This window comes from Dendropsophus ebraccatus, chromosome 7, assembly GCF_027789765.1.
Source record: "Dendropsophus ebraccatus isolate aDenEbr1 chromosome 7, aDenEbr1.pat, whole genome shotgun sequence".
NCBI classification, from domain to species: domain Eukaryota; kingdom Metazoa; phylum Chordata; class Amphibia; order Anura; family Hylidae; genus Dendropsophus; species Dendropsophus ebraccatus.
Genome location: NC_091460.1, coordinates 12689060 through 12761148, shown reverse-complemented (window position 1 = coordinate 12761148; position 72089 = coordinate 12689060). Strand labels below are relative to the sequence as shown.

Sequence of the window (72089 nt, the reverse complement as noted above, 5' to 3'; positions counted from 1 at the left end):
TTACGTTAGCCGTGGCTCCAGGATGGAAGTTTTTTTTCACTATGTGTGAAAATATGATCATGGTTTTGAAGCTCCATCTCCCTAAAATGGAACAAAGCAAGAAAACCATGTACAGTGTGTAAATATTAGATGACAGTGACGCGTAACTCCCGGTTGTAATTTTGTAAAATTTTTACTGATCCAAAGTTACAGAAAACAATTGTATACGAGAAATTGTATTTTGTCCATATAGTTCATCATAAGCTCATGAGATTTTCTCCATTACACACTAGACAGCGGCATTACTTACTTATAGCAATATCTATAACGTACATTATGCTGTAAATTATGCTGTGCGACCACAGAATGTGCAGAGAATATCCCTCCGATGATGAGGTCTCCTTCCTGATGATACTCATAGTCAAATAAATGATTATAGCTGATAATTTTACATCCTGATCTCTCAGTCTCACATTTACTGATCAGAGTGAAAAGAATAAACCAGAACAGACAATGTCCACAAAGACAATTCCAAAACTTCCTAAATACCAGATCCATCGTTGGGTGTCTCGTCCTGTCAATGTGGCATCCTCAGTAACGGCAGCCTAAGCTCTCCATGATGTAGTGTGTTCTCCTATAAGGCTGTGATGGGGAGCGGTTATATATCTTATGTCTCCTATTTATTAGCATAGAAACCTGTGTTACATTTATACAGTTACAGTAAAGCCATAAAGTGGTTACACCGGGGAGCGGCTCACAAGTCACGGCCTGAATTTGTTCTCTACTGGGATAGAATATAATTTTATCATTCTTGTTTCATTTCAGAAAAAGACTCTACAATAAGAGTATACGTAAGGGATTATTCTGAACTACAGATCATAAAATGATTCTTTTCAAATATTGTATAGTGTAGAATAAAAGTGTCTTCTGAAAGCCAAAAACTGACCACTAATAGCTGAGTAATGACCGAGGATAAAAGCAGGTAAACTGGTACCCTATTGCTATGATGTGAGATTATTAAGGCTTTTCTGGGTCATTCTTATACTATAGAAACAATAGCCTGGATTTATCAACATGGTATAATAGCTGGGCAGCAAAACCGAAAGCTAGAAAATCCTAGAATAAGGCAAGTTTATCCTCCAGTCCAACCGTGCAGCATTGCATCCAGAATGGGGCAGACTCCTTCACCATGAAGCTTTAGCTGTCCCGGCATGATGGGAATTGTAGTTTTATAACAGCTGGAGGGCCTGAGTTTGACACCTGTGATCTAGGTAGTCTTTTAGACTACCTGTCAGGAATGTGCAGTAGCCTGGTGTGAACTGGGCCTGTTTTTACTTTTGTGTGACACACCCGCTTGCTTCTCAGCTTCCTGGCAATGCAGGAGTTAAACTGATCACTGATAGACTTGATTAGACAGCTGAGTAAGTCTTTTGACTGACGGGTTTCTCTGCCTGTCTGGAACCTGGAAGATCAGAGCGCCGGTCCAATGGGGATCCGGACCGGGCTCTTGGTCAGCAAAAAACAAAGCTGAGGCAGTGTCCCAACGCTGGCTGTTACGTTTCATACCCTGGTCCCAGCTCTCCCGTCTATTCCTGCGATCCCCGTCCTAACTCCCTCGGCATGCTAGACTTTACCTTACCTCTTGCTTGACTTTTTGACTATCCGATTTTGTACTATGCTGACCGTTTGGTTTTGACCTTGCTTGTTTGACTATCCGATATTGTGTTTGTTTGTCTGTCGTGTTCTGTGTGCACGTATTCAGTACAGTATAGGGAACGTCTTTGTTGTTATCCGCGGCTGCCTAGGGCCGATTGTGGCAAGTAGGTAGGGACAGTTGGTGGGTTCCGTATTAGGGCTCACTGTCCTGTCTTGCCCCTACCTCCCCATCCCTGACACTACCACTGACTGAGCCACAATAGAGATACAATCGGGGGAATGAATGGCATGGTTACAGCAGTCTCACCTCATCTCTTCTGATCCTAGAGGCTCTCGGCAGTGATACCCATAGAGATAGAGATAAGCAAACATGCTCATGTGAGGTCGTTTTTCGCTCAAGAGTACTCGATACTCAAATGCATACCGGATGGTGCTCGAATAACATTGATGGTCTCCTCCGTTCAGTTTATCAGGATGTTCCATATGGAGTTTTTTAATCAAATCAGAGGCATGGAGGTCCTGTGCAGTTACCCACGTACACTCTTCTGGGCAGAAACCCTTCCAGTGTACTGGTTACTGAATAGTTTTGTGAATTCTTCTGGAATCCAAGAGTCTTTCAATCTTGAACCACCACTGGAATGGGAGGAGGACAAGCAACTGCTGGAAGAGTGTTTTTTTTAAAGAAGGCTTTTGTGAAACATCGGATGTACTCTTAATGAGCGAGGTAACTGTAGATTAAGTGAGGACACAGAATTGATCATTTCAGTGATGGGGAAAGGACCTATAAACCGGGGAGCAAATTTAAGAGAGGGCACCCTGAGTCGCAAGTTCTTTTTGGACAACAACATTTTTTAACCCACTGCATACTCAGGACCACAACGGCATCTACGGTTGGCATATTGGATGTGTTTTTGTTGGGATATGGTTAGAGTTGCAAAACTCTTCATTTATGGACGTAAATTGTGATTCTTGATTTGGTATTGCTGTAACACCTTAGATATTGTTCAAGTGACTGGTTAGTGCGTTCTGTTTGACCATTAGTTTCCGAGTGGAAGGCTAAAGAACAGGATTGTGAAATATTCAGTAGACCACAAAACACCCTCCAAAATTTGGACACAGATTGGACACCTGGGTAAGAGTCAATATTAGTGGGTATCCCATGTAGCCGAACGAGATGTAATACAAACAATTTTGCAAGGCACTTGGCATTGGGAAGTTCCTTCAATGCTACCAAATAACACATTTTACTAAATCTGTCTACAATGACACAGATTACGGTCTTCCCCTGTGAAGGGGAAAGATCGGTGACTAAGTCCATCGAAAGATGGGAACATGGACAAGTAGGCAAAGGAAGGGGTTGGAGCAGACCTTCTGGCAGAGATCTTTAGGTTTTTGCCTGGGCACATGTCTCACAAGACTTAACATATTCCCGGGAGTCCCTCTGCCATGAAGGCCACCAACATGAGAGAGGCAACAGGTAACCTGTTCCCGCTATGCCAGGGTGACTAGTAGAGATGAGCGAGTACTAAATTTCTCGGGTGCTCGATACTCGAGACAAATATTTCCCGATGCTCGGGTGCTCGTTTCGAGTAACCAACCCCATTGAAGTGAATGGTAAACTTGAGCATTTTTGCAGGGGACCAAAGCTCTGCACACCCCTTTTGAAGAAGGCATAGCCGAAACGTACGTCGGGGTGGGGGCTGCTGGTGGACATTTTACCTCACTTGTATTTCTGTTAATATACCTTCGTCACCGTGTACATTCATTATTTTTGTGATTTAAAACACATAGGTTTATGTCTTTCAGATTTAGTAGATAGGGTATTAGTTACTTTTATTTATACTACACCTTTTGTGATCCACCAGCATTACCCCCTGCTTGTATGTTCGTTGTCGTTGTTTCTTTTAACCTCTTTTCCAGAAGTGATTCATTGCTTCGTTCCTGCTCCTTGTGGTTACATGTGTATTTTTAAATAATAAAGATTTTTTCATGTTGATACTAGTTTGAGGTTCAGTTGTTTCTGTGTCGGTTGGTCTGCACAGGGAAGGTTGCCTGAAAACCTCAGAAAATGAAGGAAATAAGACAGAAATGGACAGAAAATAGCAATTGAAGCATGCATGGATGTCTCTGGGGCTGGCTAATCGCACCATCACACGAAATTATGGGCTCCCGGCTCTCTCCCCCATGTTCCTAAACCTCCTCCCTTGCTCCAACTTCTATTCATGCTTAATAAAATTCATTAAAACAATGAAAAAAGATGAAACAGAACCATACAATAAAGAAATTGGTGAGGGGACATACATATATACTTTATGGAATAATATATTGCACATGCATAGAGAATGTTTATAGGAAAAAGTATGGATGCTGTAATGCAGGCAGCCTCCACTAGATGGCGAACAAATACAAATGCAGGATAAAGACATAGAATGGCAAGAGAAAAACAGTTTTTTCTTCAAACAGGCAAAACCCTATAAAGTGCCATGGGTACTGGATAGGTACCACACAACAGGTGAAGTCACCCAATCATATTACATGTATACTAACCCAGGAGGATGCGTCCCTCTCACCCACTCACCCAACGCACGTTTCGCTTAGCTTTATCAAGGGATTACATCCCCCATCCTGATGTGAATCAAATTATAAGCGCCCGAAAGGTACATTTATGTGGAGTCGGAACCATGGTAACCCAAGGATAACATCTACGGCCAACTTGTCCATGACAAAAAAGGATATTTGCTCATGGTGGAGACACCCCACTCCCATTGACACCTCCGGGGTAAGAAACTTGATTTTACCACCACTCAGAGGAGCAGAGCCAGTACCAGAAACAGAAAACAGGTAACATAGGGGAACCAATTCCAGTCCTTTGGACACTACAACTGAGGTGTGAATGAAACTCAGGGTGGCACCTGAGTCCACCATGGCTTGACAAGAAAAAACAATATTACCAGAAATCAACCGCACAGGCAAAAAAAAAAAAAAAAAAAATTCAATTACATTTGGAGGTACTTGAGTGCCTGAGTGACCCTCCAGATCATTACTCGCTGTGCAACGACCTTGTTGAATGGAGAGTAAATAAGACTCTGCCATGGCCGCACAATTGGGGTCGTCATATATTTGTCCTAGGGACATTATATATATATATATATATATATATATATATATATATATATATATATATTATATCTACAAACCCTTGCATGCCCCCCCCCCGAAAAAAAGAAATAAAATAAAAATAAGATAAAAAAAATAAATAAAAAAAACTTGTGCTGCTGAGTTTTGTGGTACTAGCATAGAGCCTTACACATCATGGTTTAAATTGTTATTTAGGCATAGACTGCAATATAAGGTCACAGTGAACACACATGCCTGACCCAGCAGCCTGAAAACCTGCCAGGCAGCTGCCTAGATGATGTTAAAAGATAATACTGATTGTCTCAGAAACGGAATAATTAAGCATTAATCTGTCACACAGCAAAAGGCTGCATGTGTCCGCAATGGTTGTGTGTGCCTTTCAATGCCTGCCAGTCACTAAATTAAATTTATATAAACATTTGCTTAAAGCTTCATTCAAGGGCATCCCATTACTATAAGGATTACTATATTGAAAAAGATTGTTGAATTAAATTGACACAGATTGTCTGTTGAAGCTGTAAATGCAATGGCTAAATATTCCTGCCAGACAAGAATCTTTTTATTTTCTAATTTGTTAATATTTTTTTCAATTAATGTAGAACCCCTCAATTCACCATGATACAACTGTGTGTCATGGTGGCATTAAGTGGGCATGGCGTTCAACTGTTCACGGGTTTCTGCAGCTGACAGCCAATGGCAATACCTATTTAAGCCTTCAGATGCTAGTGACAATGCTAACAGCGGCAGGTAGAGATTAGGAGGCCATATCATTGGAGATCAAGGCTCTTGTGAGCTCCCCTGTATAGATGAGCGAACCTCAAGTATGCTCGAGTCGATCCAAACCCAAACTTTCGCCATTTGATTAGCGGGGGCTGCTGAACTTGGATAAAGCCCTAAGGCTATCTGGAAAGCATGGATATAGTCATTGGCTGTATCCATGTTTTCCAGACAACCATAGAGCTTTATCCAAGTTCAGCAGCCCCCGCTAATAAATTAACGAACGGTCGGGTTCGGATTGACTCGAACCCGAACCCGGTTTGCTCATCTCTACTCCCCTGCGATACAAGTGGTGCAGATCAGTTATGGCAGGCTGTACAGTCCCTGACAGAAACTCTGTCGCTTATCCATGTTGTGGAAACCAAAGCTTATAACATGACCTAAAATTCATCCATTGGTTTTAGAAATCACTCAAATAAAAGCGGAAACCCTCCCAAAAGAGTTTTTTGTAACGAAAATAAATTTGCTTCACTGCTGAAAGATTGTGCATTTAATGAACACAGAAAGGTCAGATTTTGGCAAGACAAAAGTTTTCTCGCCCACAGAAAGTAAAATAATAAAAATAATAAAAAGTTATAAAAAGAACTCCAGCACCCCAGACCTTCACTTGAACTGCACCTTGACCTCTGACAACATGCCAAAAATCCACCCTGCGACCAAAGCCTTGATTATCAAGAGGCTAAAGACCAGATCCAATGCAGAGGTGGCTGGTACCTTTAATGTGTCTCAGCGTCAAGTACCAAAAATGAAAAAGAGATTTAAAGATACTGGATATGTTTTTGAAAAGCCTAGGTCTGGCAGACCCCGCAAGACAACAGCTCAGGAGGAATGTTTCTTGGTTCGAAAATCAAAAGCCAGCCCCTCTTCCACTGCAGCACAGCTCCAACAGGCCTTGTCACCTCAAGTCCCTATGTCAACTAGAACAGTTTGTAGGATTCTGTCTCAAAATGGCCTCCATGGTGGAATTAGTGTCCAGTATTGTTGATCAAACTGTTCGAGAAAAGTTAAGTCCGAGTTGAACATCTCGATTTTCTCGACCTTGAAACGAACATTTTACTGTTCGTTCGAGCTCCTTTTTGTGAGCCAATCTGAGCAGAGCACATAGAAGTGTCAGAAACGCCATTGCTGAGGTATAGGGGTCTCATTGGCTGCTAAAATCACATGACCATCTCATATAAAAGTCACTGTGCTGTGTTCTGGACGCCATTGTCTCCTCACTCACTGTGCTGTACGGACTGCTATCTCAGTGTATCATTGTCTCCCTGCATGCAGCCATTTCGATGAGACAAATAGGTAGTGAGATTAGTGATATTACTGAGATAGGTAGTGAGATTAGAGAGATTAGTGGGTTATCAAGGTTAGGCTGGCATATTTGCAACAAGCATTTTCCTGTCCATAGACAGCATTGCAGTCACAGTGCAACGTCCGCACGGTGGACTGGAGGCTCTATTAGGACCAGATAGGGTGCCGGTGGTGTTGTCAGGGGCAATAGTGTCACGGTGCTTTACTCCTACCTTAGCGGTCCTGGCTCTCCTAAGGCCCCGGGCGGTCGTCACAGCAATGAGGTGGTTGGTTTCCAGTGTTTGGAGACAATGAATAGACGGTGATATAACTGAGGGACTTTACTTTCCGGTTTACACAGTAATACAGCACATTGGAATGGTGTTCAGTCACTCTCCAGTCAGGCTGCATGAAGTGAGCATTGGGTTCCCTCTGCCTTAGTGGTTATAGCCTTTATCTGGCTGGTTAGAATCTCTCCTCTCTCTTCTTGCTTTGCCTGCTCTGCACTCAGCAGGTTACTTCACTTACTTGAAGTTTTTAGTCAGCACACGACTGCTTATATCTGACTATGATGGAGAGCACGTGTCTGCTCCTCCTCACCGACTACATCTACTCAACTCCTCTCAGGACCTGTCAGACCTCCTACTGTTGCCTAGGCAACCCACTTGAGGTGGAGGGCCGCTGGGTCCCAATGCTCACTGTCAACATGTTGGCAATGCACTGCCACCTGCTGGGCACCAATGATAAAGCATTATACAGTTACTTTCTACAAAGCACATGTCATATTGCAGATAAAACTTTGTAGTGCCTGGTGGGTCACTACAACAGCAATACTTAGCTTTGGGATTGCAGGCTGCATATTGGATTTGCCAATTTATACATAGTGCCCCAAAGTGTATTTTGGTCTGCTCACATCGGTTATACAGTAATTAAGTGTCTCTAATCGGAGACGCTCGGCTGCTCGAGCTTCGGAAGAATGACAGAGGCTTCGAGAGGCTCCGGAAGTACCCAAAGCCTCTGTCATTCTTCTGAAGCTCTACCAAGCAGCCGAGCGTCTCCGATTAGATGCTTGGCTCCTCGGGAGGGCTTCGGGCATCCTATTTTTAATATTCTATAAACAAAATATATAACTTCTGGAGAGCCTACCATTATTATTAATACTATAATCACATTATTGACTGGTTCTATCAGGTGCAGAACTAGGGAGTGCACTCGAAGTTTACCACTTTTTCTTTTCATTTAGTTCTAATTATACTGACCCACAGAATAAAGATAACAACTGACATGGTATCTTGCTTCTGTAGGTCAGTTTGATTACAATGATATCCATGCTTACATAGTTTTTGTATTATTTACTACTTTAAAGCTATTTTTCTTCTCTTTTTTTGAAAAGTAAAAATGCTTAAAATTGTCCTATTTTGAACGACATTACTTTTTTCTCTCTCAATAGGGCTATTTGAGGGATCTTATTTGCATCATGATCTGTACATTTACACTTTGGTGTAGAGGGGATTTTATTAAAATCGGCAATTGGTGCACTGACATGCATGCCACCTGTCAGTGAACCTCTTAAAGGGGAAGTCCAGGCAAAATAATTTTAGGGTACAAACACACACAGCAGATACGCAGCAGATACGCAGCAGATTTGATACTGTGTTCAGTTATTTAGATCTAATCTGCTGCGTATCTGCTGCGTATCGCAGCAGTAAATACGCAGCGTATAAGCCGTGTGTGTTTGTACCCTTAAGATATATTATTGCCCAACAAAAGTTATGAAAATTACTAATAGACACGTATTATGGGAAACGCACCTATAGTGCATTTTCTCTGCACTTGCTACAGCATGGCCTGTTCGGGTTTCTGTAAAGTTGGTGATGTCACGTCACATAAACTGCCGACACCTGCTGCAGCAGTGGGACAGACTGGAGCAGCAGCAGTCGTCAGTTTGTGACATGATATCACCAACTTTACAGAGACCTGAATGCGCAATGCTGTGGTAATTGCAGAGAAAATGCACTATAGGTGCGTTTCCCATAATAAAAGTCTATTAGTAATTTTCATAACTTTTGTTGGGCAATAACATATCTTAAAATTACTTTGCTAGGACTTCCCCTTTCAGTGCCTCGACTGCTATTGATCTTAGCACTTACAGGGTTAAATGACAGATGTTGCATGATCGCTAATTTCTCTCATTGACTGAGTAACGACTGCTAATAGCAGTCTATTCACAGTCTATGAATCACGTTAAGTCCCTGACCTCGCTTCATAGAACAAGTGCAACACTATGGTGTTCATGTCTACCAAGATGCGATAGGTACCAGAAGTCCTAAGACTTTGTAATGACTGGAGTCGTGGATCCACTGGACCGTCACCAGCAATGGCGTAAGCCGTACCAGGGAGCAGAGTCTAAGGGGCCGCTGGTCTTCACCAGAGCCCACCGCAAGGCGGGATGGACTTGCTTGCTCCCCCAGGATTGCTAGTGACGGCGGACGAGGTGTAGCAGGAACAGTAGACAAGCAGGCGGGCAGGCAGGCAGGTGGACACACAGATAGCAGTCACGAACGGGAACCGCAGATGGCAGACTATGGGCAGGAACAATGGAGAGCTTGGCCACACGCTAATGGGAAGCATGCAGAGGCTCTAACAAGGCCAGGGCAGGACAGGTGGGAATATTTATGAGCAAAAAGAAAGGTCAGCTCACCAAACTGCTGTATATATGTGCCGCTGTAATTCCCCAGGTCTGGAGCGCGTGGAGCAATATTGCGGGCCGTCTCCCGTGTATAGACTTCAATTGAAAAAAAGGGGGGTGGCTCCCAGCTCCGTAAAAAATGTAATAACTTTATTAAACGTGCATCTTAAAATAACAAACAAAGTAAAAACATCAGCGCCGACGCGTTGCGAGGATACACCTCTTAATCATGGCAGTTGAATCAATGTAATGATATCCTTTTATAGGTAAGATGCAAGACTCCATACCTCGGACCGCCTCTTGGGCGTCACCTGTCCGGAATGGAGGTCACATGACTTCCTTACAGAGGTAGGGAGGAAAACGTACACTGGATTGTATATACAACAATACATTTAGTATATATAATATAGATCAGATTTCAAGTTTAGACCTTTCGGATAACGAGTATCTAGATACAGAATCCAGTAGGCCTACTGGATTCTGTATCTAGATACTCGTTATCCAAAAGGTCTAAACTTGAAATCTGATCTATATTATATATACTAAATGTATTGTTGTATATACAATCCAGTGTATGTTTTCCTCCCTACCTCTGTAAGTCATGTGACCTTCATTCCGGACAGGTGACGCCCAAGAGGCGGTCCGAGGTATGGAGTCTTGCATCTTACCTATAAAAGCATATCATTACATTGATTCAACTGCCATGATTAAGAGGTGTATCCTCGCAACGCGTCGGCACTGATGTTTTTACTTTGTTTGTTATTTTAAGATGCACGTTTAATAAAGTTATTAAATTTTTTACGGAGCTGGGAGCCACCCCCCTTTTTTTCAATTGGGGAATATTTATGTTATGAGTGTATTTAGTGCAACTACTAATTAAGGGTGACCTGTCCCTTTAAATCTTTGACAGCCGGCGCGCACGCACACTAGGAGACTGGGATGCGCGTGCCTGCCAGGACAGCGGGGAGCAGGCACGAGGGATGGTGAGATGCTCCCAGGGGCAGAAGTTAAAGCAGCGCCGAGCCCCTGCACATTGGCTCTGGCGGCTGCAGGAGGAGAGGGAGAGTGGGTGTGGCGGCGGCTCGGACCAAGGGACGCCGCCGCAGCCCTGACATATTTTAAGGTTTTAAACTTAATTCGCTGGGCAATAAGAGCAGCCAGTAGAACCATTGGCAGAGGGAAAAAGTAAATCAAGAGCGAGGGGAGAGTTGAATTAATTGGGTGGCAGTGTTGACGGTGGATTGCAGGGGTGAAAGAGCATAAGACTGGAAGCCTACAGAGAAGGTTGCTGCAGTATTCCAGGATGATGGGGGCTGTAGTCATGTAACACACACACACACACCAGCTAGCAGGGGGATGATGGGGGCTGTAGTCATGTAACACACACACACCAGCTAGCAGGGGGATGATGGGGGCTGTAGTCATGTAACACACACACACACACACACCAGCTAGCAGGGGGATGATGGGGGCTGTAGTCATGTAACACACACACACACACACACACCAGCTAGCAGGGCGATGATGGGGGCTGTAGTCATGTAACACACGTACACACCAGCTAGCAGGGGGAGGATGATGGCTGTAGTCATGTAACACACACACACACACACACTAGCTAGCAGGGGGAGGATGGGGGCTGTTGTTATGTAACACACACACACATCAGCTAGCAGGGGGATGATGGGGGCTGTAGTTATGTAACACACACACACACACACACACTAGCTAGCAGGGGGAGGATGGGGGCTGTATTCATGTAACACACACACACTAGCTAGCAGGGGGAGGATGGAGGCTGTAGTCATGTAACACACACACACACTAGCTAGCAGGGGGAGGATGGGGGCTGTATTCATGTAACACACACACACTAGCTAGCAGGGGGAGGATGGGGGCTGTAGTCATGTAACACACACACACACACACACACACACTAGCTCACTAGCTAGCAGGGGGATGGTGGGGGCTGTAGTTATGTAACACACACACACACCAGCTAGCAGGGGGAGGATGGGGGCTGTAGTCATGTAACACACACACACACACACACACACACACCAGCTAGCAGGGGGATGATGGGGGCTGTATTTGCACTATTCCTGCTGTCAGGACATGGTGACCACTGACTCAGCAGGGTGACTTGGATTTCGGCAGCAGGGTAATCTACAGGCTGCAGCCCCCCTTCCCAGTGAGAGCCAGGCCGACCCCCTCTTCACCCCCTCTTAAGGAAGCCTCCATCGCTCTCCCTCTGCAGCCGCCGACCCTGCTCCGACCTTTGCACTAAATGGTTAAATGACTGCCGGCCGCAGGATCGCTGGCCGCAGTCATTAGTAGCGGGGGTCTGCTACACACAGTAGCCGACCCCTGCTCCATAGGGAGAAGGTTGGGAGGGGAGTAATGCCGCTGTCAGTGTGACAACGGCATCTACACAGTTACACAGCCGGCACTGTGTGCCGGCTATTTGTAACTAGCGCCGCTGTAGCGGAGAGAGGGCAGGCCGGGCTGAGGAGGAGACACCAGGGGGATACGCAGAGGATATGTCAGGCACTCGGCTCACTGCCCGCCATGTCTCCTGCTGTTTACTTTATGATAAGCCGTGCAGCTGCATCCCTACTGGCCACCGGTCATGAAATTAAAGAAGTTATCCAGCCCAACGAAAATATAGCCACTTTCTTCAAGAGACATAGCAAATTTTATTAGTACACAAAAACTACAAAGTGCAGGACATACATAATAAAATCAATTAAAACCTACAACGTACAAAGGCCCATGTAGGATGGACATGGAGCCAGGACACACCGACATGTATAAATATTATGACCCCCCTGTGGCTAATAGTATTGATTCACAACAAGAAAATATATTGAAAATGGTATAAAATGTGTCACAGAATGAACAATGATGTCTATGTAAATAACTAAGCTCTATGGACACAAAACAACCAATATTAACAAAGAAAGGGAATAGAGAAAGATGTAGGAATCAAATAAATAAATCAAATATCACCAGAGGGGGAGTCCATGTCAGGGTCCGAGAAACCCCACGCGTTCCGTCTCTGTCACGAGACTTTCTCAAGGGTAAGGGTAGCTTCACACGGGCGGGCTCGCAGCGAGATTCTCGCTGCGAGCCCGGCAGGTCCTGGCAGTTCCCATAAACTACATACTTGCTGCAGACCGCAGCGAGTATGTAATTGTACCGCGCTTAACCCCTTCTACTCCCGCCGGCTCCCCCGCTGTAAGCAGCATACATTACCTGTCCTTGCTGCTCGGGTCCGGCGTCCTGCTCTCCCGTCCGGCCAATTAGTGTGTTGCCCAGCCGCAGCCACTGATTGGCCGGGCGGGAGAGCAGGACGCCGGACCCGTGCAGCAAGGACAGGTAATGTATGCTGCTTACAGCGGGGGAGCCGGCGGGAGTAGAAGGGGTTAAGCGCGGTACAATTACATACTCGCTGCGGTCCGCAGCAAGTATGTAGTTTATGGGAACTGCCAGGACCTGCCGGGCTCGCCGCGAGAATCTCGCTGCGAGCCCGCCCGTGTGAAGCTACCCTAAAGGTACAAAGACTTACTACACATACATATAGCACTAATTAATAAAAATTAGTTACCATGTCCGCAAATAAGTGATAATGCCTCTTGCTAAGTATGGATCTCGGCCTGTGCCTCTAACATGGCCGCGGCGTCACCGAATATCCACTGCGCATGTGCGTAATAGCGATAACGCCCTCTGATGATGTCAGCAATGACGCGCGTAGTTCAACTTTATTAACACCAAGTAAATACTAACACAATAACATTGCATGTACCACGGCGTCACCAAATCTCCACTGCACGTGCGCGTGTTAGTAGTACCGCCCTCCAATGATGTGGGCAGTGACGTATATAGGTCAACCAAGTGAATACTAACAAGATATATGCGCGCCGGCATGGATTGGCTGTTAACCCAACTTGTTACTAATTCTGAGCCGCGCACATCAACATGCACCACATAGAAATCGCACAGTCTGCATTATGCCTATATATAATATATATACAAAATATGATACTAAACAAAAACCACACATAAGTCAATAAAAAGATAAAAAGATATAAGCATTTGTGTATAAATATATAAAATAATAACCAAACACATTTAGATCAACCAAATCCTTATAATTCATGTTCCAAAATTACGTGCCCTAGCTATGATATATTTCCCCACTCAACATTATGCGCATGCGCCCCCGTATAATACACAGTACTACAACCACCAGACAAAATTTTAAGTAAAGCTTAAAAAAGACGCCTCTCATGAAAAGTATATATAAAACAATATATAAAACAATACAAAGAATATTGCACAACAAACTTAGTGATAATAAAAGGTGTGGATATAAAAATAAAAACATGCATCAAACACCAAACGTCCATAGGCTATATATATAGCTTAATCCATGAGCGAAAATGTGTATGGATGTCCCTACAAGGTGTGTGATACTAAGATGACACTATGGTGATAACCTAACCTTCTATACACGGACAATTTGTGAGGCATGAAGGCAAGTACCAAACGCCGCCAATAGGCAGAGACACAGGCCGAGATCCAAGAGAGGCCTGCAGATATCCTAATCAATTGTGACTGACGAGTACAAATATACATACACTTAAATATAAATATTGAGTATCCAAAATACATGCAGCAACCAAAAAATATATATAAATATAAATAACCAATGGTATTAGAGATTCCTTGAGATAATTATAAAAATGTAATCAGAGACGCTATATGGGCAGTCATAGCAGTAGTTACAAAATATCAGGTAGCACAAAGACTAAGGAATAAATATTAAGGAAATAATAATAACTCAATCTAATTAATCAAGTAGAAATTCAGGACCAGACCATTTCATAAATTCATCCTGTAGGAAGCTTCGCTTTTCTCAGTAATCAAAGTTGATTTTACATTTTGCATGAGTGTCTCTAAAGAAAAAGAGTTCACATCGCAAGGACGTCTCTCACAGAGAAATGAAAGAGATAATATCACATTCTCCCCACTAAATCAAGTAATAAGGATCCGTGTAAAGGAGGTGCGGGGATCCCAATGGAGTCCAAAGGGAAAACAGAGAGGGTCACAGGGATATATTAGGATTGCTTCTGGGCGATGTTCAAATCCAGTAGTAGGTTTGTAGATAAAATATTCTCTGACATCAAATACGGATAACCAATGAAGTGTAAAGTGTGAACAGAAAGCCACTGCAAAAAATAAGTGTATAATTAAAACACGCACACATATAAAGAGATGTGAAAACCCAGTGAGATGTATGAATAATAGTAAGGAAGACCCAAAGAAGGGACTAGTGAATGTATGAATGAGTATATATATGTGTATGTAAGTGTAAAAAAAAAAAATGTCTAAGTATAGAAGAAAGTGTAGAAGTGAAAAGAAGAGAAAGAGTAAAGAGGACATCCGATTAGAAGACAGAGACTGAGAAAGCTGAGATGTGAGCAAGTACTCGGCATAGGAAACAATGTATTCACTTATAGTATCCAGTATACAATAATTCCTCATTCATCCCTGATGGCTTCAGACTATGTAATTTATAAATCCATCTGGATTCACACTGTAGCAATTTCTGCGTGATATTGCCCCCTCTGATCCCCAGCTGGACTCGCTCCAACCCAATGATTTTCATACAATCGTACTTACCATTATGATGTCTCCAAAAGTGTTCAGCCACAGAAGTCATATCAGGTAACAGGACTCTGGATCTAGCAGCTTTACGAATGGTGGAGGTATGATGTTGGATCCTCTTTCTCAATTCTTGAGATGTCTGTCCAACATAAATCAAGGGACAGGAGCATAAGAGAGCATAGACCACATTCCGTGTACGGCAGTTGATATACTCTCGTAAAGTTATGTTCTGACCATCCACCGGGTTGGTAAATTCCCCTGCTGTAATCATAAAGGGGCAGATATTACAGCCACCGCAGGGATAGCTGCCAACAGTACATAGACCCCTCCCCACTGTAGTAGGTGGCCTGACAAAGTGACTTTTGGTAAGTAGATCCTTGAGATTTCTCGCCCTCCTAGCCGTGATCGAGGGTGTAGATGTAATGTGAGGTATCAATCTTGGATCTGTAGAGAGAATGTTCCAATGTTTCTGTAATAGACCATAAATGTCCTGCCATTGATTGTTGAAAGGTGTAATAAGTCTCACCTTGTTTTCCACTGGGCGAATTTTCGGGGTAAAGAGTTGCTCCCTCTCTGTGTGTCTTGCTCTGCGATAGGCTCGAGAGATTACTCCACGTGGGTAGCCTCTGTTTGTGAAGCGAAGCGTCAAATCCTTGCCATTCCTGTGAAAATCTGTATTAGGGGAACAATTTCTCCGGACTCATAGAAACTGTCCCACGGGAATTCCGTCTCGTAAATGGCGTGGGTGGAAACTTTGGTACTGTAATAGGCTATTTGTAGCCGTTTCCTTACGGTAAAGGGAGGTAACAATCCTGTTATTGTCAATCCTCAGCTCCAGGTCCAGGAAACATACTCTTTCCTGTGAAAGAGAAGAGGTAAGGAGTACATTGCATCCATTTGTGTTAAGTGTGGCAACAAAGGCATCACACTCCTCCTTAGTGCCAGTCCACAGGAGCAAAATATCATCTATGTAACGGAACCACCTAAGTGTCCGGTCCTGAAAGTCGCTTATTTTTTGCAGTGGCTTTCTGTTCACACTTTACACTTCATTGGTTATCTGTATTTGATGTCAGAGAATATTTTATCTACAAACCTACTACTGGATCTGAACATCGCCCAGAAGCAATCCTAATATATCCCTGTGACCCTCTCTGTTTTCCCTTTGGACTCCATTGGGATCCCCGCACCTCCTTTACACGGATCCTTATTACTTGATTTAGTGGGGAGAATGTGATATTATCTCTTCCATTTCTCTGTGAGAGACGTCCTTGCGATGTGAACTCTTTTTCTTTAGAGACACTCATGCAAAATGTAAAATCAACTTTGATTACTGAGAAAAGCGAAGCTTCCTACAGGATGAATTTATGAAATGGTCTGGTCCTGAATTTCTACTTGATTAATTAGATTGAGTTATTATTATTTCCTTAATATTTATTCCTTAGTCTTTGTGCTACCTGATATTTTGTAACTACTGCTATGACTGCCCATAGAGCGTCTCTGATTACATTTTTATAATTATCTCAAGGAATCTCTAATACCATTGGTTATTTATATTTATATATATTTTTTGGTTGCTGCATGTATTTTGGATACTCAATATTTATATTTAAGTGTATGTATATTTGTACTCGTCAGTCACAATTGATTAGGATATCTGCAGGTCTCTCTTGGATCTCGGCCTGTGTCTCTGCCTATTGGCGGCGTTAGGTACTTGCCTTCATGCCTCACAAACTGTCCGTGTATGGAAGGTTAGGTTATCACCATAGTGCCATCTTAGTATCACACACCTTGTAGGGACATCCATACACATTTTCGCTCATGGATTAAGCTATATATATAGCCTATGGACGTTTGGTGTTTGATGCATGTTTTTATTTTTATATCCACACCTTTTATTATCACTAAGTTTGTTGTGCAATATTCTTTGTATTGTTTTATATATTGTTTTATATATACTTTTCATGAGAGGCGTCTTTTTTAAGCTTTACTTAAAATTTTGTCTGGTGGTTGTAGTACTGTGTATTATACGGGGGCGCATGCGCATAATGTTGAGTGGGGAAATATATCGTAGCTAGGGCACGTAATTTTGGAACATGAATTATAAGGATTTGGTTGATCTAAATGTGTTTGGTTATTATTTTATATATTTATACACAAATGCTTATATCTTTTTATCTTTTTATTGACTTATGTGTGGTTTTTGTTTAGTATCATATTTTGTATATATATTATATATAGGCATAATGCAGACTGTGCGATTTCTATGTGGTGCATGTTGATGTGCGCGGCTCTGAATTAGTAACAAGTTGGGTTAACAGCCAGTCCATGCCGGCGCGCATATATCTTGTTAGTATTCACTTGGTTGACCTATATACGTCACTGCCCACATCATTGGAGGGCGGTACTACTAACACGCGCACGTGCAGTGGAGATTTGGTGACGCGGTGGTACATGCAATGTTATTGTGTTAGTATTTACTTGGTGTTAATAAAGTTGAACTACGCGCGTCATTGCTGACATCATCAGAGGGCGTTATCGCTATTACGCACATGCGCAGTGGATATTCGGTGACGCCGCGGCCATGTTAGAGGCACAGGCCGAGATCCATACTTAGCAAGAGGCATTATCACTTATTTGCGGACATGGTAACTAATTTTTATTAATTAGTGCTATATGTATGTGTAGTAAGTCTTTGTACCTTTACCCTTGAGAAAGTCTCGTGACAGAGACGAAACGCGTGGGGGGAACGCGTGGGATTTTCTCGGACCCTGACATGGACTCCCCCTCTGGTGATATTTGATTTATTTATTTGATTCCTACATCTTTCTCTATTCCCTTTCTTTGTTAATATTGGTTGTTTTGTGTCCATAGAGCTTGATTATTTACATAGACATCATTGTTCATTCTCTGACACATTTTATACCATTTTCAATATATTTTCTTGTTGTGAATCAATACTATTAGCCACAGGGGGGTCATAATATTTATACATGTCGGTGTCCTGGCTCCATGTCCATCCTACATGGGCCTTTGTACGTTGTAGGTTTTAATTGATTTTATTATGTATGTCCTGCACTTTGTAGTTTTTGTGTACTAATAAAATTTGCTATATATATTTTTTTCACTATCACATGCAGTCTATTTCATTTTCTCTGGGGAAGTGCCGCCCTTGCATTTGTGACATGGCTTTTTTCTTTGTTTGTTGGTTTGTACTAATTTCTCATGTCATGTTGGGTTGAGCACCCCACTTTACAGATTTAGTAGTGCCTTGTCCTTTATTTTTGTTTTGTTTCTTCAAGAGACAACACCCACTTGTCTCCAGTTCAGGTGTGGTTTGCAATTAAGCTCCACTCACTTTAATGGAACTAGACAGGAGACGGTAGTGCTGTCTCTTGAAGAAAGTGGCCATGTTTTTGTAGCTTTGGATAGCTCCTTTAAGACTGAATTATATCAGCCTCTCTACATTATATGGCAATGGATAGACAAAGTTTTTGATTGGCTGTCATTCCCAAGAATTTACTTACAGGTTGAAGTTGAGGAATTTTACTTTGTTATTGAATTAGATGATTCTTCTTGAAAGAGATTTTAACAATTTCTTTTTTTTTTTTTCCCCATACACTACACATAGAAATAAAATTTACAAATAAATCCTCTCGATAGACGTTCTTTTATCACCTGCTCAGTGAAATATTTTAGAATCTCTGAGCAATGAGATGTAAATTTACTCTCCACTCATAGATATAAACCCTGCATCCCGAGCCCTGGATCATTGCTTGTATCTGATGTCAGAGGAGGACGCCGGGTCTGTACAGCTGGAAATGACATGGAGATCATGGGATAACACCATCATGACTTCTGCTTTTACGGAGCTTTCACCAGTACATTGTGATTATTCTGTGCCCTCCGTTTTATTACATATCTTCATTGTCATTTGTACCACATTATCTGGACATGGACTACAGGGCTCATCATCACAGTGTAGACTCAGCCAAAATAATCTGATCACCGGCCTGGAATATGAATATTATCAGAGAGGAGACTTCATCATAGGAGGACTCTTCTCTGTCAATGGAGGTTATAACCTCGATGTTCCTTTGTATCGGAACTGTACTGGAAGGGTTTTATGTATGATGTACGTTTTCTATTATCCATACTGTATGAATGACCTTCAAATAGTATAAACAAATATAAGCTTCTGTCCACCGGAACTAGCTGGCCTTTACTAACCTGTGACCTATGAAGCAATCAGTTACGCTGTAACCCATGGTGCTCTAACTAGTAAAAGAGAGTCTAAATAGTAATCCAGAATTCATGCTGTCATTCATTCATTTGTTGCTGCTTTATTAGAAGTTTAGAACAGAACAGTTTAGTCCACAGTGCACATAGAGTAAAGAGGATACAACAGACTTCCCTCTAATGGCTGTTTCACACTTACTGTATATACTTCTTCAATATGTGGCATGGTTGCTATTGAAGCAAATTATTATTCCCCCACCCTCACAAAAATTTAAGCTGGCTTTACCTGGGTATCAATTGAGGTTCATTGGTCAATTTACACTAACTTCCACCACAATTTGTGGTTTCCGTTCTTTTAAGTAAATAAAATGTGAATAAAATTTACCCCCTCATGAAGCGTGCCCATCTTCCCCTCCATGTAGTGTGCCCCCCTGTGACCCCTATAGCTACGCCACTACCTGTGCCTCTCCAGATACAGTGTTAGGCTATGTTCACACTACGTACGAATCCGTACGCATTTCGTACGGCGCCATACATGTGCGGCTGAAACTACGGGCGTGCGAATATTCGATGTGCGGGTGGATGCGTACACAATGTGTAAGCAATGCGTACGCATTGCGAACGTATGCCCGTAGTCTACTTACGCTTCCTGAGCCCCCTACGAAGCAATCTGACAGCGGTCTTTTACTTGGAACTCTTTGCCCATCCCCGGACACCCCACAAAACCTTTTGGATCGGCATAGAAGAGTGGAAAAATGAAGAAATCACCACTTCGTACGGATTCACGCGATACGCTACGGGCGTAAGTTACAAGCCTTCCGGCCGGAAACAATGGTCTGGTTCATTTCTTACGGCGCCGTATACGATCCCGGCGTACATTCGTACAAAGTGCGAACTATGCGGCTGGGATCGTATACTTTGCATTGTACGCTAACTACGTAAGTTTCCGGCCGCATATTCACGGAGCGCACTACGGCCGGAAGCTTACGTAGTGTGAACATAGCCTTAGGGTACAAACACACGGCATATACGCTGCGTATTTACTGCTGCGATACGCAGAAGATACGCAGCAGATTAGATCTAAATAACTGAACACAGCATCAAATCTGCTGTGTATACGCTGTGTGTGTTTGTACCCTAAACCAGATTTTCTGGGTTGATCATAGAGTACCTAAGCCCAGTAAATTTAGTGTCCCTCCTTTTATGATGTCATATCATATGCTAACAGCATAGGGGCCATGGAAATGTAGAAAAGGAGCAGGGACAATTGTCAAAAACACGTCCTTGCACCCTGAACTGCAGCCAATGATGGATTTGGCAGATTCTGCTTCATCACATCAGGTCAGAAGCCACTATAAGCAACATAGTATAGAGAGTTCCAAATAACAATTGGCAGTCATATCATTTCTGTATTTATTTTGCTTCCACAGCCCAGGTGGAAAACCCTTCACTGAACTCCTGACGTTTATCTTTGCTATTGATGAGGTGAACAAGGACCCGGAGCTCCTCCCTAATATCACTCTGGGTTATCACATATATGATACATGTGAGGATAAGATAACGTATGTCCACAAAATGCTGAATATTTTATCAGGGGAAAGAAAGGACGTCCCCAACTATTCCTGCCGTCACCATGGCAAAGTCACTGGATTGGTCAGTGAAAGTTTTGAACCAGCGGATATTCGGAATATATACAACCATCCAAAAGTAAGTGTCCTATGCATGTATGATTATCCGACGCACTTGAAATGTTTTGGGACAGTGTGATCACATCTCAATTTACATAGCTTTTGTTTTATTTTACTACTATTAACCCCTTAAAGTATCACTGTTGTTAAAGTTTTTTTTTTTGCAGAAATCAATAGTACAGGCCATTTTAAGAAACTTTGTAATTAATAATGGGTTTATTTACTGAAAAATGCATTTTTATGCATTCAGTTTGAAGCTCTCCCCCCATCTTCATTGTTCTCTTATGGAGAGGGGAGGGGTGGAGAGAGACGAGGCACCAAAACAGAACAACAAAGAGTTAATTTACAGCTACATCACTGGCTATCTCCTCCTAAATCAGCACTGACTTCTCTGACCTCTAAATAGCGGCTTTCACACAGCTCCACACTGAGTAATCCTTTGTTCTCTGCTCTCTGCTGCATAATGACATATTTGCCTAATAAACCCAATTACAAAGTTTCTTAAAATAGCCTGGACTATTGATTTCCGCAAATTTTTTTTTAATGAATATGAACTGTGTCACTTTATTCCTTAATAACTTGGGATTGCTTTCATCTATCTGACTGATTCTGAGATTGTTTTAAATGTAACAAGATTTTCAGAACAATGTCGCATGAAAAAGGAAAATTTTTTACACTAAAACGTTTTTCTAGCCTTCAATTTTTCATTTTTACAAGGGTATAAGAGAAAAAAACAAAAACAAACATGTAGCGCAGTTTCTCCCGAGTACGGAAATACCCCACATGTGGACATAAAGTGCCAAGCGGGCGCAGGACGAGCCTCCAAAGGGAAGGAGCGCCAATTGGCTTTTGGAAGTTAAATTTCACTGGAATGGATTTCAAGGGCCATGTCGCATTTACAGAGCCCTCGTACTGCCAAAAACTGAAAACCCCCCAAAAGTGACCCCATTCTGGAAACTACACCCCTCAAGGAATCTAACACGTGGTGCAGTGATGAAATGGACCCCACTGGTGACAGGCACAAATGTGGAACAATGTGACTTGAAAGTGAAAATTTTAATTTCACGTCACAAAAATCTTCCAGTCATCAAGGGGTCCATATCCTCACTGCACCCCTAGTTAGATTCCTTGAGGGGTGTAGTTTTTTAGAATGGGGTCACTTGTGGGGGGTTTTCACTGTCTTGGTAGCATGAGGGTTCTGTAAATGCGACATGGTATTCATCATCCAGTCTCCAAAATCCAAATGGCGCTCCTTCCCTTCGGAGGCTTGCCCTGTGGTCACATGGCGCTTTATGTCCACATGTGGGGAATTAATGGACTCTACAAATTTTGTGTGTTTTTTTCTCTTTTAACCCCTTGTGAAAATGAAAAATTCAAGGCTAGACCAACATAAAAGTGTAAAAAATATAATATTTTGTGTGTTTTTTTCTCTTTTAACCCCTTGTGAAAATGAAAAATTCAAGGCTAGACCAACATAAAAGTGTAAAAAATATAATATTTCACGCCATATTGTTCCACATGTGTGCCAGTCAGCAGTGGGGTCCATATGCTTAGTACACCTCTTGTTACATTCATTGTGGGGTCTAGTTTCCATAATGGGGCCACTTAAGGGGGGTTTTAACTGTCTTGGCAACACAGAGGCCTTTTAAATGTAACATGGCCCTCGAAATCCAGCCTCCAAAAGCCAAATGGAGATCCCTCCCTTTGGAGGCTTGCCCTGCACCCGCATGGTGCTTTATGACCACATGTGGGGTATTTTCGTACTCTACACATTTTGTGTTTTTTTTTATCTTTTAACCCTTGTGAAAATGAAAAAATCAAGACAAGATCAATGATTTAGTGTAAAAATTTTAAAAAAATTTACACTAAATGTTGGTCTAGCCTTGATTTTTTCAATTTCCACAAGGGGTTAAAAAAAAGAAATGAACGCAAAAACACAAAATGTGTAGAGTACGAAAATCCCCCACATGTGGACATAATGTGCCATATGGGCACAGGGCAAGCCACCAAAAAGACAGAGCGCCATTTAGAGGCTGTAATAGAGGATGGAGGCCATGGCGCAATTACAAAGCCCCTGTGCTGCCAGGACAGTTGAAACCTCCCACAAGTGACCCCATTCTGGAACATACACCCCTTGAGGGGTGCAGTGAGTTTCATCCTTTGTTAGATTCCTTATGGGGTGTAGTTTCCAGAATGGGGTCACTTGTCGGGGTTTTCTACTGTCCTGTCACCACAGGGGCTTTGTAATTGCATCATGTCAAGCCATGCCTATTTAGTTTGGGAAAAGGGACAATTCTAATTTATTTGGCCAATTATTAGTTTATAAGGTTGAAAATGACAGGTGTCCATCAAATTCAGCCTGTGTTGATCCAGAGGAAGGCAAGAAAACCCTCGTGAGGCAGACGACAGTAGCCTCATCACAGGGGAAAAATTCCTTCCCGACTCCATAATGGCGATCAGAATAATCCCTGGATCAAGGTGACCCCTAAAATAGGAATGGGGGAAAGAATATAGAAAATTTAGAACTCCAATGACGTGTGGTGCGCCTTGGAGCGATCCAGTATGCAGAGGCCGGGGCGATCAGGACAGGTGTCACACTGGAAAATGGTGTCCTTCATGATCCCCCTGTTACGCCACACTCTGCGCTTCTTCTGGGATCTCCCATTTTCCAGTGTGGGGGACGTCACCTGGAAAATGTTGTGCTGATACGATACAGGGTCCTTCATATCCAGAAGCGCTGGGTCCGCTCCATGGCTGCTAAATATTAGGGCTCTGTTACTGCTTCTGATATTTCGGATTGTGCCGCAAGCTACAGTAGCTCGGGCAGCGAGGGACCGGAAGAGGGGGTGCTGGTATAAAAGTTATCCCCGTACGGGTGGTGACCTTTATCCAGCAGTGGGAAGATCAGTTCCCGAACAATCTTCCCACTAACTCTGAGGATGGGGGGGGGCATCTGGGGGCTGGATTCGGGTGTCCCTTTCTTCATACACTCTAATGGTCCTTTTACACGGAACGATTATCGTTCATTTTTGCACGATAACGATCGCATTTGAGCAATAATCGTTCCGTGTAAACGCTGCAAACGATCAAGTGACGAGTGAGAAATCATTCATTTTGATCTTTCAACATGTTCTCAAATCGTCGTTGATCGTTCTCAAAAAATTCGCAGATCGTTCCGTGTAAACATTCTTTCAACGATTTCACCCATGTGTGAGATAGGCTTAAGCGATCGCAAAAAACGATCGCATAACAATTTTTCCGTACAATGTATCGTTCCGTGTGTTCATTCTTTGGACGGAATCCGCCCATACATAGAATGGAGTCTATGACATGTGCAGAGACGCCCGCGCCCGCATCAGTCCTCCCGCGGGTTCCAGCTGCGGAAGGCACAAAGGGTTATCCTTTAACATTACGCAGTATGCACGTACCCTCAGGCTGGGTTCCCACTATGTATATTTCAGTCAGTATTGTGGTCCTCATATTGCAACCAAAACCAGGAGTGGATTAAAAACACAGAATGGCTCTGATCACACAATGTTGAAACTGAGTGGATGGCCGCCATTTAATGGCAAATATTTGCTGTTATTTCAAAACAACGGGCGTATTGAAATAATGGCAGTTGTTTACCGTTATATGGCGGCCATCCACTCAATTTCAACCTTGCGTGAACAGAGCCTTTCTGTGTTTTCAATCCACTCCTGGTTTGAAATGGTTGCAAAATACTGACCAAATACTGACTGAAAAATACTGTAGAATTGTACAGTAGAATTTCACGCCATACCGTGATCTCTTATTGAGAAGGTACTGGCGGAAAAGATGTGTCTGTGGGGCAGTATACGCTATGCTACCCCCAGACACGTCACTGGATGATGATGATGAGGATGAATGGAGGAAAAAAGGATCCCCCCTTTTTTTGGCCATCATTCCCCAGGACACTAATGACGATGACCCGGAAAGCTGTTTTCAGCTGCTATCGGCTGATCTGAATTGATCAGCCAATAGCAGCGATCCCGTGCCGACGAGCAGAGATGGCCTGCTATACATTATAGCAGGCCATATTCCCCGATCACTGTGTGTGTACACGCCCATTTGCGTTAAGGCACGGGCTGCGGGAGCATACATTTACGCCCGCTGTTTTTAAGGGGTTAAAGTGTCTCTGACGTTATAACTTTTTAAGCCTAAATGAACTGGAAATGTGAAATAAAGCATATTGGCAATTTACATTCATTATTATTATTGTTATTATTATTATTAGTCTCTTTTTTTTCAACCAGAACAAGACCAAAAAGCTGGACCAGGATTATTAAGTATAGCTTTGTTTTACAGCAGGGGTCTCAAACTCAATTTACACGGGGGCCGCTGGAGGTAGAGTCTGGGTGAGGCTGGGCCGCATCAGGGTTTCCACAAGAAAAGCTCTTACAAAAACATTCCAATGTCATCAAATGTAATTATTATTATTCAGATTCAAATGTCTGTATTGACAGTTCCTAAACATTTAACTTTCTGAACATGAAAGTTACATCAGGTGACTCACAGGGGACGTCTTCATTGATCGGAGTTCTTCCCTTTTCATCATCTTCTCCATCTGTCCTCGGCCATTGTGAGAACTTCTTCGAGCCACGAATCCACAGAATCTACCAGAGAAACATATTAGGCTCCTCACTCTGGCACCATCCTCATCTCTCTACTAACTGCACATCTGTATTGTTCCATTTACACCCTCGTTTAGTGGGTAGGCTGACTCTATCTGATCCACCTAATAGAATATGCCCCCCTCTGTGTAGAGATGGCCCCTTGCTCAGTCTTCCATATAGATGGCCCCATGTGCATCTCCTTGGGAGCCCCTCTCTGTGTAGTCCCCCTATAGTAGATGCCCCCCATGTAGTCTCCCCCTTATCTCCCCCCCATATAAATGCCTCCTTTATGTGGCCCCCCTTATCTCCCCTCCTATATAGATGCCTTCTTTATGTTGCCCCCTTATCTCCCCCCATATAGATGTCTCCTTTATGTTGCCCCCCCTTATCTCCCCTCCCATATAGATGCCTCCTTTATGTTGCCCCCCTTATCTCCCCCCATATAGATGCCTCCTTTATGTTGCCCCCCTTATTCCCCCCATATAGATACCTCCTTTATGTTGCCCCCCTTATTCCCCCCCATATAGATGCCTCCTTTATGTTGCCCCCCTTCTCCCCCCCATATAGATGCCTCCTTTATGTTGCCCCCCCCTTATCCCCCCATATAGGTGCCTCCTTTATGTTGCCCCCTTATCTCCCCCCCATATAGATGCCTCCTTTACGTTGACCCCCTTATCTCCCCCCCATATAGATGCCTCCTTTACGTTAGCCCCCTTATGTCCCCCCCAATATAGATGCCTTCTTTATGTTGCCCCCCTTATTTCCCCCCATATAGATGCCTCCTTTATGTTGCCCCCCTTATCCCCCCCCCATATAGATGCCTCCTTTATGTTGCCCCCTTATCTCCCCCCCATATAGATGCCTCTTTTATGCTGCCCCCTTCTTAACTTTTCCCCCATATAGATGCCTCCCTTATAAATGCCCCCACTGTGTTGTCCCGTTATACATGCCCACCCTCCCTCTTTGTAGATGTTGTCCCCATATCTTGTCCCCCACAAAGCAGATAAAGAACAAAACAAAAAACAACTCACCTAACACCTCGATCCCCCGTCGCAGCTCCCTTCTTACGGACAGGCCCTCCGGCTGATGCTGCCTCCCTGGGATTTGCTTGCAGTCACAAAAGTCTGTGTTGGAAGGCCCCCGGTGATGCTGCCTCCCTGGGGGTGTCCCCGGGATTCCCGAGCAGTACGTGCACCAGGGAGTTGTGTGCGCCGGGCTGTTACTTCCGGGTCAGTGCTCCCTGACCCGGAAGCAACAGCCACTGCGCACACAGACTCTTGTGACCGCAAGCAAAACACTGCTTGCGGTCACAAGAGTGATCGATCAATGGGACGGGCGGCGGACGCCAGGGCAGTGCTCTGGCAAGGAGGGGGGCCGCCGGGCAGTAAAGTGGTGGGGGCCGCAAACTAGTGTCCCGAGGGCCGCAGTTGGCCCGAGGGCCGCGAGTTTGAGACCTCTGTTTTACAGCATGATAAAAGAAACAACAAATAAATACCAATGAATGTATATTGTAGTCTTGCTTTATATCAAGCCTACTGTTACTGTTGATTTACATTTTGAAAGTTATAACAACATGGGAGTTTGTCACTTAAGGACATATGCCGTACTAGTACGCCAGATGGTCTGGAGGTGCAATGAAGCAAGCTCAAGGGCTTTGCTGTTAATGAATAAGCATGTCAATTTTTGGGGTGGAAACCAACTGCAAATATCATGAGTCCATGAGAAGGGTAGAACTTTAAGTGGAGGCCGCACAACAGAAACCGCTTGAAGTCTCCGCGCCTATTGAAGTGGGTACATGTCCTAAAAAGGCGGAGAAAAAAAGAAAAACGCAAAAATGAAAATTGCCCTGGTCATTTTTCAAAATTATTTTTATTAAAGCTTTTTTTTCCCCAAGTAATATAAGAATACAACAACAGGGATGGACAGCACACAGAGGTCATATCCCTGCAAAAAAAACAAAAAAAAAAACAGTACAAAATAATTATCAATGTCCTGTACTTGTATAGAAAGCCCAATAAGAATGTGAAAATGCAATTTTCAATAAACCGTTTTATTCGAAGGAATGCCATGTTGTCTTCTTGTGGTATCACAATAATAGAGACAATAAAATCGAAAAGGCCGAAAACAATTGCCCCAACTCACAACTTCCCACCCAGGATAAGAACACTAGGGCGCCTATATGGGAATGGTTCTGTTTCTTTTAAGTGATGAGGGTGCTAAGCCCAGGGTATTCAGCCAAGGGGTCAATTTTTTTTTCAAATTTCTTAAGTGCCTCTCGTTTGTCATATGTATATTTGTCACTGGCTATAAGCCAATTAACCTTGGTAATCAGAGTAGAAATCACTGGAGGATTCTGGTCAAGCCAGGATTGTGTTGTTAGTTTTTTAGCCATGTATGTGGGCTACTGCCATTTTTCCAGAACTAGTCAGATCTAAGTCCTCTACATAGCCTAGGACACAAACCAGAAAAGATTGTTCTAAATGGAGAGAGAACACTTTCTGTATAATGGAGGCAACATCTTCCCAGTTCCTCACCATTTTAGGGCAGCAGTAAAACATATGCAGGACTCTCCCTCATCTCTAAGGCATCCAGGGCACAAGGAATCAGGCCTGACCCCCACTTGAAATAAGAATGCTGGGGTTCTATTCACTCGGTGTAGAAGATATAGTTGGGAAGAGCGGTGCTGCTTTCCCACAGATAGTTGGGGGGTCATCCCCAAAACCTCCTTCTATAAGTCATCCTTCAAGGGATAGTCTCTGAGATTTAAAGAGGACCTGTCAACCCCCGTGCCGGGGTGACAGGCTCCCGACCCCTTTTAGATCCCCCTATACTCACGTGATCCCGCCGGGTCCCGCTTCCTGAGCCGGTCGGGTCACGGAGATTTCAGCTCCGGAAGCCCGGCGCGCGCGTTAAGAGATGAGTCCGATGCCCATAGAGAATGACGGAGCATCGGACTTCCCATTCATTCTCCATGGGCGTCTGACTCTGCTGTCAGCATGCGCGCCGGGCTTTGGGTGCTGAAATCTCTGTGACCCAACCGGCTCAGGAAACGGGACCCGGCGGGATCACGTGAGTATAGGGGGATCTAACAGGGGGTCGGGAGCCTGTCACCCCAGCACGGGGGGTGACAGGTGTCCTTTAAAGTGAGCTTGTAATAATTTGGCGGCCTGGTAATTAACGTAAAAATTCACTGTGTCCTTATGTAGAGATGAATTAGTAACTATTAAATCAATTATTACACTATCCAATGTAATCATTTTCAGTCGAGTATCTAAGCGCAAACAGTAAAAATTTGATTCTCCTCCCACCATGCTTGTCGCTTTTTTCTAGCCAATAACTAGGGGGGGGGGGGGGGGGAATGACAGGCTCTAGGAGCATGCTGGCATCATGAGAGCAGCGTCTACACACGTTGGCTGGCTTACTCATATGACCTCAAACTATAAGACCTTGGCCCCTGCTGCTCGTCATCAAAGGCCATCTTGAACCTAGTGAGGGAGAGATCCTGGAGTAGGGACAGTAAGGATTTTAGCTGATTGTAGGCAGGCAAGACCCCAAAAGCCCTTCTTAGGGCTACTACAATACACAGCACAGCATGTACATCTGCATATACAGTGAACAGGCCGGCTACCTGCACATCAGCTGCTTATTCTCACAGACAAGCAGCTGCTGTTTATGGTGAATAGGCTTCACTGGATCTATTTGCTCCTATATTCTTATTGTCGCAGAACAAGTTGAGGGATAGATCTTGTAGTGGGACAGTAAGGATTTTCACAGATTTAAGGTAGGCAAGACCCCAAAAGGCCTTTATAGGGCTAATACACAGCACAGCATATAAAACTCTGTAAGTACCGGTTGCTGCCATACATCAAACTTAATAAGCATACTTTATACGCCAGTGTCGGCTTAGTTCCTGTTAGCTAAAAATTGTCACAGGACAGGTTATTGCGCTCTGCACAAGATTGAAAAGGAAGAAAAACAATTCTGTTACGTATCGCCTGTTGCCAGAATGTGTCTGACCACATAACACAAACATACACAATGACAGTTAGCAGTGGGTGCTGTTTGGTATCCCCCTTGCCTATGCCATCTGTGGTTGTCCAAGGCAATGTGATTTAAAGGGGTGCAGGAACATTTTTCTTTTGCTTACGATTTGGATTTCTGTCCATGCTAATGTAGAGGAAAGAAGGTTTTCTTGTATTTTTTCACCTTGAAAGAGAGGTTATGTTGTGTTTGGAGTGTATTGTTGAAAGCCTCTGATAGAGGCAAAATACTGCATCTTGGGTGTGTTAGATGCACCCAGGCATGCTTTAAATGCAGTCCCAGTTGCATTCCAGAGGTGTTTGCATCAACGTCTGAGGTGCAATCGTGGACTTGGTGACCTCCAAGTGGTCAAATTTTTCTCCCATTGACTTCAATGGGTTTTGATTTTTGATGAAATTTTTGAGTATCACATTGTTAGCGTCAGGTATGGAAAAGGCAGTCTGACAAGACACGGACAGTGAGCCGTAAGCTGACCCCAGCCACTGTCCATCCTTCTTGCCACAAGACAGTCCTAGGCGACTGTGGACAACCATGAAGGTGTTCCCTATTCTTGATATGTGAAACACAAAGCACAAACACAATAGGAGGTGTCAGACAAACCAAGTCAGTAACAGTCGGCGTAGTACAAAAACAGTAAGCAGGAGAATAGTCAAGGTCAAAGGAAGAAGGTCAGGAACAGAGAGAACAGAGCAAATGAATAGGGAGCTGAGCAGACGAGTAAACTATAATAGTTAGCAGGGATCTGAACAGCCTGCTGCTATTTATCCAGGATCACATACTGGGTCCAGCAGCTGATTGGACCAGCCCCGATGCCAGCACTAAGTTCAGCTGAGCAGATCTAGCAGTGCAGTAACCTCTGCATTGCCCGAAATCTGACAGGCAAAGCGGGTGTGGCTGGTAAATTCGAACACAATTCAGACAGACACAGTTGCAAAAAACACAGACAGAAACTCAGCGCTTCCTTGGCCGCCGGCCACAGACCGAGGAGCGCAAAGTCATATTCCTAACACATGGTCTTTTCTAATCAAATTTTGAGCTTTTAAATATTTTACTACGTGCTCATATCTATCCATAAGGAGTTAAAGAGTTAAAATTTAAAAATATGCAGTCCACCACGGGTTCATACATTTCCCCATGCCAAATATGTTTTTTTTTTTTGAATTTTGATTATTTTATTAGCAAAATTGGAAAAGGGGAGTGATGTAATTAGAGGAAAACATTTTTTAACCTGTACATGTTGCAACACTGCCAATGTTGTATATAACCAGGCTGTGTATAACACTGCCAATGTTGTATATAACCAAGCTGTATGCAACACTGCCAATGCTGTATATAACCAGGCTGTATATAACACTGCCAATGTTGTATATAACCAGGCTCTGTATAACACTGCCAATGTTGTATATAACCAAGCTGTATGCAACACTGCCAATGCTGTATATAACCAGGCTGTATATAACACTGCCAATGTTGTATATAACCAGGCTCTGTATATAACACTGCCAATGTTGTATATAACCAGGCTCTGTATAACACTGCCAATGTTGTATATAACCAAGCTGTATGCAACACTGCCAATGCTGTATATAACCAGGCTGTATATAACACTGCCAATGTTGTATATAACCAGGCTGTGTATAACATTGCCAATGCTGTATATAACCAGGCTGTATATAACACTGCCAATGTTGTATATAACCAGGCTCTGTATATAACACTGCCAAAGTTGTATATAACCAGGCTCTGTATATAACACTGCCAATGTTGTATATAACCAGGCTGTATATAACACTGCCAATGTGATATATAACCAGGCTGTATGCAACACTGCCAATGCTGTATATAACCAGGCTGTATATAACACTGCCAATGTTGTATATAACCAGGCTGTATATAACACTGCCAATGTGATATAAAACCAGGCTGTATGCAACACTGCCAATGCTGTATATAACCAGGCTGTATATAACACTGCCAATGTTGTATATAACCAGGCTCTGTATATAACACTGCCAATGTTGTACATAACCAGGCTCTGTACATAACACTGCCAATGTTGTATATAACCAGGCTGTATATTACACCGCCAATGTTGTATATAAAAATGCTCTGTACATAACACTTCCAATGTTGTATATAACCAGTCTCTGTATATAACACTGCCAATGTTGTATATAACCAATTATATATAAAGGTAAATGTTGTGCCGTGCTGCACAGAAAGTATGCACTAGTAAGAAATCCCGCACTTTGTAGTTCATAAGCGTAAACACTCACCACGTTTGTGTGTTCGGGTGTGCTTGGACTTGTGGTTCTTTATATCAATGGAGTGGATATCAATTGGATTAATTTCTCTGGTTTTCGCTGATCATAGAAGAGTCCTAGTAGTTTGCAAGGAGCGCGCCCCGGACGGTGGCGCGTATAGCACTTGCAGGGGTGATCCTGAGTGAAAATCCTCTGACAGAGGATTTTCACTCAGGATCACTCCTGCAAGTGCTATACGCGCCACCGGCCTTGGCGCGAACCTTGCGAACTTTGCGCCTTGCACAACATTTACCTTTATATATAATTGTTTTTTAGTAAGTGGAAGCAGGAACCACTAGTTGTAGCATGCAGCAACACGGACACTTATTACCATTAGTGTACCTCTATATCACGTGTGCGGTTGTTTTACTCTACATTGACACGTTGTATATAACCAGGCTCTGTATATAACACTGCTAATGTTGTATTTTTGCAGTCTGTACAAAACACTGCCAATGTTGTATATAACCAGGCTGTATATAACACTGCCAATGTTGTATATAACCAGGCTGTATATAACACTGCCAATGTTGTATATAACCAGGCTGTATATAACACTGCCAATGTTGTATATAACACTGCCAATGTTATTTATAACCAGGCTCTGTATAACACTGTCAATGTTGTATTTCTGCAGGCTGTATACAACACTGCCAATGTTGTACATAGCCAGGCTCTGTATAAAGTCTGGCATGTCTGTATGACATCTCAGTTTGGCTATTATGTATTTAATATGCATAAGTTACAATTTACATAAACAGTGCAGATCTGTTCGGTAATGCAGGAGTATACAGGGCTTCAGACAAAAAACAAAAACAAAAAAACAACAAGGGCATAGATTGGCCTCCTAGGCACCTGGCACATTATACCAAAGCAGCACCAGGTACACTTTCTAGTACCTCATATATATCTGTATACAGCATGTAACATGTAATATATACCTGTATACTGCATATAATACCACATTTATGACAAGTAATACCTCCTGTATACCTGTATTACCTTATATATACCTGTATAAAGCATATGATACCCATATACCTGTATAAAGCATGTAATACCTCATATATACCTGTATACAGCATCTAATACCTCATGTATACTTGTATACATAATGTAATACCTTTATACAGCATCTAATACCTCATATATACCTGTATAAAGCATGCAATACCTCATACACCTGCATACAGCATCTAATACCTCATATATACCTGTATACAGCATATAACGCCTCAGATATACCTGTATACAGCATATAATACCTCACATATACCCGTGTACAGCATGTACTACCTCATACAGTATATATAGTCAACCTGTATAAAGCATGTAATACCTCATATATAACTGTATACAGAATGTGATACCTCAAATATAGCTGTATACAGCATACATTACCTCATATATACCCATATACAGCATGTATTACCTCATATATACCCGTATACAGCATGTATTACCTCATATATACCCGTATACAGCATGTAATACCTCATATATGGGTAGCTTCACACGTACCGACTCGCAGCGTTTATAACAATATCTTTCCTCATAGATTAGAGGAAGGAAATTTCCTCTTACTCCCCCCACCCTCTTTATACCATATAGTGCAGCACATTTCTTGAAATATTCACAGTACATACCTCCCACCCATCCTGGTTCCCGCAGGGCAGTACACGATACGGGACACCGTCTGGGAGCTCTTCCCCTATTGTGATACATAGAATATTCTGTAGTTATAGATGATTGCAGTTCCGCAGTGTGTCCAGCAGGGGCCGCCCTGTATATAATACATTAGGAGCATGCTGACCCCGCCCCCTGCTGGCTGCGAGCGGCACTACAGCTTTATGTGGAGCACACAGTGGGAGAAGAAGGAGTCTGTGTAGAGGAGGCTCAGGGAATATGGAGGAATCTGTGTAGAGGAGGCTCAGGGAGGATGGAGGAGTCTGTAGAGGAGGCTCAGGGAAGATGGAGGAGTCTCAGGGGCTCAGACTCTGTTCACACTGGACTGTTGAGGATTTCCTCACAATGCGTTTTTCCATATGTGTCTATAATTATGTTATGATGACACATGCTGAGACTTGTGGTTCCCCTGCACATTCGTTACCATGTCTACCTCATAAACATGCCGCCATCCTCCCTCTATCTGCCGCAGACCCTTTTGTAATGTATAAGCTGTAGGTTACAATGCGATTAGTGTCTCCATAACAGGCGTCTGTTGGCACTCCTCCTAGAAGGGGATGGCAACGTATACTGTGGCGGATGCCATTTAAAGCGACTCTGTACCCACAATCTTTCCCCCCTAAACCCCTTGTACCTTCAGATAGCTGCTTTGAATCCAAGATCTGTCCTGTAGTCTGTTCGGCAGGTGATGCAGTTATTGTCCTAAAAAACAACTTTTAGGGTGCCTTCACACGTACCGAATCCGCAGCGGATTTCACGCTGCGAATTAGCAGCGAAATCCGCTGAGGATCCAGTAATGTGAATGGGTCCCATACACGCTGCGGATCCGCTGCGTGTATATGACCCGCCCCTTTAACCCCGCCGGCCGGCAACCCGCAGCCCCGGCCACTTTAAAAGCAGCTATCTGAAGGTACAAGCGGTTTGGGAGGGACAGATTGTGGGTACAAAGTCGCTTTAAAGGACAACTCCAGTGAAAAGCTTTTTCCCAGTAACTGAAACATGTTACAAAGTTATATAACTTTGTAATATGCTTCAATCACCTATTTGCCCTCCTTCCCTGTCTTTTCCCCCCTCAACCAGGAAGTGAAGTAAACTCATACATATCTGATGACTGTTGTCACCAGGCTGCTCTGTGGCAGCCATTTTGTGACAATGATGTCATCAAGAGTGAGGCTGGTATACGCCCTGTTAGGCCAGCCTCCCTTGTCAGATGACTCAGCTTGCTTAGCTCTGATTGGCTGAGCAAGCTGTAAGCCATCTAACAGTTCTAAGAGTCCGTGAATGATTCTCCTTCTCTTTCCCCAGCAGTTACAGGGACCCCCTCCTCCCCCTCTCTCCCAGTGCCCAGTACAGTCAGTGAGTAAATGAATCCTGTTATCTCCTCTTTCCTCGGTGCAGATAAGCACTTCTCTCTCCCGGAGCTCAGGCAGTGGATGAGCCATTTGCTCTTTCCTGACTGTCTCCCCCTCCTCTCCCCCTCAGCCCTGCAGCTCTGAGCTAATAGCTGTGTGTGTGTGTGTGTGTGTGTGTGTGTGTGTGTGTGTGTGTGTGTGTGTGTGTTCTGGGGAAGGGGTGGGGTGGTTGGGCACAGACATCACAGTAGACAAAGTGCATCATGGGAAAGCCCAAACCAGGAAGTAAAGAAGAAATGAATACAGCAACTGGAGGTTCAGGGACCTGCAAGCAGCGGGAAAATCAAACAGAGACATACTCAGGAGGCAGTCCTAGGAGAGCAGTTGACGTTGGTGGATCAGCGGTGTATACTTACCTTTTCTTCATGAAGAGCAATGGGCGCCGGTGGATCAGCAGTGTAAAATGACTCTCACAGGACAGCAGTAGACATTGTAAAATGGCAGCACCATTTGGAGCAATGTCTCTGAGAAGGCCCTAGAACAGACACCTGGATGGGACAACGTCAATACTCGGACTCTCTTTGACCCTGAGGGGCCTAGAACATAGACCCAGAGAGGGCAGCGCCAGCACTGATACTTTCTTCAACCCTCAGGGGCCTAGAACAGACACCTGGAGGCGTTAGCAGCACTCTGACTCTCTTGGACCCTGAGGGGCCTAGAACAGACATCTGGAGGTGGCAGCAGCACTCTGACTCTCTTTGACCATGATGGGCCTAGCACATGACAGCAGAGTGAGAGTGAACGCTGCTAGCTGTGTCCAGATGTCCAGTTTTCTGCCCAGAATTGCAGCGGGTTGGAAATTTTCAGGGGCATTGAAGATTCCAAGTAGGATTTCATCTGGACACTCTTGAAACCTGTAGAAGTGCAGCAGCCTTTTGACCCAAACCAGCATCCGTTGCAACTGCTGTTGCAACACAGTCCTCAGTGACTGAACTAACCGTTTTTTTTGTGCACGCTACCGGCTGGAGCGCGCCACACTGACAAGGAAGAACAGCCACATTCTCCCACATTTGGGGTATTTAAGTTTTACATAGCGCAAATTGATTATTCATCAGCGTATCACCAACTTGGATACAGTATCAACCATCAACCATCAACCTACCTATCAGCCGACCGCCGATGTGGACTTTTACCATCTGACAACCTCACTGCTTCGACCTTGAAGCCAGCCGCCCACGCCTTGTGACAGGTCAGTCCTCTCTGTATAACAATTGTATACATTCAGTGACACAATCTGATCAGGTTATACACAGTCTATCCTCACGCTGAACGCCGACACAGGCACAGCGCGGAACGACAACTGTTTTTATTACTCTTATTGTCTTTCTTTCTTCGGCGTGCAGATAGCCGTATTGCCTAATACGCTGCTCCACACTTCTTTCCCAGGATCCTGACAGGCAGCGCTGGTATTTTTTCATTATTTTGGAAATGAAATATAGTTATTTTTTTGTTGCTAAGAATTTCCAATCGGGTCCAAATTAGTTTTAAAATTATTTTTTTAATACAATGAGGGGAAAAAACTACATATTTTTTTTATTTTCTCATCATTGTTTTAAAAAAATAAGTTTTAAAATTAATTTGGACCCGACTGTGAATTCTTTGCACTTTTAAATATGCTACAATAATGAGAAAAATAAAAAAATAACTATGTTTCATTCCCATGAGGGACTCGAGTATCAGCAGTGTCAGGATAGTCCGGATCTGTAGTGTCCGACAGAGACTTTGGCTTATATAGGACTGAAATGTTTCGTAATACTCTTATTGTCTCCATTTACTGGTTGATATTAAGGAACAAAGCACTTTTCCTTTGTAAATACACTTTCACTCATTTTAAATTACTACCGGAGTACCATGGTTCTTTCTTCATGCTGATATATGGTTGAGAAACCCTTTTCATCAGAGCACCTACTGTACCTTGAACCCAGATTACCTACCTCTGTAAATAAACTTTCACCCATTTTGGACTTGAAGTGTCACCGTCGTTATAACTTTTTAAATCTAAATCAAGGTTAGATGTGATATAAAGCAAGTTTGCAATTTACATTCAATATTTATGACAGCTATACTGTATCCAGGACCAGTCTCCTGAAGGCAGCTATATAACAGCTATACTTACTGTATCCAGGTCCAGTCTCCTCAAGGCAGCTATATAACAGCTATACTTACTGTATCCAGGTCCAGTCTCCTCAAGGCAGCTATACTGTATAACAGCTATACTTACTGTATCCAGGTGCAGCCTCCTCAAGGCAGCTATACTGTATAACAGCTATACTTACTGTATTCAGTTCCAGTCTCCGGAATCTTTTTAGCAATTCTGTACCCACAATCTGCCCCCCCAACAGATTTTGGGCACAATGTAATTTTTAATATATTTCAAGGTTAGACAAATTCTTAACGTATACTTATTATGAGAAATGCATATATAGGGCTATTTTTCTAAATTTAAGAGAACAGGCGACTGTAAAAAAGACGTGATGTCATGAACCGGGTGTAATTCAGATGAAGTGTCCAGCAGGGGGCGCAGTATATGTAGAAATTATATGGGTTTTTTATGCTTTATTCACAAAATATAGCTATTGCCCCCCCCCAACCTTTCAGAGCCCTGTAGTGTAAACATTACCCCTCCCCCAAGGATCCACAAACTCCCCCCCCCCCCCAAGCCACCTAAATCGAATAACAAGTGCCAGCAGCCCCATCCATGGCACATCCATCCAGCCCCATCCATCAAGCAGCCCCCAGTGACCCCCCCCCCCCCCAAACTTCCCCCATCCTGGCCGTCCCATCTGCATCACAAGTGCCAGCAGCCCGATCCACGGCACATAGGACGGGGCTTCTGGCACTTGTGTGGCTGCCCAACTACGCAAGCAGCCCCCAGTCCAGTGACCCCTTCCCCCTAAAGAACCCCAAGCTCAATCCCAATCCTCCCTGCCCCCCGGGTGCATGAACAGGAGCATCACCTCCTGTGTGCGGCGTCTCCCGCTGTCTCTCTCCCCTTTCCTGCTGCAGTAAGTTACTGTGTTCGGCGGGAGAGAGACAGTGGGGACTGTGGTATTATTTCCCATAATAAATGTACATTAGGAATTCGTCTAACTTTTCTTATGTAATAACATATTAAAAAATACATGTTGCCCAGCGTTCTCCTTTAATCCAAGATCTGTCCTAGGGTCCGTTCGATAGGTTATGCAGTTATTGCCCTAAAAAACAACTTTTAAACTTGGAGCCCTGTGTCATACTGGGGTGGCCTAGAGTACTCATGCCCTAAGATTGCGATACCCCTCTGTCACTCCTGCCTGCCCTCTTTGTCATAAAGAATGCCCCTAGAACAGTTTCTCCTATTCATCACCTGTCTAAACAATACACATGTGCTGGATTATTAAATCCTGCCTGGGGTATTCCTAATGATGAAGAGGGCGGGGAAGAGGGATGGAGAGGTGGTACAAGCCTAGGCCACGCCAATTTGACACAGGGCTGCAAGTTTTAAAGTTGTTTTTTAGGAAAATAACGGCATCACCTGCTGAATGGACCCCAGGACAGATCTTGGATTAAAAGCAGCTATCCAACGGTAGTGTGTTTTTTTTTTTTTTTTTTTTTTTTGGGGGGGGGGGGGGGGGCATTAGATTGTGGTTACAGAATTGCTTTAATAAACACTATGTCCATTTCACTTCTCCTTCATGATCCCAGGGCCAAGCATGCTGAAAGAGTTCAAACCGAGACCCCAAGGTTGGGACCTATAGTATATGAGAAATACCACTAAAAGTTATTTTCTTTCTTCCTAAAATCCCCTTATCCTCTCTAGATCAGCTACGGAATGACTGAGTCGATGCAAAAGGACACTGACATTTTAGAAACCCATTTTAAAATTGGTCAGAATGAGAAGTTTTGGTGCATGGCCACTGTGTCTCTCCTTGAACATTTCGGATGGAACTGGGTTGGGATCATTGTATCAGATGAAGGAAACGGAGAATCAGAATTGTTGTATCTAACCAAGGAAATGGCCAGACGTGGAATCTGCATTGGATTTGTTCTTAAAATCCACAAATATATTTTTCACCAACAGCAGAATATGATATCTAAGTCAACACCTAAAGTTTTCATAATTTGTGGTAAATATTCTCCTGTTCTTTACCTTTTATTAAATACAGAAGTCATTCACCGGGACAGAACTCTGATCCTCAGTGAGTCTTGGTATACGCAATTATACATGATTAAGTTCTACCACCGCGTAACCAACTGTAGTTTGATATTTTTACCGCTTTACAAACCTGTCCCGGGTCTGGAGTCATTTCTGAGTAATATAAACCTGAATAACCGTCCAAATGACCCTCTACTGGAAGATCTCCATTTCTTTACTGGTAATTGCTTTCCAAATGTTTCTAAGCTGCGTATATTACAACAACATCAAAAGAAACGTGTTAGAAACTGCACAAGTGATCATATTAATCTTCTATTGTTTTATTCGACTCATACATCTTATTACTCTGTGTACACTGCGGTACATACCCTGGCTCACGCGATTCATGACATGACCGTCTATCTGACAATGAACTATACAGGATCCCGAGATTGTGATCACAGCCAGATGGTAATGCATAGTGGCCAGATTGAAAACCATGAGTGGTAATCATCACTTTCATCATCATTTGTCATAAATATCATCATCCCACTTCTCTCACTTTGGTGTGCGGTGAGCAATTACCAAACAAGTGGCAGTACAGTAACAGTAACATCCAGTCGTGACCAAATGATCAACTGCAAGGTTTAAAGGGAATCTGTCAACCCCCGGGCCTGACTCGAGGTGCTGACGGAGTACCATAGGGGGTGTGAGCATGGTACCTCTAGTGAGTAGATTCTGAGCAATCTTGGGTCATATACAGTAATCAAGAGTCAAAGAGAAGTATCGGCCTGGCATTTGTGCTGCAGTTTGGCACGCCTCTCTTATACTTCTACTGGCTAGCGGCCTACTCGCTGCCGTCATCATTGTTATGCGATGATTACATGTAATTACACATATTACTCAGATCTCTGGAGTCAGTTTTGGGCAGAACTGAGGGGGAAATTTATTAAGATTGGTGTTCTCGTAAACCAGCCTTAAATTAGGCCCCTCCCCCAATTACCCTGGTGGATTCACTAAGAGACACATCTCTTAGCAAATGCAGCGGAATCTGTGCTTGGCAAAGGATTTGCAGAAAAATGGACACATGCTCCGAAGGAGGTGTAAATTTTTGCCTGGTTTACACCTGTTTCCAGTTGCAAACCTTGAGGAATAAAGTGCGGAAGAAGGCAACGCCCCCTTTGTTAGTTTAAGTGGCACCAATATAAGTGCCAATTTTATTTCGATTTCAATTTATTTAGTTTTGATTTTAATAAAGAAGTAGAGTGACCCAACATGAACTGCGGTCTGGTAGCAGTTCAGCTGACGGGCTATCATCCTTAACAGCCTTCAGGAACAACTCAGGGGTCGTGGGTGTGGCGATCCCAACAGGCTTGGATGAAGACTCTCCGGTCCTCTGTTGGGCCATTGTGACGCTGCTTATAGCGCTTTTATCCTTTGGTCTATAGGGCTGTGTGAGGTGTCATTTTTTGCGCCATGATCTGTACTTTCTATCGGTACCTTGATTGCGCATATGTGACTATTTGATCGCTTTTTATTACAATTTTTCTGGATTTGATGCGACCAAAAATGTGCAATTTTGCACTTTGGAATTTTTTTTGCGCTTTTGCCGTTTACTGTGCGAGATCAGGAATGTGATAAATTCATAGTTTGGGCGAAGGGGGAGGGTCACTGGGAATGGAACAGGTTGAATACTTTATTGTACAGGGGTTTGATGGGGATTTCAATGTGTTTTGTCATGTGTGTTTTTTAAGAATACAGTAAAGATTTACATGTACCGACTATCTAGTAATCCGACTAAACAGGAACTCCACTGATTATGAATACTGGGCTAACTTCAAGCACCGTACCACCTGACTGATAATGGACACTGGCTTCACAATACCTACTGACTGATAATAGTAAATGTTTTCACAGTGCCAACTTATTACCAAAACAACATTTGGCTTGATATAATGGACCCTGTCTTCACAGCACCAGTGATTTGGTATAATGTACACACAGCGACTGGCTGCACAGCTCTCATAGAAAAGCACCCACAATCAACCCACAATACACCCTCCTCTCCTATCCTCTGTCTTTATATCTCTCTCTATATCTCTAGCTGTCTTTACTGATGAAAACATATTGTTATAACACACAGTGTTGACAGCGCCCACTTAGGCCTCATTTTCTCATTCAATGATTTTCCTGGTGCGCAAAACTTGCCCCTATTTTTTCTCCGTGATCCCTGGGAAACCATCTGTATTTGCATCCGTTTCTTTATCCGCAAAATGTTGAACTAGTAAAAAAAATGGACTAGTTTTGCTTAGATTTGATCCATGTTTTTTTTTACTGAATTTGGCATCCATGATATCCGCAAAAACCACGAATCCCATAGATATTTATTGGTAATCAGTAGTGCAATCACAGTCCTCTCTAGCACGTTTATTTTATTTTTTTACGGAACAGATAATCGAAACATGGATCAAATCTAAACTAGTTAAGTTCTTTTTTTTTCATCAGTTCAACATTTTACAGATATGGAAATAAATGCAATTACAGATGCAAATACGGAGGATTTTCCACAACTCACGGGGGTAAAATAGCGAGAGGATTTGTGGACCAGAAAAATTACTGAATGAAGCACGTTTCGAAGGCGGAGGCTGTGTTCACTGAAGACAGCAAGTTGGTATAACACACTATGGGGGACATTTATCAAGGCAAAATGGTGTTTTTTTAGGCGAAAAACGGACACATGCTAATAAATTTACTCGCAAATGGCCTTTTTGCAAAAATATATTTGCATCTGGCCATTTTCCGCCCGGTCCGCAAGGGGGGCGGGGAGGGGTGTGGAGGGGGCAGTACGGGTGGCACGGACTCTGGGTCCGCTTCATTTAAAATTTTTCGCATAAAAATGATCTGGAAACCTACGCCAGCTCTGAGCTGGCGTAGGTTTACTGGCGCACACACTGGTGCGCATGGGATTTATGTAGAGGCAATGAGCCTCTACATAAATCTCTGTAGTGTCAGAGCTGTGGGGACATTTTGAAGCCCAGCGCAGAAAATGGCAGACTTAATAAATGTCCCCCTATGAGTTGACTCCGCCCACTAATTTTGGAAGGCAGAAGCAGTCTTAACTGATCCCAGTGAATTGGTATAACACACTATAGGGGACATTTATCAAACTGGTGTTAAGTAGAATTGGCCCAGTTGCCCTTAGCAACCAATCAGTTTCCACCTTTCATTTTTCAAAGAATCTGTGAGGAATGAAAAGTGAAATCTGATTGGTTGCTAGGGGCAACTAAGACAATTCTACTTTACATCCGTTTGATAAATCTCTCCCTATAAGTTTACTGTGCCCAGGGAGTCAATAATAAGGACTGTGTCTTCACTGGTCCCAGTGACTTCATATAATCCACAACAAGCAACCAGTTACTTAGAAAAGTGGATACTGGCTTCACAGCTCCCACAAAAAAAAAAAAAAAAAAAACACCCACCTTCCACCTTCCTATTCTTTTCTGTTCTATCTGTCCCTATATCTCTCAATTATTCTCTCCCTGCTCTTTAAATTGCTGCTGTGATCCTGCTCTCCACTACACACACAGCTGACTGCCCACCTATATAGAGGGGGAGGTGCTGACATCACAGAAGGGCCTGCAGCTGATCGGACAGGCGCAAGGGATTCAGGTTAATCCCTTTCTCCCGCTCAGTGACAGTACTGTAAGCTAACATGTGCGGCCGTCACGTGTAGCGACAAATCGATGTGAATTTGCTTTGCGGAATTAAGCGAATTAAAAACGTGATTCGCTTTGCTCATCTCTATTTCCTAGAATTACAGAAGTTTGATTTTGTAGTTCAGCATAGACCAGGTCAATTTAATAAAAGGGTAACTTCACACGTACCGTATCGCTGCGTATTTAACGCTGCGTATTTATCGCTGCGTTTTTGGTGCGATTTTTGATTTTCACATGATTTTCATGGTAAAAATCAAAACTCACATGTAAAAATCGCACCAAACACGCAGCGATAAATACGCAGCGATACGGTACGTGTGAAGGCACCCTAAATGTAGATGCCCTGTGACCTGTATCGATGCCATGCCAAGCCCCACGGGTTTGGGTGGGAATGTAAAAAGTCAGTCAGTAAAGTGGTTGATGGGAGATATGAATCACTAATCTCAGGGATGGGATTGGAGGTTGGGTCCGGGATTTAGGAGTAACTAAAGGTCCTGGTTAGGTTGGTCACTCCTGTGCATTTCAGATTTAATTAACTTGACCCTGGTCTCAAAGGTGTGTGTTGTCAGAGTTCTGCCAGAAAGAAGAGTGAAGTTGGTCTCAAGGATCACCCTAAAAATCCAGCACAGTGTCTAATTGTCCAAACTGCACATTTGTGGACTGAATCTGCAAAGACAGGTTTTGGGAGGGGGGGAGGAGAATTATTAAAAAGGTCTTCCACTCATTAGTTTTCATATGTTGCTACCCATGGTGAGGCTAACAATTCATTTCATACTTATTATCCTTTCAGTCTCCTTACGACAGTTCAGAGCTGCTGCTTTTTGCTGAAGACACAAAAATCTGTGTGTGAGCCTATTTGTTCCCCCCTCCCCCCCCCCTTCCGAGATGGATCATGTAAACGACATATTCACCTATTTATTTATTCGCTTCTTGACCCTCTGTGCCCAAAAAATGCACTTTGTGACAGATGATAAATGTCTCCCTTTGAGTTTATTTTTTTGTTATCTAGACTTTACAATATATAAATGAAACAAATCTCACACTTAGTTATTCTTCAACAAACTGCTTCTGTTTCTGCATCTCGCCTGCAGCATTAAAGAGGTTGTCCCGGAAGTAGAAAGCAGCTGATGCCTTCTGATCCCCAGTGCTCACTTACTCTCTTCCCACATTTTGAAAATATGCCTGTGGTGACCCAGGGCAGACAGGTGGTGTTAGCCAGAGCAGGTGTTGGTGTAACTTTTCAGCATGTGTCACGGAGCCTGAGTGGTGTATCCCCTGCCTGAGTCCCAAACACTCACTGTTTAACCCCTTTCCATCAGAAATACATAGATATACGTTCCTGCAGCACATACCAAGTGCAGCAGGAACGTACTGTATATGCCCGTTCCTGACACTGAAGGGGTTTGATGTGTGCGGGACCGCTAAAGTGAGAGCGGCCCCGCACACATCATTGACCGGGGAGCTGAGGGTAATGAGAAGCAGCTGCGTCTCATTAACCACTTAAACGCCGCGATCTATAGTGATCGTGGCGCTTAAGGTACTCAGTGACAAAACAAGCATTTGTCACTGAGTGATTAAGACGGCTGCGGGGGGCCCAATCGCAGGTACCGACGGGTGGGGGTAATCCACTTACCTCCATCCTGTCGGTTCGGCGTTCTATGCATAGAGTCTGCTCTCAGGCAGGCTCTATGCATGCCAGATGTAGCAAGGGTTAACATGATCACTGACTCAACAATTGTGTCAGGGAGCTATGCTAAGTCAATAAGAGTGTCAAGTTAAATGCGTCATTGTGACCAAGTTAACCCTGGCTACATCTGTAGATCGCCGATAACACTGATCTATGCAATGGTATGGCATAGCATAGATCAGTATACTGTGAAAAAAAGTGTAAAAAAAAAAAGTGTAGTAAAATTGTATTTTAAAAAGTATTAAAAACCCTTATACCCAGCCACCAATAAAAGTTTAATATACCCCCTTGCTCATTATAAAAATAAAAAAATATTTTAAAAAAATGAAATAAATAAACATATTATATATCGTAGCGTGCAGAATTGCCCGATCTATTAAGATATAACATTATTGTTCCTGCACGGTGAACCGCTCTGATCCTCAAGGTTCTGGACAGGCAGAGGAATATGTCAATCAAAAGACACTGCTCAGCTGCAGCAATCAAGTCTGTGTAACTCCTGCATTGCCACTGAAGCTGAAGCTGAGAAGCAAGCGGGTGTGTCTCACAAGAGTAAAAACAGGCCCAGTTCACACCAGGCTACTGCACATTCCTGACAGCATTATTACACTTGTAAAAATAGAATCAGTTGTAAAGTAAAGAGGAGGGCGGGGGGAAGAGAGGAAGGGAGAGACAACACTGGAAGTTATATATATTCCTTAACCCCAACCTCCTACTAGCAATACCACTGTTCACACTATGCAGGTTGTACGCTGCTGTGGCTAATACACAGAAAAAAAGTGAAAAATGCAACAGCAATTGGCAAATGCCAGGACTTAAGAGTATATATTTATCCCTGTTGTACACATGATAAAAAAAACTGCTATAGAGATGTAGGTTGCTGTAGCATTTCTTTTGTCTGTATAATAGCTGCAGCAGAGTACAACCTTCATAGTGTGAAAAATGGTATTAGAGTTCTGACCATGTCTTTAGTTTTCTTTATGTGTTATATGTGTGGGGTGTGTGGCTACCTCCTTTTGGATAGAACTTCACCTATCTCCTGTGGATGTTTTAGGCTCTGTTCACACGGAGTAAAACTGGAGGAACTCCACAGCAGCCTCTGTGTCATATGTTGTGTATAATGTGTATAATATGTACGTGGGATCTTCTTTACTACCATCAGGTAAAAAACCCGTCCAACCTCAGTTCTTTTCCAGAGATGAAGCCTTTATTTAGATTCAGTCCCAGAGTGACAGCAAGTGGTTACAGCTCTGATGTAATAAGGTTATGAATGAATGTACCACAATACCCAGAAGCCTTACCTCCATTCATTCACCGGGAATTTCAAACGGCTCCTCTTGAGCCAATCAGTGCTGAAGAGGAGCACTGATTGGCTGAAGAGGAGCTGTTGGAAATTCCCGACTCCCCTCTTCAGCCAATGCACTGTTTACACGGAACGATCAGCGAATTTTTTGCGGACGAACGACGATTTAAGAACATGTTAAAAGATCAAAATGAATGATTTATCGATTGTTCGCCGCGTTTACACGTACAATTATCGTTCGAATTCGATTATTGCGAAAATACGTCCGATAATCGTTCCGTGTAAACGTAGCATTAGTGTGCGTTTACACAGAAAGATTTATCTGACGGATTTTGTAAGCCAAAGCCAAGAATGGATTTAAAAAGAGGATTGATCCCAGTCTTTCCTTTATGACCTGATCCCTGTTGATAGTCTGTTCCTGGTTTTGGCTTCAAAGATCTGTCAGATAAATCTGTCTGTGTAAACGCACCATTAGGGTCCTATAATAGGGCCCAATAATAACTGTAAACTTGTTTACTGGACCTATTACACGACCCGATAATTGTTTAACAAGGGCTGCAAGGACGTCGGTAACAATGTCCTTGCAGCCCTTGTTAAACGATTATCGGGCCCTTGCTTAAACGGTATATATTACCTATCCAGGCTGCAGGGCTCCTCTTGCGCTCTGCTTCTCCCCGGGTCCTGCACGCTCCAGCTTCAGAGCTGCCTGTCTCAGCTTACAGGCCGCTCAGCCAATCACTGGCCACGGCGTTCCTGGCCTGTGATTGGCTGAGCGGCCTGTCAGCCAATAATCATGTGGGACTCGGTGAGAAGCAGAGCGCAAGAGGAGCCCTTCAGCATGGATAGGTAATGTATTCTGTTTGCATATCCTCAGCCGCCAATTATAGGTCCGAACCTATATCAATTATCAGGCGATGATCGTTGTCATCCGCTGATTGTTGTCTCTAGTCTCTATTCCACAGAGCGATAATCGCTCCTTGGAATAGGTCCCTTATACTATTTTGTGTCAGTAATTCTGCAGATGTTCCATGGTCGGCCTATTGTTTAGAATTGTGTTATCTAAGCAATAAAACCTACCAGGGAAAACAAGCGTGATCATTGAAGTTACCTCCACCGAATACCCCCACATCCTGATAATCAGCCAGGAGTGTGACATCTATCAAAACTTCCATACTTTCCTGCTCCAATCTACATATTAGGGTACAAACACACACAGCGTATACGCAGCAGATCTGCAGCAGATTTGATGCTGTGTTCAGTTATTTAGATCTAATCTGCTGCGTATCTGCTGCGTATCGCAGCAGTAAATACGCTGCGTATACGGTGTGTGTTTGTACCCTTAGAAGGCTATGTTCACACTACGTAAGTTTCCGGCCGTAGCGCGTTCCGTGAATAAGCGGCCGGTGATTTACGTTTTTTGCGTACAATGGAAAGTATAAGATCTACGGCTGCACAGTTCACACTACGTACGAACTTATGCCCGGATCGTATGCGGCGCCGTAAAAAATGAACCAAACCATTGTTTCAGGACGGAAATGCTGTAACTTACGGCCGTAGCGTAACATGCGGTCCCATACGGAGTGGTGATTTCTTCATTTTTACACCTTTTTGTGCCAATCCAAGCGGGCATAAGTTCTTAGCTTACGGGCATAAGTTCGCCGACCGTACGTAGCCGGCCGCAACTTGCGTAAATTCCGGCCGGAGTTTTACACGTATATGTCATATACATATACGTAGTGTGAACATAGCCTTAAACAGTTTAGAAGGAGCCATTAAATGCAAGAATGTTGAAGGCCCCATCAAGTCTTTGGAGTATAATAAAATACTAATCCAATGTCCTTCAATATTTAACCAATGTTCTATCCCCATATACTTTACACACACACACACACACACACACATATACGTCTAAGGGCCACATGTATCATCCGGCGAACAGATGATTTTCGGCGGAAAGTGCCGATTTGCGGCACTTTCCGCCGAGTACGCCAAGGGGGAGGAAAGGGGGCGTGTAGTGGGCGGAACGGAGGGCGCGGACTCAGAGTCCGCGCGATTTACCATCCGTTCCGCCCAAATGTACGCCGAAAACCTACCCCAGTCCTCAGCTGGCGTAGGTTTTCGGCGGTGCGCACGGGATTTATGTAGAGGCAGTCCGCCGGACTTAATAAATGCCCCCCTAAGTCTATGGGAAGCTTGTGCGCCTCCTTTCTCCGTGTGGATCAATTCTTCTGTGTGGAGAGAGGAGGCGCGCAAACCTCCGATAGACTGTCAGTATGACACGGAGGCTGGCCGGATTCCATTGTGGAATTCTGCCAGCGGAAGTTCACCAGTTTTACTACGTGTGAACAGAGCCTAAAACAGAGTTCAGTTGGATCCTTCATGCTCAGTTGTATGCTTAATGTAAGCTCAAAAGAGGTCCAACTTAATGTGGTGAGATGTTGTTTTTTTTAATCTGGGAATTTTATTCGTCCTTCCCTTTTCCAGATTATGTATTTTGTTAAAAGAATAAATTACTTGGATTACAACGGTGAGAAGATTTCATGTACCAAGGAGAGGCGTCTGAACTCAAGATTCCCTCTACACATAGCAAACTTGATTGTTATTAATAATACTACTAATAAGGGTGAGAATGAGAATGTACTGACTCTGGACACAGGGAGCTATTTCACAGCAGAAGACCAGTTTTATCCTCCCACCATTCCCATCTTATGGAAAGATGACCGAGTGAGTATTTGCAGAGAAAGAAAAGCAAGCTCATGAATCGTTCATTTCATTTTTGTGTCTTGTTTAGCTCTGTGCAGCTCAGTAGTTTTCATGCTGCCAGGGATTACTGTGGTTAGAATTGATAATGTACTCCAGTTCTAATAATTTCTTTCAGAGTCATTGCTTGCATTTATAATCCACCTGCAGGTCCCCTATTACATGGTGTAAAGAAGGGGTATGTTTACATCCGTTCTTCACCGACAACAAAGATGCTGCTTTGCTTTATACCCCTTGCTTTCTGCCCGCTCGATCCACCATTCTCTGACAGAGAATTTCTAGGCTATTTAGCCAACAGGACTAATCTCAGAAGAGCAGTCCCATCCCCCCTTCCCAACAGTCAAATAATGATAATAACATTAATAATAATGTTACATGAGTAGATTTATCTGTCACATAGAGGGTTAAGTGATCCCTAACTGGATCCCAGCCTACTGTACCTGCCGCATTGATGTGCTGCCCTAGGCAGCAGACCCCAACTCAAGGATGGTCTCTACGCTACTAAAGTGCTGGGGTAGTCAGGTGGTAAGAATCCTCAGACAGTCCGGGTCAGTAACAGTACAATAACATCAGGCCACAAATCAGCAGACAAGAGATTACCCAGAAAACCCTTAAGGGTCAAAACCAAGATAGCAACGCAGTACAGGATCAGAACCAATGAGAATACTGTATAAAAAGTCGGGGGTCAGAACACGGTCAGGAGTGAGGTCCAAAATCAGGAGACAAACCGAGGCCAGGAAACAATAAGCAGAGGTCATGACTAAGGGATAGCTGAGGTACGCTATGGCCCACCAACCATCCAGCTCAATCCCCAAAAAGACACAGACAAACTGGTGCTTGGCCATTTTATCAACAACCAATATAACCACAACAATAAATTCCTGAGTTGTTCTTCTAAATAGTGGAAAGAGGACCAGGAAGAGACTAAAGTAACTTTTCTCCCAGTACTTCTGCATGTACTATCTGGAATTGTTAACCCCTTCAGCTCCCAAGTTCGCTTGTTATGGGCTCCCTTCACTATACTGTGTTCCATTCTGTGCTAAGTAGAGATACAATCCTCTGCCCCTTCTCCTGTCATGAGTATTTCTCTGACATTTGGAGCACCATTAGCACAAGAGCATTTTTGATCGTCATGCAGTCACTCCCATTCCTGTCAACTCCAAACCATTTAGAGAGTTGATGGCTTGTATCCATCCAAAGTGTCCCAAGCAGGTATTAAAGTATTTTTTTCCAAGAAGTCAGTTCAGAAACTTTACAGTAACCTGTAGAAGAAGGTTGGTCAGTCCTTGAGTCACTCAGTCTCCAATCGGGTGCACTTCAACGCCAATGTGTGGAGCTCCAGCTATAGTCAAGGAAAGTAAATGTTGATCCATTATTGATGTCCCAAAAACTTTGCACACACTCCTCAAGATTCAGATAGAGCTTGGTTTACCGGAATATCGACTGATCTGCGACATGCTGACACGTTTGAACTCAGCCTTCCACATGTTAGGCCGACTGTACGAGCAGAGATCGGCAGTGACGGACTTCCTTATGGGTTATTCGGGCAGCTTCAAGCTGCACTGCAATTTTCAAGTCATCCACTGGCACATAATGTCTTTTGTTGTTAATTGATCATGCCATTAGAGGACGCTACTCTGTCCGCCAACAAGTATAACCACGGTATCAACAACATGCTTCCGCTGCTTTACATCTTGAAGACTGTCCTGACAGGTTTTTAACATGCACCTCAGCTCGTAGATGTGGTGGATGAGGAGGAGAATGTACACATTCACCTTACAGACACCATCGGGTGACTATGAACAGCAGGAGAAGATGCAGGAAAAGGTGGTTGATGGAGGATCATCAAACTATACCAAGGACCGTAGGAAAGATAGATGCTCAGTGCTAATGGCAGTGCACCTGCTGGTGTACTAATTCACTGATGATCACATTTCAGCCATTTGCCGGAGGGATGACTACTGGCTGGACTTTTTTTCCACTTTTTTAGAGAGGGATGCAAAACTGGGGTGTTACCATGAGTTACTGTACAGTCGCTTGCTCATGGCCAACCATCATGATCAGTCTTTGTCCCTCCACAGGGGACCCTATGCTGTCTACTCCCACCACTTCTTGTGGAGGAATAAGGTTCATCAGTTGCCAAGATAGCAGGTTTAGATTGCAGTTACTCTTGAGCAACTTTATTAACCCACCGGCTGTTGAAAGCAGACAGCACCATACCTATGGCATCGATCGGCAACAGCTTAAACACCCCGACCCTAAATGTAACTGATCACATTCAGTTCTGGGCAGAGAAACTTTACATCTGACTGCAACTGGCACAGTTCTTTGTCCCTGCTGTCATGCTCAGCCAGCAGCGTTGCATTAGAGAGGGAATATTGTCAGTTGCGGTGTGACAAGGGATATTGTAACACCAAGGAGAACAAGACCTTCGTGCCACCGTGTGGAGCATCTCACTTTCATTAAGATAAACTAAGCCTGGATAACAAAGTCTTTAAACATCCCTGGGCCGGAAGTTAACAAGCAAATCACCAGTCAGCAATCCTGCACGTGAAAGTGCCCATTCAAGTCCAAACAAAAATATGTGCCCAAAAGTGCAAAAAGTCAAATTTATCAAGTAGTGTCCCCTCCTTAGATCCCAATTAATTGAGAAGTCCGGTGATTTACCAAATTTGGCAGGCAGCCGGTGCAGGTACTAACTAACCTCTCCACGTGCCCGCGGCGAGAGAAGGAACTTTCCTCGGGACCCCCAATCTCCGGGATCTCTGGTGCTGACATGTCACAACCCGGCTGATGGACTGGCCACTCAACCAGTCATAGGATATTGCTCCAGTCACTGATTGGCTGAATGACAAGTCCATTAGCCAGGACAGGCCTTTTTCCCCCCAAGGTTATGACATCATCACAACTTGGTAGAAAATGCCTTCTGGCCTGGGTCCCAGGGCTGGTCCTGCTACTCACCTTAGACATGGGGAGAGAAGTCCATACTGATTTTATTAATCGCCTTACTTCTCCTTCAAGATGATAATCAGGTCAAAAAATACCCCTAGTCAATTAGGAAACATTTGAATAAACTGAACCCCAACATCAAGTGTATTACCCATGGTTTGGCCAAATTAATCAGTTTTTAAACACATGCATACAGTATATCTCCACACCAGCTTAATGGCTCTCCAAAGTGCACTGTGCAACCCATGCCCCAAGAACAGTATCATCCAGAAATAAATCCCCAATCTATGGTTCATAAAGAGGAAATTTTCCCTATTTTTAAGAATAATCATGGTTCAACGGGAAGTTCAGTAACATATTTTAATCTATGTCATAAAAATGAAAGTCTGTCTGTCTGTCTGTCCGTCGGTCCCATATAGACTACCAAACGCCTGAACCATTTGACCCTAAACTTTGAAGGCAGATACAGTACATTGGGTGCCTGGGAAGGTTACAGAGGAGGTCCCGTCCCCGCCAGATGTACAGGAGGGGAGCAGGAGGGGGAAGAGCGCCCCATAGAGATGAATGGGAAAATCTCCACACTGCACACACAGGTGATATAATTAGCACTGTAGCTTCCCAGGAGAAATGACAGTTGGGAGCCTTAGCAACCAATAGGATTACTACTTTCATTTTCACAGAGAGCTGTGGTTGTGGACAGCTGTGGACAGCTGCCTCACAACATCCACAGAAATAAATACAGTAAGGGTGCCTTCACACCTAGCGACTTGTAGCGTAAAACTTGCTGTGAGTCTGGCAGGTCCTGGCAGTTCCCTGTCACTACATACTCGCAACGGTCTGAAAGACCGCTGCGAGTATGTAATGCAGCCGCCCCTTAACCTCTTCAGCTCCCTCCCGGCTCCCTGCTCTGTCTCCCAGCCAATCAGTGGCTGCGGCTGGGCAACACACTAATTGGCTGGGCGGCAGAGCAGGAAGCCGGGACCTGTGCAGGAGACAGGTAACGTATACAGACTGCGGGAGCCGGGCGGGAGCTGAAGGGGCGGCTGCATTACATACTCGCAGCGGTCTGAAAGTATGTAGTGACAGGGAACTGCCAGGACCTGCCAGACTCGCAGCGAGTTTTACGCTGCGAGTGGGTAGGTGTCAAGGCACCCTAAGGGTACAAACACACTTGCCGGATCCAGGCCCTGTGTACTCAATGGCAGACAAAATCGCATCAGGGATGTACATCCCTGCTGCGAGTTTGTCCGCTGGCCGCCCCGTTAACCCCCTGGCCGCCGGAGACTATACATTACCTGATCCCGGCTCAGGCTTTCTTTGGGGCTCCAGACATCTTCACAGCCAATTCAGGTATACAGGACCCCAGAACTATACACTACAGGTATACATGACCTCCACCAACTATATACTACAGGTATACAGGACCCCCAAACTATACACTACAGGTATACAGGTGCTCCACCAACTATATACTAGAACTATACACTACAGGTATACAGGACCTCCACCACCTCTATACCACAGGTATACAGGACCCCCAAACTATACACTACAGGTATACAGGACCTCCACTAACTATATACTACAGGTATACAGGACCTCCACTAACACTGTCATTGTTGTATATAACCAGGCTGTATATAAACACTACTAATGTTATACATAGCCAGGCTGTATATTTCACTGCCAATGTTGTATATAACCAGGCTCAGTATAACACTGTTAATGTTTTATACCAGGCTGCATACTGTATATAACACTGCCAATGTTGCATATAACCAGGCTGTATATAGCATTGACAATGTTTCATATAACCAGACTGTATATAACAATGACAATGTTGTATATAACCAGGCTCTGTATACAGTCTGATCACATGACATCTCAGTTTGGCTATTAGGTATTTAGGATGTTTAAAGTTTTTAGTTTATTTCTAATGTGTATAAGCTACAATTTACATAAACAGTGCAGAACTGTTGGGGTATAGAGTGTATAAAGGGATATATAGGGCTCCTGGTGGTGACCTTGGAACACATCTAATTGACACACTAGCACTTTATACCCGGGCAACACCGGGTACATTTTCTAGTATAACATATATTTAACTTGTTATAACAGTTTGATGTACAGTTTATATTCTCTTTCATGTACCAGATGCCGCAGGCTCGGTGTAATGATCCGTGTTCTCCAGGATTCCGAAAAGCTCCTAATGGAGGATATCACGTCTGCTGCTATAACTGTGTCCCATGTTCTGAGGGGGAAGTGTCCAATGTAACAGGTACTATATCTATATATCGATTGGAAGTCTTGACATACATGTGTATAGGGACAAGCCCTTCAGGAGCTCAGGACCTCCCCAATTGGCCACATACAATACATTTTTCTGATCTTTAAAGACAGAGCACTTTGAAGGTACCATGTGTCTATTTGCCATAACATCTATCAGTGTCAGCGGATCATGACAAGATCTGCAGCTGACAGATCCTTTTTAACTATGCTTTTTGAAGTTTGAGCACTCACCATTAGTTGCCTGAAGACAGAAGAATCTACTGGTTTAAAGGCGTATCAGCAAACTGATAGTGCCTCTAGGCAAACGCATTTCTATGCAGTAGCACAATTATTATTGAAAATGAAAATTTTACTTTTCTTGCTGAGAGCACCATGCACTGACTAATTTATTGCCACATATAGATTTGTTGCATCAAGCACCATCATATTATACAGTACTATAAAGACATTTTTTATTGGGACAACACATCTAAGCTATAAACCTTTCAGTATGTTTTTGCAATGTAGGACAATATTTTATTGATATTTTACTACTAGCCCTCTGCAGATCCACACTTCCACTCTAATCCGCCATGTCCAACTGTACTTCGGCTAATGACATCACCACAGCTCCTACTCCCCATGAAGCTACTGCTACATTCTCTGCCTAGCCTCCCATGTTTTTACCACACCCTTTTAATTCATTATTTAAATACTGTGCCATTTTCTTAAAATCTGTGTTTCTAAAATCCAAAACTCTGGTTGCAGTATAAGGCCCCATTCACACTACAGAATTAGTGTCGAGATTCCGTGCGGAAACGCTTGCGTGCGGATTTGATGCTGAATCTTGCCTTCAATGTGTTTGAATGGGAGGGCTTTTTTTGTGAAAGGCAGGTTACCTTGTTGTATTTAGGGTGAATTTACATGTGGCTGGTTGTTTTGGATTTCTGATCCATAAAATCTGCAGCGAACCCACAGTGACATGTCAATGCACCCTTAGGGTGAAGGTTGTTTGGGAGTGACCAAAGAGCGTAGTAATTTTTCTTCCATACCCCATCAGAGGTTTTTCCCTTCTCAGTTTTAAAGGGGTACTCCAGCGTGGGGGCTATTTTTAGATGTGGCTGAAAAAAAAGGCGTCCACTCACCTCCCCGGTTCCAGCAGGGGGTCCTGCATCACGGCGTTTTGGTGCCCAGTTCTCGGTCGCTTCCGGGTGTCTGACGCAGGCCCGAGACGTGACGTCCCGCCTCTTTCACTGAGTGGCTGTGCGGACCTGAGACGTCACGTCTCGGGCTCGCGTCAGAGACCAGGAAGTGGCCGGGACTGGGCACGGGAGCGCCGCGATGCGGGACCCACTGCTAAAACCAGGGAGGTGAGTGGACGTCTTTTTTCAGCCACCTCCTCCCCGGCCACATCTAAAAATAGCCCCCACGCTGGAGTTCCCCTTTAAGCCAGCCGGTGAAAGATCAAAAACGCCACAAGCCATACATGTATGGGTTGCACAGGTAGAACAGTTTTTAATCCAAGTGCCAGTTAAGTGGCAAATTGTTCTCCAGTTATTTTTGGTGGCACATCAAAGAACATCCTCATCCTCCAACAGAATTGGTTCAATTTCTATTTCAATATTTTTACATTTTAATTTTTTGAGGGTTACACCAGGCTCTCGCCAACAATTTTGAGGAAGGTCAACATCAGACTCTTGACCAAAATTTTGTGAAGGGTGACCACTAAGCTCTCACATACACAATTTTTCAGAAGGTAACCGCTAAACTTTTGCTCACAATTTAATTTGCCAGGGGGTCTGCTGTAATTATAGGGCAACATCTCATAGTACAGAAAATTGACTGGCCAGGAAACAATTCAATCACTGACTTGAACGAAGCAGATTCCACTTGTGAAAAAAAGCTCTTAAGTAATGCTCAAAACTGCACAGTAATTTTTATTTATTTATTTATTTATTTGGTTTTTACAATGCTGCAGGCTATGGTCTGTAAGGTTGATGTGAACAATCCTCTCCAAAAAAAATGTATGTTAAAAAAAAAAAAAGAGAGTTTGTCATCTTGTGGAGCTCACGATAGTCGGGAGTAAAGAGCTGGTTTGTGGTTATTAAAAGGATGGGTGCAGTTATTTGTCCCAGATCTTTCCTGCTGTGGTCTGCTGTCCACATGCACTAGGATGTCCTCATCCTCAAACAAAATTATGCCTCATTGAAGAGTCTCAAAACACAGGACTAGCCAGATATCCATCTGGGAAGGACCCAGCCAAGGGGCAGCTCCTGTAAGGAAACCACCAAAACCACCATATTAAGTGGCCCTATAAGTCAATGTAATGACAAGGGAGAAACCAAGGCCAGGTATCCATCCACATACAGCTGTTTCAGGGTGTTGCCCCTCATCAGTGTGGAGCAGGATTCTGGCTACGTGGGAGCAATGCCTATTAGAGCCATAAGAGAAACAGTTCGCTGATCTCAGGGAGACCAGCCAAACGATAACACTGCTGGCTGCTAATGAATGCACTCAATGCAGGGAAATCCTAGGTGCATTGCCCCCTGGTAAAAATAAATATGCAAAAGAAGTACCCTTGGAGCCTCATTGAAGAGTCTCAAAACACATGACTAGCCAGATATCGCTCCTGTAAGTCAATGTAATGACAAGGGAGAAAGCAAGGCCAGGTATCCAAATACAGCTGTTTCGAGGTTTTGCCCCTCATCAGTGTGGAGCAGGATTCTGGCTAGATGGGAGCAATGCCTCAGGGAGACCAGCCAAACGATAACAGTGTCGGCTGTTCGTGAAAGCGCTCAATGCATTAAAACAAAATTAGTTCTATTTCAATTTAATTTAACTTTTTGTGCAATTTCAATTTAAATCTAATTTTTTTTCAGAGGGTCACCACCAGCCTCTTACCCAAAATTTTTCAAGGGGTTACCACCAGGCTTTTTATTGCAATTATTGGGAGGGTCACCATCAGACCCTCATCCATAATTTTTGCTGGGTGTGCATGAGAACATCCTTTATTTGTAATAAAGGGTGTATGGTAATACCTCTTCCCTTCCAAATTTTTGGCAGCCCTTGAACTTGGATAGGTCTGACATTGTCACATACACTAACAATGATAGTTACCGGTGGGTGTAGTTTGATTTTTCCCTCGCTTATGGTATCTATTGTTGTCATAGATGATGGGAACTAGGGGTATAGGTTTTGAGCCAGAAATGAGTGATTCCATCTAAAGTTCATCACAGAAACAATGTGATATCCAAAAGCATTGGGTCCAAATAGCCTTTTGCTGTCTCTGTTTTGAATTGAACAATATTTAAGATGAGATTATTTTGAAACTGGACTTTCATAGTTAATACGGTTGAAAAAAGACACATGTCCATCAAGTTTAACCAAGGAGGGGATGGATACAGGGAAGGTTGAGGGGTGATAGGTTCTATACATATGCATTTAGGTTCTATACATATGCATTTATATTATTTTGGTCTAAGAACTTGTCTAGGCCGGTTTTGAAGCCCTCTACTGTTTTTGCTGTGACCAGATCCTGTGGTAGACTGTTCCACAGATTCACAGTTCTCATGGTAAAGAAGGCTTGTTGCCTCCGGAGATTGAACCTTTTTTTCTCCAGGCGGAGGCAGTGCCCCCTTGTCTCTGCAGGCGGAGGCAGTGCCCCCTTGTCTCTCCAGGCGGAGGCAGTGCCCCCTTGTCTCTCCAGGCGGAGGCAGTGCCCCCTTGTCTCTCCAGGCGGAGGCAGTGCCCCCTTGTCTCTCCAGGAGGAGGCAGTGCCCTCTTGTCTCTCCAGGAGGAGGCAGCGCCCCCTTGTCTTTCCAGGCCGAGGCAGTGCTCTCTTGTCTCTCCAGGCGGAGGCAGCGCCCCCTTGTCTCTCCAGGTGGAGGCAGTGCCCCCTTGTCTCTCCAGGCGGAGACAGTGCCCCCTTGTCCTTTGAGGGGGTTTTACCTGGAACATCTTTTCCCCATATTTCTTGTAGGGGCCATTTATATATTTAAATAAATTAATCATATCTCCCCTTAAACGTCTCTTCTCTAGACTAAACAAATGTAATTCTTTTAATCTCTCCTCATAACTAAGATGCTCCATTCCCCTTATTAGTTTAGTTGCCCGTCTTTGTACCCTCTCCAGCTCTAGAACATCCTCTTTATGTATCGGGTTCCAAAACTGGACGGCATACTCCAGATGAGGCCGCACCAAGGCTTTATAGAGCGGTAATATTATATCCCTGTCCCGCGAGTCCATGCCTGTTTTAATGCATGACAATATCCTGCTGGCCTTAGAAGCCACTGACTGACATTGTGTGCTGTTCTGTAGTCTATTATCTACAAGTATACCCAGATCCTTCTCCATCAATGACTCTCCCAGAGTAACTCCCCCCAGGACATATGATGCATGTGGGTTATTAGTACCCAGGTGCATAACTTTACATTTATCCACATTGAACCTCATTTGCCAAGTGGACGCCCAAACACTCAGTGAGTCTAAGTCATCCTGTAACATCTGCACATCCTCCATAGACTGTACTGTACTACAAAGCTTGGTGTCATCTGCAAAGATAGAAACATTGCTGTTAATTCCATTCTCAATATCATTAATAAACAAGTTAAACAGAAGAGGGCCCAGTACTGACCCTTGGGGTACACCACTTATTACCGGGGACCATTCGGAGTAGGAATCATTGACCACCGCTCTCTGGGTATGATTATTAAGCCAGTTTTCAATCCAGTTACACATTAAACTTTCCAAACCGATAGACTTTAACTTACCCATCAGACGTCCATGAGGAACTGTGTCAAACGCTTTAGCAAAATCCAGGTACATGATATCCACAGCCACGCCGCCATCCAGGCTTCTACTTACCTCTTCGTAGAAACATTAGGTTGGTTTGACAGCTTCTGTCCTTAGTAAAACCATGCTGGTTATCACTTATAATACTATTAGCCACTACATATTCCTGGATGTAGTCCCTTATAAGCCCCTCAAATAGTTTCCCCACAATGGACGTTAAGCTTACGGGTCTATAGTTACCTGGGGAAGTTCGAGAGCCCTTTTTGAAAATCGGCACTACATTTGCCTTAGGCCAGTCCCTCGGCACAATACCAGTAAGCAAAGAATCAATGAATATTTTATACAAGGGTAGAGAAATTACAGAACTGAGTTCCCTAAGAACTCTGGGGTGTAATCCATCAGGCCCTGGAGCTTTGGCTACATTGAGTTTATTTAATTTATCTTGGACCATATCTATAGTAAACCAGTTCAGTACATTACATGTGTTCTTTTTTTTGCTCTTAGGGCTTGGGCTGTGCTGTAGATATGAGTGTAGTTTCATTGGAATTGCCCTTTATTCCATTTTTCTTCTGTGTCCCACAGACAGTGAGATCTGCCATAGATGTCCTGATGATGGATGGCCTGATGAGAAGAAAGTAACTTGTGTCCCTAAAACTTATACGTTTCTATCCTATGAGGACGATATTGTGATCACTTTTATATTCACGTCTTTATTACTATCTGCATTAACCATTATTATACTGGGAATCTTCATCTATCACTGGGACTCTCCCATTGTGAGGGCCAATAACCGCATTGTGAGCTTCATCCTCCTGGTCTCCATCTTGCTGAGCTTCCTCTGTATCTTCTTGTTCCTCGGCCGTCCTGTGGATATAACCTGCATGCTGAGACAGACTATATTTGGGATATTCTTCTCTATCTCTGTATCTTCTGTTCTCTCCAAAACTCTCACAGTCTGCATTGCCTTCAAAGCCACCAAACCTGGAAGCATCTGGAGGAAGCTGATAGGTGTGAGGACATCGACTTATGTGCTGGGGATTTGCTCCTCAATCCAAGCCCTTATTTCTGTTTCTTGGATGTCTGCTTCTCCTCCATATCAGGAGTTTGACATGACTTCTTATGTGGATCAGATCCTCATTCAGTGTAATGAAGGGTCAGATATTTGGTTCTTCTCCATGTTGGGGTATCTGGGGTTCCTGGCAGTGGTGAGCTTTGTTCTGGCTTTTATGGTGAGGACATTACCGGACACTTTCAATGAGGCCAAGTACATCACCTTCAGCATGCTGGTGTTCTGTAGTGTATGGATCGCCATGATCCCGGCTTATCTGAGCACCAGAGGGAAATACATGGCGGCCATGGAGATATTCGCTATATTGGCCTCTAGTGCCGGGTTACTAGGTTGTATATTTTTACCTAAATATTTTATAATGGTAATGAGTCCCTACACAAATGTTAAAAGAAACTGCTAAAAATACATTAATGTAGTGATAATCAATGTAAAGGGTTAAATTAATAAGAGTCTGAGAAATAAAGTTTAAATTTAATTAGCAAATTTAAATGTAAAAGTAAAATTAATAACTGTGTGTGTGTGTGTGTGTGGGGGGGGGGACTTTGAACTTCGTAGAGTCAGACACCTCACACCTGTTAAGATGAATTTTGAAACTACTTTTTATTGAGTTGGGTCGTTTGATGAAGCCATCACACAATATCAGGGGAAGAGCATGGAACATAGCTGAAACAGGTAGAGCATCTGGTACTACCGGTGGTGTGTAATGGGTGAGGAGGACACGTATCCAGCTCTTTGTGTGGACATGATTAGAAGGGGGTGTGACATTCCTTCTCCCGTATTTCCCATAATTATGGCAGTAAACAAAAACAATAGTACAGTCAATGACAGTACTTCCCCTTGAAGGATGCATGAGTAGCCTGAGGGTTCAGATCTCAACGTATTCTCTCACAGCTCTAGTGACCGACATGGTCTGATAATGTAAGTCTATGGGACCAACTCATGCAAAGATCTGGGAGAGGAGTCTCAGGAACCCACTCACTACTTGTTCTAGCAATAAAAAAGACAAATTTGGTCAGCTCTCCTAGAACACCATTCACACTAGGCAGGAGCACGTTTCTATTGCTGGAATTGCAAACACACAAAAACACAGAGAAATGCAACAGCTCACCGCAATGGCAAGATACAGACATGAAAATAGTTAAAAGCAGCCCCTCCCCCCACACACAAAAATAATAAGGCTCTTGTTTACCATTTGCAAACAGTGTAAAGCACCCCACCATGATAAGGGGGCCTCATGCTCAGGCAGACCCTACAATATACTATGGCCTCTTTGTGGCATGTAATACGCCCATGCAAAATCCGTCTTATACCGGCAAAAGTAATTACACCACCTGGGTGGGACGGGTGGAGTGCACGGCCAAGCAGTTGGGGGGGCTGCTTTTAACTATTTTCATGTCAGTAGTGGGTCTGTATCTTGCCATTGCAGTGAGCTGTTGCATTTTTCGGTGTTTTTGATTGTTCTAGCAATAGGTCTGGGTGATCAAAACTCTTTACATGTCAAACATTTCTTAAAGTGACAGGGACACCTGACAGGGACGTCTTTTATGCCTTAACTATAGGACACACCTGACTATAATTCTCAATGTTAGTTATGCATTTGTGTGCTTCAACTGATCAACACGTTCAAAACCCCTCCAATGAAGTCTGGATGTTGGACTATAAGACACTTGAGCTTTTTTGTGTGTGTGTGTGTGTCCAGGGCCATCTTAACAGCATTATGGGCCCCTGGGCAGAGGTGCGAATTAACCCCCCCCCCTCGCGCCCGCCGCCATAAAAGAAAAAAAAAACATCTTTGCAACCCCGCCCCTAGCCAGTACAATTACGTACAATAAAAAATACAAATTATTGTTAACATAAACTTTAATTCACAACACAGTCTCTCAGCAGCACAAAAACAAAAAACCGTGCGTGCCGCCTCACCAAACCAGACCAGGTTGGCTTCAAAGTATCCAAAAAACGCAATGGAGACAGCACTTCCAACAGCAATCTGCAGGGTTTATTGTCACACCAGTGCAACATGTCTCATATATACAGAGGGGCAACAACATGACTATTATATATGAGAACCATGTTGTTTCCCTGTATACTGTATACAGTATACAGTATACAAGGAAACAACATGGTTCATATATAATATAATAGTCATGTTGTTGCCCCTCTGTCTATATGAGACATGTTGTTTCCAGGGGGCGCGTAGTGCAGCTGACAGCAGGACTCAGACCACAGGCACTGCACAGCACCTACAAGGGGGAGCATGCGCCGTGCAGACCAGGGACAAGAAAGAGGTCACATCGGCCGGGGGGGAACGGGGAGCGGCTGACGGCAGCACAGGCACAATACCTACAAGGGAGCTTGCTTGGGGACAGGGAATATGTCACAGCGGGCAGGCGCCAAGGGCCAGACTGGGACTTAAAATCAGCCCTGGCAAAGAAGCCCCAGCAGCCCACATACCATGGATAGGGGTGACTATACTATACAATTTTCAGTGCATGATAATACTATACCTCTAAATAATTGTCATAGCTACCAAATAACCCAGTATACAGGAAGCAAATATCACCATCCATGTTACTGCCAAACTGTTACTTAGCAAACTCAGAATATAGAGATACTACTTGTATACAAGTAACTATACCTCCACACCATGACCACTGCCATTACCATTACATAGTAACTAACACCACTATACAGTCACTGAATACAATCCACTATATAAACACAAATATTATCAATAATACCAGTGTATATATAGGACAAATAATACTGCCACACCATGAGCAATACCATCAGCATACAGTGATCTGGATCATACCTCTATACTGTCGCTGTATAATAGCCACTATATAAAGACCAATACTCTCCCTAAGCAGTGACCTATAGAGGTAGATCCTGCAGACTTATAACTATAGCTCAGCGACTCACAGGGGGCGGCTTCTCTGTAACAACTGCAAGTGACGTTTTTCACTGTCAAAGTTGTTCGCTCTTTCTTTTCTTCTCCATCTGGCTCCAACCATCATAAAGACGTCTCCAGTCGTGACTCGTATGCACAGGATCTGCCAGACAGACATTTTAGGCTCCTTGCTCCACAATCATCATCATCTCTATACAAAGTGCCCATGTATTGCCCCATACAGTAACAGTGCTCCATCTGTGCCCCCATATAAGCAGCTATGCCCAGTATGTGCCTGCAAATAGTAGTCAGGCCGCCCTGTGTCCCCATATGGCAAACAAGCCTTCTCTGTGCCCCCATGCAGTCCCACTTTAGTAACCCCCTCCCTATATGCAGTCCCACTATAGTAACCCCTGCCATCAGGACGTTTGGGGCCCCATACAGCTGGAGTGTCTGGGCCCCCACCTATCTTGCACTGTATCACATATCTGAAGGCTACTACTGACCGGTAGGCTCTTTTGGCAGGGCCCAAATCTAAGCTGATTTTTATATTTCTTAACTTTAGAAATAACTGCGGTCCGGTCCGCAGACTGACTGTATACCAAGGACGGCATTCTTGACCTCGTATAGAACTCTCAGCATCAGGATTTTCTTATGAAGATGAAACCTCTCAAAATGTGGATTTCCTTTTTGTGTTGTAGTCTCTTTTATCAAACTTTTTCATTATTACCATAAACCCCTCACATACAGTGCTAGCAGAACCACTAACAGGTGAAAATGTATGCATATATCCTCTCACGTATACATGACGTGTATATATACACAGTATACACATTTACATGCATACTACACACATACACATGACTGGATACTGCACAACAAGCACACTACACACACAAGACTATACATATAGCACACATAATCAGGGCCGCCATCAGGAATTTCGGGGCCCCATACAACCAAAGTGTCTGGGCCCCCCACATTAATAAAAAAAATAAATAAATTGTGTGTTTGCCCCACGCCTTGCTGGGAGGTATAATTTGGTTCAGATCAATTCTAGAGAACTGGCTCATATATCTCATTTTCCCCAGTGGCTTAAAATGTAACCTCTGTTATACAGTTATAAAATTGTAGAAATTAAATGTGAACAAGGTGCAATTCAAATAGACACTTACTTGTATAGGAGTCTCTTGTGCTCTGTATGCAGTGCATTATATTCACCCCTGCAACGTACAATTTATAGCGTGTCTACAAGCCCAGCGGGGCTCATTATGATGGAGACTAAAACTTATACACAAGAGTGGGGTAGGGGTTCCCCTGTATTCAGAATGCTGTTGAGTACCAGGCAATGCCCCGTTTGGGGTTATTGAATTTCGAGGGTCTGGGGGGGCTGTTTGATTTGTATATGTTCACCAATATCCCCCCCCCCCCCCCGGTATGCTCACACACATAGAATATGTTGATAAGGCTAATATAATGAGGCTGTTCCATGTTCGTGAGCATATACAAATCACCCCCCCCCCAGGCAGACTAGTTTAGCTCACCCAAGCCAGTGATAGCGAATACATGGCGGTGAGAACGCTTTCTAGCAGATCCTGTTTGTGCAGCAGAGGTGTCTTTATCCTGCTCTGCATAGACCCTCGAAATTCAATAACCCCAAACGGGGCATTGCCTAGCACTCAACAGCATTCTGAATACAGGGGAACCCCTACCCCACTCTTGTATAAGTTTTAGTCTCCATCATAATGAGCCCCGCTGGGCTTGTAGACACGCTATAAATTGTACGTTGCAAGGGTGAATATAATGCACTGCATACAGAGCACAAGAGACAGCTATACAAGTAAGTGTCTATTTGAATTGCACCTTGTTCACATTTAGGTTCTACAATTTTATAACTGTATAACAGAGGTTACATTTTAAGCCACTGGGGAAAATGGGGTATATGAGCCAGTTCTCTAGAATTGATCTCACACACAGACACCAGCACACATGTATACAGACACCAGCACACATGTATACAGACATACAGACACCAGCACACCAGGGCACGATGAAGTTTGAACTTCTGCAACCTGGAGAAATCACCTGATATCACCTGCAGTCCTATGTAACACCACATAACACAGTGATATCTCTGAGTATAGATCATGTAGTAGATGTCACCTGCAGTCCTATGTAACACCACAGATAACACAGTGATATCCCTCTGAGTACAGATAATGTAGATGTCACCTGCAGTCCTATGTAACACCACAGATAACACAGTGATATCTCTGAGTACAGATAATGTAGTAGCTGTCACCTGCAGTCCTATGTAACACCACAGATAACACAGTGATATCTCTGAGTACAGATAATGTAGTAGCTATCACCTGCAGTCCTATGTAACACCACAGATAACACAGTGATATCTCTAAGTACAGATAATGTAGTAGCTGTCACCTCAGGGCACCCCTACTAAATGATGTTCTACAAAATAAGAAAAGTGTCATACAGTGACTCACAGGTGACGTCTTCTTTGATCTGAGGCGTTACTTTCCCTTTTCCTCTCCATCCGGCTCAGACCTCCATGATGATTCCTTCCAGATATGTTTCATCCCCTTAGAACCTGCGAGACAAACAATTTAGGCTCCGCACATTTCTAGCAACTTCCTTTCCTTTCTCCCCCCTGTAGGCTCCCATAGTAACTGCGCTGTGTGGGATGCCCCCTGTATGTAGGATTCCCAGAGGTGCCCCCATGAGCTAATAATGCCCCTAGAGGTGGCCCCCATGAACTAATAATGCCCCCAGAGGTACCCCCATGCACTAATAATGCCCCCAGAGATGCCCCCATGAGTTAATAATGCCCCCAGAGGTGCCCCCATGAACTAATAATGCCCCCAGAGGTGCCCCCATATACTAATAATGCCCCCAGAGGTGCCCCCATGAGCTAATAATGCCCCCAGAGGTGCCCCCATATACTAATAATGCCCCCAGAGGTGCCCCCATATACTAATAATGCCCCCAGAGGTGCCCCCATGAACTAATAATGCCCCCAGAGGTGCCCCCATATACTGATAATGCCCCCAGAGGTGCCCCCATACATTAATTATGTCCCCAGAGGTGCCCCCATACACTAATAATGCCCCCAGAGGTGCCCCCATACACTAATAATGCCCCCAGAGGTGCCCCCATGAACTAATAATGCCCCCAGAGGTGCCCCCATATACTAATAATGCCCCCAGAGGTGCCCCCATACACTAATAATGCCCCCAGAGGTGCCCCCATGAACTAATAATGCCCCCAGAGGTGCCCCCATGAACTAATAATGCCCCCAGAGGTGCCCCCATATACTAATAATGCCCCCAGAGGTGCCCCCATACACTAATAATGCCCCCAGAGGTGCCCCCATACACTAATTATGTCCCCAGAGGTGCCCCCATACACTAATAATGCCCCCAGAGGTGCCCCCATGAACTAATAATGCCCCCAGAGGTGCCCCCATGAACTAATAATGCCCCCAGAGGTGCCCCCATATACTAATAATGCCCCCAGAGGTGCCCCCATACACTAATAATGCCCCCAGAGGTGCCCCCATACACTAATTATGTCCCCAGAGGTGCCCCCATACACTAATAATGCCCCCAGAGGTGCCCCCATGAGCTAATAATGCCCCCAGAGGTGCCCCCATGAGCTAATAATGCCCCCAGAGGTGCCCCCATATACTAATAATGCCCCCAGAGGTGCCCCCATACACTAATAATGCCCCCAGAGGTGCCCCCATACACTAATAATGCCCCCAGAGGTGCCCCCATATACTAATAATGCCCCCAGAGGTGCCCCCATACAATAATAATGCCCCCAGAGGTGCCCCCATGAACTAATAATGCCCCCAGAGGTGCCCCCATATACTAATAATGCCCCCAGAGGTGCCCCCATACACTAATAATGCCCCCAGAGGTGCCCCCATACACTAATTATGTCCCCAGAGGTGCCCCCATACACTAATAATGCCCCCAGAGGTGCCCCCATGAGCTAATAATGCCCCCAGAGGTGCCCCCATGAGCTAATAATGCCCCCAGAGGTGCCCCCATATACTAATAATGCCCCCAGAGGTGCCCCCATACACTAATAATGCCCCCAGAGGTGCCCCCATACACTAATAATGCCCCCAGAGGTGCCCCCATATACTAATAATGCCCCCAGAGGTGCCCCCATACACTAATAACGCCCCCAGAGGTGCCCCCATACACTAATAACGCCCCCAGAGGTGTCCCTAAAAAAAACAAACATCCTATTCACCTAATCCGCGCTGTGCAGGCAGCAGCTCTTCCTCCTCCTCTTCGGGCTCCATCTTGCGAGCCGCAGGGACGGGACTTCCGGCAGACGTGATGACGTCACATCATCACGCCTGCCGGAGGGGCACATGATCACGTCCCGGCCTCCCATAGGCTGCTGGTATGAAGTGCCGGCAGCCTATGGGAGAGAATACAGGAGGAGGACGCTGACAGGTCCTTCTCCTGTATTCTGATCGCTTTAATGTTCCGCCCGCTGTGCGGGCGGAACATTAAAGCGATCAGTGCATCCCGAGAAGCTGCGGCCGCAGCTTTTCGGGATGCTCAAAAACAGGTGGCAAGGGGGGCCGTGCGGACCCCCCTAGCGTAGCGGTCGGGGGGCGGCGGCCGGCAGGCCCGCCGGGCCCCCCCCCGTGTCTATTAGGGTCCGGGCCCCATACGGCAGTACCACTTGTACTGCCCTATCGGCGGCCCTGCACATAATAGTCCTAATATGCTTAGTACACACATGATATTATACTTCATACATATGTACAGGACATGCATACCTCATACACATGCACAAAAGATACATACTACACATAAATACATATGATATGCAAAGTGCATACACATATATACACATATTACATCACATACATACTGCACACACTTACCTATCCCTATAGCAGCCTAGACACAGATGTAGACTACCAATTCCTGTAACCCTGGAGGACAGCTGGAGGGGTGAGCAGGGGGCAGCCTCTCCTGTGTGTCCTGTTCTCTGCACATCGCCTCCCCCTCCCATCTCTGTCCCTCCGACTGCTCAGCAATGTCGGCAGCAAATTACAATTACCAAGGAAGCCCTGACTGCTGGGAAGAAGCACGGGGCAGCACAGCCAGGAGGGGGCTGGGGGCTGAGGTTACACAGAAGGGAGTCAATGGCAGTCAGCTATGGTGCAGCACTGTGGAGAAACTACAGCAGTCCCACTCTGCGGGGGCCCGTGACTGGGGGGGGGGGGGGGCTGACAGCACATATATTGGAGATTACAGCAGGAGGTGCCTGGCAGAAGATAGCCTGATACTCCAGGGGCCACTGTCCCACAGCTCCCTGCACACTGCTCCTCCCCAGCTGACACACAGACAGCCCGGCCTCTACAGTATATGGCAGAACGCTGTGCAGAGCAATCTGCCATTAGCCCTAATGCAGTCAATGTACCCTGGCTGCACAGTGCAGAGTATCATATATACCCTGGCTGCACAGTGCAGAGTATCATATATACCCTGGCTGCACAGTGCAGAGTATCATATATACCCTGGCTGCACAGTGCAGAGTATCATATATACCCTGGCTGCACAGTGCAGAGTAGCAGCAGATAACCTTCCAGTCGCAGCATACTTACCTTGTTCTATTGCATTACCTCCCCCTACTCCTCCTGATCGTCCAGCCAACATCACTGTGTGTGGGCTGCAGCTGGATTGGTCACTTATGCAATGTGGGGCCAGCCCGGGAGAGAGCAGCCTCTTGTGGCCGGAGGTATAATTGCTACCTCCGGTCACAAGAGTGACTGATAGGGCCGGGAGCCAATGGCTGGCTCCCTGGCTCTGTCAGTGAGAAAGCAGGAGGATTTGCAGTGCCAGGCACTGGCCCGAAATAATAGCCGGACTGCCGGCCCACAGACCAGATTACCAATCCGGGCGTGCAGGGGCCCCCTAGGACGCAAGGGCCCCCGGGCAGCCGCCTACCATGCCCAATGGGTAAGACGGCCCTGTGTGTGTCTATTACTTTATGGCTGACCAACAATCTTACTGTTTCAAATCTTTCTTTCTTAAATGTAGCCATTTTTTTTCTATTTCTACATTAGTCTAGGTACTATCTAAGATGGCCTACAATCATTCAGCCAGATAGATACATGTAGCCCCCTCTCTACAGTCATGCATAACTCAGATCATGAGGGAATGGGCCGGTCTCCTTGTACTGTCTCACAACAATCACCCAGGTGCCAGTCCAGTTTTGGATAAATTTTAAGGGCATCTATACAAGGTGTATAATGTATTTTATACCGACAATCAACATATTCACAACACGTTTACTATTTGTTGATTGATGGCTAACTGAGCTGTACACCATATTATGGGACTTTGTTATGTTCTGTATTGCAATGGGGGGAATAGACAGAAAGATACGGACAGTGAGCCCTGCGCTTTTCCCGCCCACTGTCCCTGCCTACTTGCCACAGACAGCCCTAGGTGGCTGCGGACAACCACGAGGACAGTCCTTGCTCTGGTATAGGTGGTACACGAAAAACTAACAGACAAACAAACACAGTAGATCAGTGTAGACAGACTGGGTGAGCAACTTTGGGCAGCAAAATTGGATCCTAAAGAATAGTCAGAGTCAGGCAGAAAGTCAGGGAACAAAAGCCAACAGGTCAGAATCAGATATATAGAACAGACAATAGCACAAGCAGGCAGAGACTAGCTGAATAACCAGTAAGGAGTATAGAGTCTGGGGGTGTTCTATAGGAGGCCAGGGGTCTGGTCCAGACTACAATTGGACCATTCCCCTGATCTCCAACAACAGGCACCTGACAACAAAACAAATCCACTGGCAGGAAGACCTGTCATACACAGAAAAAACCAAAGCAAAGATTAACCATAAAATGGCCAGACAGAACTGAGCAGGTGAAATCGGGTGTGATCATGCAGACAAAATAAACCATTGTTCATACTAATGCAAAACAAAAACACAGAAACAGAACAAATTCAAGAAAATCTGAACAAATTCCAATAAAAAAACAGCCTGAAATCCAGGGATGGAAAGAGCTCTACCACCACATACAGTAATTACCCACACTGACTTAGGCTCCGTTCACATGGAGTAAAACTGTCAGAATTCTGCGGCGAAATCCCGCCAGCCTCTATGTCATAATAACAGTCTATGGGAGGCCCGCCAGCCTCTATGTCATAATGACAGTCTATGTAAGGCTCGCGTGCCTCCTCTCTCTGTGCTGAAGAACGGATATGTCCATTCTCCAGCGCGGAGAGAGGAGGTGCACGAGCCTCACATAGACTGTCATTATGAAATAGAGGCTGGCGGGATTCCGTGGCGGAAAATTCTGACAGTTTTACTTTGTGTGAACGGATCCTTGGAGCTTATTCCCATCTCCCATATTTTATGGAGGCTATGGACTCCCCATCCCCCCCAGCCATGTAATGGAATGTTTCCCGGCATATTATATCAACATGATGATGGGAGCTGGGAAACTGAATCGCTGCAGAAATTCAAACAGTTTCCCTGCTTCAGGCTTATTGACACATCATGCCAGTTGAGGAAACACTGTACTACAGGGCTTCCCGGTCCTTATGGTGTCACATGAGCATAATATGGAAACCAAAAGTCCTGGCTCATCCGCCTTTCCCGATAACTCGACCTGACAGTTGTAATTGATTTATTTGATTTCAGTCAAAGACATTTCTGCAAAAAATCTACTGTGTTTGTGTAGTTTTCTCTTCAAGCCGTTCACCTTTTTCTATGTTACCATTGGGTAATTTTTAAGTTCTTGATCTTTCAGGATAAGAAAATATTCTTCTACTTTGCACTACATGTCAATACTGATAATGTTTTCTTCCATTTTTTTTTAAGGTCATATGTCACCTAAATTTTCTTTTACTAGGAGACTGGGAGTGTGGAGAGGTCATGTATGAATAGTTTATTCAATCGTTAGCTGTCAGCCAGACATTGCTATTACACTTAGCGATATGCGGTTGGCGGCCAATGGTTTTGGTGTAATTCGCCTGACTTGCCCAATAATCGCTCCATGTAGCAGGACCCTGAGAGATCGCGGGGGGGGGGGGGGGGGGGGGATTAGGCAGGGACTGCTGGGTGCTAGATTTGTCCAACCTACTAATATAATAGTTCCCCTTTAAGTGGACAGTGAAATAAAAGAGTCCAAACTATTATAGTCTGTAGTGTTATTCACTATATTACTGTATAACTTAAGTCCCCACAGATTATTCTATTATTCACTGTGTTATAACCTGTAGTTTATTGCACTATTCATTATATTACGACTAGAGATGAGCGAACGTGCTTGTCCGAGCTTGGTACTCGATCGAGTATTAGGGTACTCGATGGCAGTCGTTACTCGGATGAGCTTCTCGCGATACTCGAGGAAATCTCATCATCCGTTTCCTGTAAGTTTGGGCGCTTTTTCGCAGCCAATAAACATGCAGGAGACTCTTTGGTACATCCTGCGATCACGTGGGACCCATACATGTCCATAGCAGCGATTGGTTGGCCAGATCAGATGACCCTGCCATATAAAACTCGGCGCCGGCAGTGTTCGCTTCAGATGCATGCTGTGAGAGATCAGGGACAGAGCTGCTGCTGGTCAGGGAGAGTGTCAGTGTAGGATTTAGCGTTCCAGTAGGCATGTTATATACTAGCAATACAAACACACAGACCTTTTCAGGGCTTAAAAGCTTTTATTAATACTATTGCGATGCCCTGGCCCCTAGGGGCCACTCCACAGTATAGATGGTGCTAACAGGCAGGAACCGCAGGAGGCGGAGCCGCAGGAGGCAGGACAACTTGAGTGCTCATCGGAATCCCCTGATAGCCAACAGCCATGAGGAATGGTTCAGTTTGGAGCATATCTTCAAGAGAGACCGGTTTAGATGGAGCCTCTGGAACTGGCGGAAGTGCCTGTACAGGTGCTGGACAGAATGCCGTGAGGCCTTGTAGATCCTCTCTTACACAGCGCTTTATCCTATTCCGGTGTAAAGTTTGAGGGGCCAGACCTGGCTTCTTGACCTCATACACATCAGTCTCTGGATAGGGAATAGCAGAAATGACATAGGGTTCAGGCTCCCATAAACTCTCCAACTTGTGAGTGCGGTGATATTTTTTTAGCCAGACTCTGTCCCTCACTCTTAGTGGTGTGGCATGCGCCCCTTGATTATAAGCATCTTCCTGACGCTGGTGGGCCTCTCCCATCTTCTGGTCGACAATCTCTCGGGCGTCTTGGATCCTCCTCTGATGCTCTTGGACCCAGTCGGTATCAGGCAGAGGGTTGACAGTGTCAGTTACTGGAACTCCC

The 72089-nt window shown here is 44.2% G+C and overlaps 1 protein-coding gene across 1 annotated transcript; it reads left to right on the top strand.

Moving 5' to 3' along the window:
- Nucleotides 1-20051: 20051 nt before the first annotated feature.
- On the top strand, nt 20052-60244 carry LOC138796442 (vomeronasal type-2 receptor 26-like). Its single transcript, XM_069976046.1, has 7 exons — nt 20052-20200; nt 20857-21133; nt 38987-39772; nt 48324-48437; nt 48492-48731; nt 53871-53994; nt 59358-60244. The coding sequence occupies exons 1-7, from the start codon at nt 20052-20054 to the stop codon at nt 60242-60244; spliced, it is 2577 nt and encodes an 858-aa protein (XP_069832147.1).
- The last annotated feature ends 11845 nt before the right edge of the window (nt 60245-72089 follow it).

What these genes read in the sequence shown, in the direction of transcription:
- LOC138796442 (XM_069976046.1), top strand. Translation starts at nt 20,052, where the DNA reads ATGCCCGTAGTCTACTTACGCTTCCTGAGCCCCCTACGAAGCAATCTG. An exon ending in TCTTATGGAAAGATGACCGA is followed by an intron (nt 48,732 to 53,870) that starts GTGAGTATTTGC and finishes TTCATGTACCAG; the next exon opens with ATGCCGCAGGCTCGGTGTAA. An exon ending in GGAAGTGTCCAATGTAACAG is followed by an intron (nt 53,995 to 59,357) that starts GTACTATATCTA and finishes TGTGTCCCACAG; the next exon opens with ACAGTGAGATCTGCCATAGA.